The 72,089-nt window shown below is 36.8% G+C and overlaps 1 protein-coding gene across 1 annotated transcript; it reads left to right on the forward strand.

The window, feature by feature from the left end:
• Nucleotides 1-4,151: 4,151 nt before the first annotated feature.
• Nucleotides 4,152-53,941, forward strand: SMC2 (structural maintenance of chromosomes 2). The gene is made up of 24 exons (XM_052645060.1): nt 4,152-4,319; nt 4,945-5,094; nt 7,034-7,156; nt 7,760-7,798; nt 11,476-11,586; nt 11,781-11,825; nt 13,080-13,313; nt 16,060-16,209; nt 19,307-19,540; nt 21,224-21,383; nt 21,774-21,891; nt 22,641-22,779; nt 23,359-23,478; nt 26,237-26,441; nt 28,304-28,439; nt 30,814-30,938; nt 36,545-36,738; nt 37,811-37,954; nt 41,024-41,218; nt 43,326-43,526; nt 46,044-46,160; nt 49,168-49,328; nt 52,769-52,916; nt 53,783-53,941. Exons 1-24 carry the CDS (start codon nt 4,152-4,154, stop codon nt 53,939-53,941), a joined length of 3,576 nt encoding a protein of 1,191 aa, XP_052501020.1.
• Nucleotides 53,942-72,089: the final 18,148 nt, after the last annotated feature.

The raw sequence follows: 72,089 nt of genomic DNA on the forward strand, positions 1-72,089 counted from the left end.
AAAGAGGATTGACTCAGTTACATATAATTTTGTAGGACTCCAAAATTAGAAAAGTGAGGCTTTGGGAAGTGGGTCCCTCCCAATACCCTGGAAGAGATCAAATCTTTTTCCTAGCTCCTGTTTTATTTATGTGTCCTGGCTTCTACATAAGGACAAAGACTCCACCTGCCCACCAGTGTTCAAGCTTTCAAAAGCTTTTTTAAAAAAATTAGTTTTGGTTGTGCTGGGTCTTATTGCTGCATGCCAGCCTTCCCTAGTTGCAGCGAGTGTGGGCTACTCTCTAGTTGTGGTGCATAGGTTTCTCATTGCGGCGGCTTCTCTTGTTGCAGGGCACAAGGTGTACTGTGCACAGGCTTCAGTAGTTGTGGCACATGGGCTCAGTAGTTGTGATGCATGGGATTAGTTGCCCCATGGCATGAGGAATCTTCCAGGACCAGGGACCAAACCTGTGTCCCCTGCACTGACAGGCAGATTCTTAACCACTGGACCATAGGGAAGTATTCAAATGCTTTTGATTCACGGTGATGAAACAAGAACAGTGCCCTATTTATTCTGTATCTACCCTATACTACATGGACTTGAGTTTGAACAAACTCTGGGTTTGGAAAGAAAAGGAAGCCTGGTGTGCTGCAGTCCACGGGACTGCAAAGAGTTTGACACTATTTAGCAACTGAACAACCCTATAGTCTATCTTTACTTCCATTCCTAATCTCTCCACATTAGAGGGGTTTTAGTGGTTTCATGCCTTGGTGTTCTCCACTTCTCTATGGCAATCCCAGGGGCCAGTTTTAACTAAGCCAGTAGAGATTTCCTTAAGTTCATCTGTACTAACTGCAATTCGTTAGTGCTTCAGATATGCTTTAAGACTAAAACTGCTGTAGACCTCTCCTTTTATAGGCAATTTTCACTATAATAAATACTTTTAGTGGAAGTAGTTAGACGTCTATTTTTATAACTACCCAGAAATCCTTATACAGCAAAAGTGTATTTGCATGTATTTTTTCATCCACTTGACTTAAAAAATATCAGCTGGTTATTAATTTATTAAAATAGTACAAAGGGTAACAATGTCTGTCCTAACACATTTTCACCCCAAAGAACTATTTATTTCACAACTTGATAAAATCCACATTAGGGTCTGTTGGCAAAATAAAATTCTTCATTCTCAAAGAGATGAAATGAGGAGGACATAGTTGAAAAGAAATGTATTTAAGACCGAAGAGAATCAATACAAGTGAAGAGCTGTGGAGTATAGGGGATGAAGGAATCACCATAGACAAAGCTAAGTGTTAGTTATTCAGTAGTGTCCCACTCTTTGCAACCCCATGGACTGTAGCCCGCCAGGGTCCTCTGTCCATGTGATTTCCCAGGCAAGAATACTGGAGTGGGTAGCCATTCCCTTCTCTAGGATATCTTCCCAATCCAAGGATCAAACCCTGGTCTCCTGCCTTGCAGGCACATTCTTTACTATCTGAACCACTATGAAATAGCAACAAGACAAAAATAACTGACTGAATGATGTTAGGCCTGTAACGACTGACTTATCTAACTGGGTGAGATAAGAGTAAATAAAGTAATTTTTCTTATACAAACAGGAAAACCCCACAAAACTTTTAATTCTCCCAAGTAGAAAAGATTTTCAAATCAATGGCCCATTCTTGGTAGCTTGACTGGTGTCCAATACTGCAAAGTCGAGGCCGAGAAAGGAATTTTAAATATATAACCCCAAAATAGCATGCTGACCGCATCATCTCTTTTATACATCACCTAGGGAAAGCACCATAGAGCACGATGAAGCTATTTCCTTCCTAACTCATTAGTATCAACATGCTTAACTGTAAGTAAACTGGCCGTTTTTTGTTTTTAAGAAAAATACACACTGACAACAGCATCTGTTATTACTAGCACTGGAGTCTGTACATTAAGAGAAGTAAACATTAGCTCTGGAGCAAGACCGCGTGGAAAAAAACCTCAGCTTTCCCACTTACTACTTGGAATAAATTGCTTAACCTGTGACTCAGTACGCTCATTTGTAAAATGAGAACAATAACGCGGATTTCATAGGGTTGCTAAGATTTTAACAAGCGCCTGAAACACAACCTGGCACCCGAAATCAATAAATATCAGCTGTTATACGGTGTTCCCCCTAAAATTCTCTGAAATGTTAGTTCTGCCACTGCTTATCATTCCACAGCTTTTCAGAGAGACGAGGGAAACTCCTATTCGTCCAGCCTCTACTATCAGCCCCACTCAACTTCTCCCGCGAGCGCTGCATCTGGTGAGTCTTATCGGCCCTTTGCGACAGGAAACCCGAGCCCTCCAGGGTCCTTCGCCGGCGAGGGGCGGAGCCAGAACTCGATCCACAGTCCTCAGAAGTTCGTTCGGCGCCGCCCCCGCCGCAACAAGGTGCAGCTTCCATTTAGAGGACCCTGGCCCAGCCCAGGGGGATTCTGAAGCTGAACGAGGAAACCGACACGAAGCCATCCTGCCTCCGGTACTCGGAGACCACGGGGGCCTGCCCCACTGAAGCCCGCCGGGCCTAAGAGTAGGCGGGGATTTCCGGGCGCGATGGCGGCCAGACCCGGCCTGCGGCAGGGCGGGGCCGGCGAGCGTGAGGCCCCCAGGCTGAGGTGTGGGGCTGCCCGAGGTGTGCCGGATACCGAGCTCAACATTTGCCGCCGACTTCTTTAGTCCTCAGGTCCGACCCGTCGCTTTTCCTGAGCCGTCCTCTTCTCGACCTTCTTTTCTATCTCTTTGTCCCTTTAACTGCTTGATGGAAGAGAAAAATGGAACTTTTAAGTCAGGCATCTCTGAGGCACCAGCCGATGGAATAGGTAGCGGAGGTGGGGTCCTGTGATCGCGCCGAAATTCAAAGGCAAAAATAGTTCCGCTCCGGTGCCGCGCGCGGGGCAGATGTAGGAGCAGCTTTGGTGGCGTTCGCCTTTTAGCGCCCGAAGCTGGGCAAGGCTAGCGCACTGTGCCCTAGTGACTAGGAAGAGCTTGCGCCTCAAGCCCAGGCGACCTGACGCAGCGGCGAGGCAGGTGCGTGCGCGCGGCCGGTTGGGCCTAGCCGGGCATTCCTGGCGGGAGATGGGCGGCGGGGCCTGGGGAGCAGAATAGCAAGGAACTTCAGAGTAAATTTAGTCCTAAAGGGATTCCTAGCAGAATGACTAGTTCCTATCCAGCCTTGGAGTAGGGCGAGCAAGGGTTGACAGAAAGCCCTGGTGGGGCGAGGGAAGAGGCTGAGTAAAAGCAAAAGCCTTCAGCTATTTATCTGGGGGATATATCTACTGATATTTAAGAAATATTTACAGACCACCCGCCCATCCCGCGCCTTCGAGTCAGGCAGTATTCTGGCATACAACGGTGAATGTAGAAGATGCTACGGAAGATTACATTATGATAGGTTGGGTAGAGCAATAAGTAAGTACTGATTAGTGTCAGCTGTAAGTCCGTGAAGGAAAAAGCAGAGAGGGAATGGGACCTAGTTAGGTGACGTTTGAGTAAAGACGTGAGTGATGTAAAGGAGAGTGAGCCGTGTCAGTGTGCGGGATAAGTGCATTCTGGGCAAAGGGGATGCGATGGTAAATGATCAGTAGTCTGTGTTAGCGGGAGTATTATAACGGTGGAAGATTATAAGCCTGGAGAAGTAGGTGGTTGGCTTCTAGGTTCAATTAACTTCTGTGTATGTGCGTGCTAAGTCACTTCAGTCGTGTCTGACTCTTTGCGACCCCATGGACTGTAGCTCACCAGGCTCCTCTGTCCATGGGGATTCTCCTGGAAAGAATACTGGAGTGGGTTGCCCTGCCCTCCACCAGGGGATCTTCCCTACCTAGGGATGGAACCCACATCTCCCGTGGCTCCTGCATTGCAAGAAATTTCCTTTATCGCTGAGCCATCGGGAAGCCCAGTTAACTTCTAAATAGAGGCTAATTCTTGTATATTTTTAAGTTAAAGAAAGATACCTTTACATCAGAGGAAATAGCTCAGGAAGTGGCTGTTTTGTTTCTATTGCGCTGTCATTATGATGTAGTCTATTTATTATGATTCCAGTTTTACATTCCACTTATGCGTTGTTTTTCTGTTTTGTACAGAACTGCTTTGTGGCTTGATTTCTAGCAGAGATTTCCCTGTCCAAGTCAGTAGTGAAAATGCACATTAAGTCAGTCATTCTTGAGGGATTCAAGTCCTATGCTCAGAGGACTGAAGTCAATGGTTTTGACCCTCTGTTCAATGCTATCACTGGTTTAAATGGTAGTGGAAAATCCAACATATTGGACTCCATCTGCTTTTTGCTGGGCATCTCCAACCTGTCTCAGGTAAAGTGTAAACTTTCTGATGTATGTGAATTTAAGTTTGAGAAACCTCAAGGGAATCTTTGCACTTGGAGAGGACCAGTATTACTAATATTCTCTTCATTTGCATTCTTACGTGAATTTTCTTCTACCTCACTGCAGTCCTTTAAAGGTAAGTATTATACTCCATATTTTAGGTGAGAACATAGAAACTTAGAGGAGTTGCTTAAGGTTAATCCTCTAAAGATGTTTGAAGCAGCATTGAAACTCACACATTTTCATTCCAGAGTTTGTATGCTTTCCACCTGCACCCACCCTCTTTATAATGTCTTTTTAGGATCTACTATTGGGATTGAATGAATAATGAAATTTTTAGACACTGTCTTTCCATAAATTTTTCAAATGAGCTCTTGTTAAGAAATGAGTAGAAAACAGTTTAGTTCAGGATTAAAAAGGTCCTATGGAGAGAGAGGCCCATTTCAGGTTGATGCCCATTTTCTTTGCTTTCCTTGCTTATGAATACCGCTGCCTGTTCTTGACTTCTTAAGGGATACTACATGGGTGGTTTTCCAACAGCAAGAAAGCTATTTTTAGTGCTATTTTGTGCAGTACTGAGTTTTGTAACTGATAAACTTTTCCTTTATTTTAGGTTCGGGCTTCTAACTTACAAGATTTAGTTTACAAAAATGGGCAAGCTGGTATTACAAAAGCCTTGGTGTCAATCACCTTTGATAATTCTGACAAAAAGCAGAGTCCTTTAGGATTTGAGGTTCATGATGAAATTACAGTAACAAGGCAGGTGAGTGAGTGACTACTAAACATTTGGTTACCTAAACGCTTGTGTGTCTCATGTGCATTTTGGCAATACGATTACTGGAAAGTTGTTGAGCAGAACTGATGGATCAAATACTGACTAGATTCCTTAAGAATATCTTGTTTTGCTTAAGCAAATTCCACTGTTTACCAAGTGGATTGAAAGGGATGTGAAATCCATCCGTACAAGCACTCAGCCATGCTTATTTAAACCATAAACCGTGCACTTGAGTCTCTCTCTGTGCTGGAACACCTGTAGTTCTTGGGATCTCACTGTTTTCTGAGGTAACCCATTCTATTTTTGGAAATTAGAAAGTTATTCTTATAAATTGAGCCATACTGTAGTGTTGTTTTCAGATTTTACACATAAATCCTAGTTATCTTGAGAGCACCAAGATAACATGTAATTTATTCTTTATTTCAGTATATCAGTGTTCTTCTGTAAGTGTGTTTTCTAAGCTAAATTCTCTAGGTCTTTCAATTGATATTTAGTTGTTTCTAGGTCTTCCACTTGTGTCATCACATGGAATGCAGATTTGCTCCAGTTTTATTTATACACACACATACATATGTATTTTAATGGTTGGCACTTCAAATTGCATGTGCCAGAATTGGTCTGGCTGGGACAAGATTAAGCAGAATTGTCACTTCTTTCATTTTAAGTACTCTACTTCTATTTTTCTCAATATGATGTTGAAGAGTTCATGATATATTATGAACTCATATCTGATTTACTTAAAATCACTCTTAAGTTGTTCCTGTTATTGCTTAAGCCATATACTGCCATTTCTGCATCTAAGCAGGTTCTTGAAACCAGTGGAGGACCTTAACATTTGTCCCTTAAAATCTTTTTATCTTATTATAATCAGACCGTGTTTTCAGTTTGTCAGAGTTTTATCTTTAAAAATTCTGTTAATTCTCATTTACTCTTCATCTTAGCATTATGTAGCTTACAGATTTCCATCTGTATGTTAATGAAAACTCTGGTTGGAAAAAAAAAAAAGGATTAACTAGATTGGGACAAAATCCTGTTCTCTGTCTTTAAACATCTATCAAATAATTACCTCTTCAGGATTTGAAGAAAATCTGCTACTAATCTACCCAAAATTCCTGTCCTCTTGTGGTCCATATGACTGTTTCTTCACCAGAATTTTGTTATAAAGACTTCCTCACATTTCTTTAGGATATATTAGGATTGTTGTTCAAATATTAAGAAATGATCTACCACCCTAATACTGTCAGGAAAAGAAGTGAACTCATATTTATTTAATATTAAGTGCTTGATGTGTGCTGGGCATTCTTAAATGCACGGGGAAATACAGATAGAAAGAATGAGAAACAGATCTTGTCTTTAAGGACCTCAGCAAATGGATGAGGCAGTCATACCTCCAAAATGACAATGTACGTGCTGTAGTAGACTGAACAAGCTGTTATCTAGTATAAGTTGTTCCTATTAAACCCATGCTGCAGTTCCATGATTATTCTTTTTCTTTCAGGTATTCACAAGTCTTATCTTTTATCAATAGTTTTAGAGTCTTGACAAGGATTGTTACTAAAACTGTGTCTCTTGTTTTTGGTATTTGACTCCTTTGGAAATCAAAAAGTGGAGGAAGATGGGTCAGCCTCTGAGTATGGAAAGTTGTAGAAGAGGGTGATCAGGGATAGAAGCTGCATTCTATACATCCTTGGAAACATAAAGGTGGAAGGCACCTTAAAGACCGTGGGAGGTTAGGAGGCCCTAGATTAGAAGCCAGTCTCACATTGTTTTTGACCATGTTATACTTTTTCTTCACTATTTACCCTAGATTCATTTTATTTTTCATTAGTTGGAAAAAACAAATAAAAGATAATGTATTTGGGAATTTATCATCTTAGCTTAAGATATGTGTGTTCATTTATGTCTTTTAAAATTATTTCCTTTGCAGGTAGTTATTGGTGGCAGAAATAAATATTTAATCAATGGAGTAAATGCAAACAATACCAGAGTATACGATCTCTTCTGTTCTGTTGGTCTTAATGTTAACAACCCTCACTTTCTCATCATGCAGGTATTTTGTTTGTGGACTTTATATCTCTTTCATAATAGTTTTGGCATCTTTTTTTAACTTACGGGGGAAATACTTCTGTTTGGATTTTTCATTTTTTAATTTGCTGTTAGGCTCATGTTTGGGCACCTGTTAATAAATGTGGGTTAGTTATTTGTACTTATGTGTTCTGGTATATTGCATACATTTGAATTTTGAAGAATATCTGGAATTAATTTTCTTTGACTTATCTTGAAGGGCTGTTGTTCTAAAAAATCAAGAGATGTTCAGTAATTATGCCAACATTTATTTACACGCTTACCCATTTTAGAGTTGGAGACTTATACGTCATTCCCTGTCTCAGAAAAACAGTCTTGAGTTGACTTTGTATTATTTATGTAATTTATATCACTAGTAAGAAAGTAAGTAGTAAAATTCTAGAATTATAAGCTACCCTTGTTCTCAAATCTTAAAAAAGAAACATCTTTTCGTGTAGGTGGGAGAAATAACTGCCCAAAGATTTGCATATTAGGATATAACAGCTTTAGTACAGATAAACATGTATGCCTTTAGGTTATTCTTTCTGAATTTATTGTTATTACAGTAAGTTTGTCATTTTATTTTCAGGGCCGAATTACAAAAGTGATGAATATGAAACCTCCAGAGGTAAGAGCACTCTTTAGGTGCGGTAAAAATAGTGATTGTAGATAACTGTCTTAATCTTTTAGCTAATCAATTTTTAAACATAATTTTTCCATTATTAAAATTCTTGGGAACGTTTATTTAAGAATGATTAGTGGAGAGAATAATTTTGTTTTTTAATATTTGACACCATGCCCTAGTTTTTTTAAGTGATATAATGTAAACTTTCAGAGCCTTAGGTTCCTCATCCATAAACTGGAGTCTGTAACCTTTACCTCAAGATCTGTTCTGAGGATTAAATCAGAATCTTTAAAAGAAGTAAAAGGAAAGTCCTAGGACCTTGTTAAGCAGTTTTTTTTAAGTTTTTTTTTTAATTGAGATATAATTGATAAAGTAGTTTCAGGTGTACACCAAAAAGGTTTGATACATATACAATATTCAGTATATATGTATATCACAAAATGATCACTGCAGTTTAGTCAACATTGATCACTGTATCAATGTGATACATTGATGTGATCATCTTTCAGAATTTTTTTGAAGATGAGAACTTTTAAATTATACTCTCTACAATTTTCAAATATGCAGTTAAGTATTATCAACTATAGTCACCACGCTGTACATTACATCCCCAGGACCTTTTACTTTATAACTGGCACTTTTAACTTTTGCTCACCACCTATCCCCCACCTCTGTCAGCCACTAATCTGTTTTCTGTATCTATGAGTTCAGTTTTGGGTTTTTTTTTAAAGATCCTACATGTAAGTGAAATTACACTGTATTATCTTTCTGTCAGGCTTATTTCACTTAGCATAATGTCCGTGTGTTCTATCCATGCTGTTGCAAATGGCAGGATTTCCTTTTTGTACTTTCATGCATTGGAGAAGGAAATGGCAACCCACTCCAGTGTTCCTGCCTGGAGAATCCCAGGGACGGAGGAGCCTGGTGGGCTGCTGTCTATGGGGTTGCACAGAATCGGACATGACTGTAGCGACTTAGCAGCAGCAGCAGCAGCATGCCTAAATAACATTCTATTTAATTTATATATATAAATATTGTATTCTTTATCCATTCATCCATCAGTGGACACTTAGGTTGTTTCCATGTTTAACTGTAACAAATGATGTTGCAGTGAACATGGACGTGCAGATATCTTTTCAAATTAGGGTCTTTGGTTCCCTCAGATAAATGTCCCGAAGTGGAATTATTGGATCATATGGTAGTTCTATTTTTAATTTTTTGAGGAACCTCCATGCTGTTTCCCATAATGGATACATCAGTTTACAGTCCCACAGACAGTATACAAGTTTTCCCTTTTCTCCACATACTAACCAGTCTTTGTTATTTTTTGTCTTTTTGATAAAAGCCATTCTGACAGGTGATATCTCATTGTGGTTTTGATTTGTATTTGCCTGGTTTGTGTTTGTGGATGGCTTCCTTTCCTATGCAGAAGCTTTTTAGTTTGATGTAGTCCTTCTTGTTTATTTTTGGTTTTAGTGCCTTTGCTTTTGGTATCAAATCCAAAAAAAAAAAAAAAAAATCATCGCTAAGACAGATGTCGGGAGCTTACCACTTACTTTTTTTCTAGGAGTTCTATGTGCCCATACAGTATTAAAAGAAATTTTGGTTCTAAAGTAGCTTTTCTCAGCTCGTGTTCCATGTCAGAGTTAAACCCTATGGGAAGAGATTTGAGTGAAATTAATTCATTAGATATAATGGATTGCTTAAGACATTAAGACTTAATTTTGTTTTGGAGCCCCCTTGAGAAGAGTTGATATGAAGGAATAAATGTTTTGTATAAGAGCAAAGGCTCTTTTGGCATTTTTATCTATGGAGAAGAACTAAAAAGACAACTGATAATTGATGATACTAGTCTGGTTTAACCATAGGTCACACTTAACTTTCTGCAGATAGCATCTTAAGGGAAACTTCTCATTCAAAATCTGCCCAATATATGGAAATCAAACTAGCTTTCAGAGAAATAATCCTCTTGAGGTAGGGATTGATAGTGATTAGAAGCTTCTGATAAGGGAGTGCTAAAAAATTGTCCTTATAAAATTATAATTAGTGTTTGCCTTTTTCAGTGTACTCACGTGAATTACTTTACTTCTCAATGACACTGAGATACTTTCAGTCTTCAGCAGATGAAGAAAGAGGAACAGGGAAAACTAAATTATTTGCCCAAGTTCTTAAAGTATCTGCCACAGTTGGAATGTAAATGTTCGGCCATGCTTCATCTTTGTAGGAACAAAACAGCTAAAGTCTCACTTGGAACAGTTTTAAGTAGAAATTTATAAATTGAAGTATTAGTTAGCTTTTACTTTCTTCTTATATTTGAAGGAAAAGAGAAAGGAGGAATGAAAGGTTGCTGCTGAAAAAAAAGGCGGCCGGGGTTCTTGGCTTCCGGAGGAGAAGAATTCAACCTGGGGCCAGAGACTAGGCTTGATCGCTCAGAGCTTTGTGTGATAAAGTTTTATTAAAGTGTAAAGGAGATAGAGAAAGCTTCTGACATAGGCATCAAAAGGGGGCAGAAAGAGTACCCCACTTCTAATCTTCAGCTGGATGTTATATACAGTCACTATCAGTCTCTTCTCTTGCCTGGAGAATCCCAGGGACAGGGGAGCCTGGTTGGCTTCCATCCATGGGATCTCACAGAGTTGGACATGACTGAAGCGACTTAGCAGCAGCAGCAGTCTGTTAATGAAAGAAAGGAATGTCTTAAAACTCAGAATGGCACCAGGCCCCTTACCCATAAGATGCATTTTGGGATAACCTTGGCACCAAATGGTTCATCCTGGGCCATAAAATGATTAACTTGAATCTTGTAGAAGGACAGATTACCATACAAATAGTTTCGTTTACATAGATTCAGTTCAGTTCAGTTCAGTCTCTCAGTCGTGTCCGACTCTGCGACCCCGTGGACTGTAGCCCACCAGGCTCCTCCATCCATGGGATTCTCCAGGCAAGAGTACTGGAGTGGTTTGCCATTTCCTTCTCCAGGGGATCTTCCCGACCCAGGGATCGAACCCAGGTCTCCCGCATCATAGGCAGACGCTTAACCTCTGGGAAACAATATCTGAGTATAACATACTGGTTTGTCAAGTAGGTTCTGAGCCAAGAGGCCAAACCTACTTGAAGACAGAGTCTGGGGTAAATGCATAGTACATTAGCATAGCTTAAGACAAACATTTCCATAAGAAAAATGCATTGGTTATCAAGGTTTGAGAATAGTTAACTTCAGGTGAAACCAGGTGTCGTTATGGCAACACAGTATTTTAAGAGAAACCTCCTTTTAAATTTGTATAGAGAAGGAAAATAATATCGCTAGTTTGTTTCCTCTTGCCAATTAAGAGAGATAAAAATGTCTGACACTTGCAGGCTATTTCCCTTTGGAGACCCCTGGCCTTCCTGCCTGTTACCCTCTCAGGAATTACTGGCTTCAGTTTTCAAAGATATGTACTCTGGAACCTCAGTGTAGCATAAAGTTTGATTTTAGAATTGGAGTGAAGGCCAGAAATATTTGTTGAATCTTAGGGTTATAGATAATATGTACATTTTTTTAATGTACTTAACTTTTATGGTCCTTAACTATTTTGTTAAGTTACTTCATGGCGTTAAGGCCTTAAGTAATATCCTAATGTAAATTCCAGTGAGACTCACTGGCTTTGATTCTTAAAACATTAATGCAATTATCTTTCCAGATTTTGTCCATGATAGAAGAAGCAGCTGGAACCAGGATGTATGAATACAAAAAACAAAATGCTCAGAGGACTATAGAAAAAAAGGAGGCTAAGCTGAGAGAAATTAAGACGGTAATTAAATTTATATAAAATATTTTTAGGGAAGAGAGTACTTTTCTTTTAGAGTTTCTCTGCTGTAAAAGAGGGAAATTTTACCATACCTGTCCTCTCCCCAGGCTTTGGTCAGTTTTCCTTAGTCTCTTACCTTTTAAATTTCTTTAGTGGTACTTCACGTACTCAAAAATACTTTTTCCTTTATTTTCCAGATACTTGAAGAAGAAATTACTCCAACCATTCAAAAATTAAAAGAGGTGTGTACTGTATATGTGAGGACAGCCAGCTAGAATGTCTCTCAAAATTGGTGATGCATCCATGATGATACTCATGGGGGTGACATGTGTACCACTCCTCAGAAGTGTTTCTTGGAGATGAGATAAGGAGAGTTGATAGTCCATGCTCAACCTTCTGCTTATAGGGGACAGTGCATGTTGTATCTGTTAAGTCATAATGGTTTTAGAGATTGACTGTCATAATCTCAGAAAACAACATGCCAGATTTTCATTCTTTGTTGAAGACAAGTGTATATCTAAATTTTCCTGGATAGTTAGAATTGAGTGGAATAAATATTTCTTACAGGTATGGTACTCTTAGAACCTCTTGGTAGAGTGAGTAACTTCTAGGGTAAGAGGGGCTATCACTAAAATTACTGCTGTCAAGGCAGTTAGTAGACAATAGGTATTGAAACAGATGGCTGTTTTCTCTATAATCTTTGCACTTCTGACATCATATCACTGTTTCATTTCAGTGAAAGTATTTTAAGTCATATATTTAGAAATTTCTTAAATGTTCATTAAAATTTGATACTTCTCAAGCTCTCTTCTGAATCTATACAGTAGCATAGATGTAATTGGAAAAACTGAAAAATTGTGAATTTCAAGGTTCTGCTTTTGTATGTATGATTTAGTAGAAAAACACTAGTTCACGAGTTTAAACCTAGGTGTCATATTTGATTTTGCCAAATTCTATATCTGATAATATGAAGAGCTTATTTAATCACCCTGAATTTGTTTCTTCATCTGCAGATTAGGAATTTTCATTGTTAACTTTGTCCTAGTAGGTACCAGTGGGAATGAAGTTTAGTAATATGTGAGCAAATATTTATAAATAGTTATATGAATTAATATAGGGTGGGCATCTTGGTAATAGTACTACAAAATACATTTAATAGTGTATCATTCATGGTTTTATAGTTTTATAGACTTATTCCCACTAGTCTATGAATCTTACGTCCATATTTCTTCGTTAATCCCAACTGTGTGGTTATATTTGAGAAGAAGTAGCCACAGAATTCACTAAGATGACATTACTATCTAAAGAGCCACAATTCTAATGTTGTTTGAGGTTTCCTAAAATTAATAGTCTATAATTACCAAAATTTAAGACAAAATCTATTATATTTATTGTGTAATGGGAAATTTTTTATGTGTTGCTGTATTTAAATTCTTTCCAAATTTGTTTAAAAATATTAATGAAGAGTTATACGTTATTGGTGATTTCTCTTTTAGGAAAGATCTTCCTACTTGGAGTACCAAAAGCTATTGAGAGAAATAGAACATCTGAGTCGTTTATATATAGCTTATCAGTTTTTGCTGGCTGAAGATACTAAAGAACGCTCAGCTGAGGCATTAAAAGAAATGCAGGATAAAATTAAGAAGCTTCAAGAAGAAGTGTCTGAGAATGATAAAAAAATAAAAGCACTTAGTCATGAAATAGAAGAGTTGGAAAACAGAAAAGATAAGGTCAGACGTGTAAGAATAATAATACACTGAAAAATATTAAATAATGTAACTATTTTGGGTTTACTGGGCATTGTGTTCTCCCATGAAAAAAATTTATCTTAATGTATGATAATGATATAGTTTCAGTTCAGTTCAGTTGCTCAGTTGTGTCTGACTCTTTGCGACCCCATGGACTGCAGCACACCAGGCTTCCCTATCCATCACCAACACCTGGAGTTTACTCAGATTCATGTCCATTGAGTTGGTGATGCTATCCAACCATCTCATGCTCTGTCGTCCCCTTCTCCTGCCTTCAGTCTTTCCCAGCATCAAGGTCTTTTCAAATGAGTCTGTTCTTCACATCAGATGGCCAAAGTATTGGAGTTTCAGCATCAGTCCTTGCAGTGAATATTCAGGACTGAATTCCTTTAGGGTGGACTACTTGGATCTCCTTGCAGTCCAAGGGACTCTCAAGAGTTCTCCAACACCACAGTTCAAAAGCATCAATTCTTTGGTGCTCAGCTTTCTTTCTAGTCCAACGCACATCCATACATGACTCCTGGAAAAACCATTGCTTTGACTAGATGGACCTTTGTTGGCAAAGTAATGTCTCTGCTTTTTAATATGCTATCTAGGTTGGTCATAACTTTTCTTCCAAGGAGCAAGCATCTTTTAGTTTCATGGCTGCAGTCACCATCTGCAGTGATTTTGGAGCCCAAAAGAATAAAATCTGTCACTGTTTCCATTGTTTCTCCATCTATTTGCCATGAAGTGATGGGACCAGATGCCATGATCTTTGTTTTCTGAATGTTGAGTTTTAAGCCAACTTTTTCACTGTCCTCTTTCACTGTCTTCAAGAGGCTCTTTAGTTCTTCTTCACTTTCTGCCATAAGGATTGTGTCACCTACATGTCCGAGGTTATTGGTATTTCTCCCGGCAATCTTGATTCCAGCTTGTGCTTCATCCAGCCCAGCATTTCTCATGATGTACTCTGCATATAAGTTAAATAAGCAGGGTGGTAATATACACCCTTGACGTACTTCTTTTCCTGTTTGGAACCAGTCTGTTGTTCCAATACCTGTTCTAACTGTTGCTTCTTGACCTGCATAGATTTCTCAAGAGGCAGGTCAGGTTGTCTGGTATTCTAAACTCTTTCAGAATTTTCCACAGTTTGTTGTGATCCACAAAGTCAAAGACTATGGCATAGTCAATAAAGCAGAAATAGATGTTTTTCTGGAACTCTCTTGCTTTTTTAGTGATCCAGCGGATGTTGGCAATTTGATCTTTGTTCGTCTGCCTTTTCTAAATCCAACTTGAACATCAGGAAGTTCACAGTTCATGTACTGTTGAAGCCTGGCTTGGAGAATTTTGAGCATTCCTTTTCTAGCGTGTGCTGCTGCTGCTGCTGCTAAGTCGCTTCAGTCGTGTCCGACTGTGCAACCCTATAGACGGCAGCCCATCAGGCTCCCCCATCCCTGGGATTCTCCAGGCAAGAACACTGGAGTGGGTTGCTATCTCCTTCTCCAATGTATGAAAGTGAAAAGTGAAAGTGAAGTCGCTCAGTCGTGTCCTACTCTTTGCGACCCCATGGACTACAGCCTACTAGGCTCCTCCATCCATGGGATTTTCCAGGCAAGAGTACTAGAGTGGGGTGCCATCACCTCTGACTAGCGTGTGAGATGAGTGCAGTTGTGCGGTAGTTTGAGCATTCTTTGACATTTCCTTTTTGGGGATTGGAATGAAAATTGACCTTTCCAGTCCTGTGGCTATTGCTGAGTTTTCCAAATTTGTTGGCATATTGAGTGCAACACTTTCACAGCATCATCTTTCAGGATTTGAAATAGGTCAACTGGAATTCCATTATTTCCACTAGCTTTGTTAGTAGTGATGCTTCCTAAGGCCCACCTGACTACGTGTCCTGCATACAGATTTCTAAGGAGGTACTCACTCTAGGTGAGTGATCACACCATCATGATTATCTGGGTCTTGAATATCTTTTTTGTGCAGTTCTGTATATTCTTGCCACCTCTTCTGAATATCTTCTGCTTCTGTTAGGTCCATACCATTTCTGTCCTTTATTGTGCCCATCTTTGCATGAAAAGTTCCCTTATCTCTCTAATTTTCTTGAAGAGATCTCTAGTCTTTCCCATTCTTTTATTTTCCTGTATTTCTTTGCATTGATCACTGAGGAAGGCTTTCTTATCTCTTCTTGCTATTTGGAATTCTGTTTTCAAATGAGTGTATCTTTCATTTCACTTTTGCTTTTTGCTTCTCGTCTTTTCACAGCTATTTGTAAGGCCTCCTCAGACAACTTTTGTGCCTTTTTGCATTTCTTTTTCTTAGGGATGGTCTTGATCCCTGCCTCCTGTACAATGTCACGAACCTCCATCCATAGTTCTTCAGGCACTCTGTCCATCGGATCTAATCTTTTGACTCTGTTTCTCACTTCCACTGTATAATCATAAGGGATTTGATTTAAGTCATACCTGAATGGTCTAGTGGTTTTCCCTACTTTCTTCAATTTAGGTCTGAATTTGACAATCAGGAGTTCATGATCTGAGCCACAGTCAGCTCCTGGTCTTGTTTTTGCTGTCTGTATAGAGCTTCTCCATCTTTGGCTGCAAAGAATATAATCAATCTGCTTCGATATTGACTGTCTGGTGATGTCCATGTGTAGAGTCCATAGTTTATTAAAAATAAATATATATAAATTATATGCTAACAGATTTTTTAAGTATATGATTGAATTGGGTGTCTTTGATTATAGGAAGTTGGAGGTATACTTCGATCTTTAGAAGATGCTCTTACGGAAGCTCAGCGAGTTAATACTAAATCTCAAAGTGCCTTTGATTTCAAGAAGAAAAATCTGGCAAGTGAAGAGAACAAACGCAAAGAACTGGAGAAAAATATGGTAGAGGTAAGCAAATGAGAAGTGTAATTTAATTCTAGTAATATACACTCCTCCATTCTGTTAATATTTATTGAGTGCCGGCTGTGGACCCAGGGTAATTGTTTAGACTAGGATGTAGCAACTGACAAAATGACAGTAATGAACAAAATGCCTTGTGGGTCTTCATTCCAATGAGGAAAATGATGATAAAGAAAACAAGTGAAATATGAAGTATGTTATATAGTGGTAACTGATGAGGAGAAAAAAAGCAGTGGATAGGGTTAGTATTGAGCAGAGAGGTGCAGTCTGGAATTTTAAACTGGGTAAACATTAAAGGTCTCATTGGGAGGCTTGTATTTCATTAGATACCTGAAAGTGATCAGAGAAGGATGTAGATAGATTGGGAGGCTCTGGGGGGAGATGTTCCAGACAAAAGAGCAGCAGCTGCCCGAAGTGCCTAAGATATTAGGAAAGCAGAGAGATGTAAAGCTGGTTACCACTGAGTAGTAGAGATGGGGTGTAGGATCACATGTGATTTTGCAAAATACAGGAAGGACTTTGCCCTTTATTCTGAGTGGCATGGGAAGCTGCTGGAGTTGGTTGAGCACAGCGGTGACATTTTAATATTTTGGTAGTACTATTCTTGCTGTTTTGAGGACAAATTAAAGGGAAGAGGTAGAGAAACTAGGTAGTACTTGGTAGTGCAGGTGGTAGTCCTTGGATAGATGCAGTAGAAGGTGGAATATTAGAGAAGTTGTGGGATTTTATGTGTACTCTAAGGGTAGGCCAACAGATACACCCCGCAGATTTTTTTTTTAATTAAAGTATAGTTCATTGATTTAGAATGTTGTTCTCTGCTGTACAGCAGAGTGACTCAGTTATACATGTATTTTCTTTTTTTAATTTTCTTTTCCATTATGGTTTATCACAGGATATTGAATGTAGTTCCCTTTGTCATACAGTAAGACCTTATTGTTTATCCATCCCATACATAACAATTTGCACCTGCTAATCCCAAACTCCCAGTCCTTCCCTCCCCTTCCCACTCTTCCCCTTGAAAACAAGTCTATTCTCTGTGTCTGTGAGTCTTTCTATTTTGTAGATAAGTTCATTTGTATCATATTTTAGGTTCCACATATAAGTGATATCATGATGTTTGACTTCCTCTTTCTGACTGACTTCACTCAGTTTGATAACCTCTAGGTCCTTGGTATCCATTGATCCAGTGGCAATTTTTCATTCTTTTTAATGTCTGAGTAATATTCCAGTGTGTGTATGTAACATCTTTATTGGTTCATCTGTCGATGGACATTTAGGTTGCTTCCATGTCTTTGCTACTATAAATAATGCCCAGCAGATTGGTGTTTGAATATGAAAGAGGACTGAAGGATAACTCCGGAGTTCTGTTGTTGACAGTTTAAAATATGGTTACCATTTGTTGAATGGCGAATAATAGGCTTGAGGAGATAGTTAGACATCTAAGTAAGAGTATTGATTTGATAGTTGAAAATATGAACTTTGAATCCAAGTTAGAAATGCAAATCAAAATACATATTTTAGCATGCACCAGGGCTAATGGTCAGACTTCTTTATATATACTCATTTCTTCAGTGACCCCATCCAGCCTTGTACCCCTCAGTACCATCTACATGTTGATGCCTTTCAAACCTATAATTAACCTTGACTCCTTCTTTGAAGGACTCATTTGTCCAGCTATTTAATTGACATTTTTATATGGATGACTTTAAAAAACTTAACATATCCAAAATAGAACTCTTAAATTTTCTTCACCTACCCAAACCTGCCTGAGCTACTGAATTTTCCTCATGTAAGTAATGCTGCTGTTCACTCCAGAACCTGGAGTCCTGAATTTTCCTGTCTCCCAACCCTGTGGTATCTAATTCGTCAGCAGATTTTGTTGATTTTAAAAGTATATCCAGAATATCCAGATATATGTGTATATCCAGAATACAGCCACCTTTCACACCTCTTTCACTCCTCATGTGGTTCATGCCATCACCTCCCAGGAAGGTACTCAGTAGTATCCTCATTAGCTGCCTTTTTTTTAACTTGCTCACTGTGTTCCAGCCGCAGTTCCTCCAATACCCAAGCATATTCCTCAGAGCTTGGCAAGTGTACCATCCCTCTAGTATTTGCATGGTCACACCTTTTGTTTCATTTAAGTTTCTGCTCAAAATGTCATCACAAAAAGGCCTTTTCTCATTACTCTTAAAATTGTAGTTCCATCATTTTTTGCTTTATTTGTTTACTATGTCTTCCACCTTAGAAATGTAGGCTCCCTGAGGACCCTGTGTCTTTAATGTCTAGAATAATGCCTGGTACATGGTAAATATCTAAGAAATACCCAGTGAAGCATGAATTAAGTGAGCCAAATTTCTGATCACTTTCATGTAAATATGAGATTTTTTTTTTCTTTTGGTGCAGGTATCTCGTATAGGATTAGATATCTGGTTATTAGAATTTAAGTGCAAGTGTTAGTCTTTCAGCTGTTCCAACTCTTTGTGATCCGATGGACTGTAGCCTGCTAGGCTCTTCTGTCCATGGAATTCTACAGGCAAGAAGACTGGAGTGGGTTATCATTCCCTTCTCCAGAGGATCTTCCTGACCCAGGGATCAAACCGGGGTCTCCTGCATTGCAGGCAGATTCTTTACTTACTGTATGAACCACCAGGGAAGCTGTTCCCGTAATAATTTAATACTTAAATTTTATGGCCTTTAATAGTTTATAAAAGCGTTTTCATATACATGCTCTTAATCCTGAAATTTCTTTTATGCTTGGGGTAGAGTGGATATTATTTCAATATTATAGTTCTAGAATGTGATTTTTAGTTGTTTCAAGTGGTTTGTTTAAATTTGCAATAATATTTTAACTCATTCTCTCTCAGATTTGACTATAACATGGAATGAAGGTATTTCTTTTAGGATAAGGGGTACATTTATCGTAAAAATTGAGAAATTTCAAAATGGGAATAAAATATTTAAAATTATGGTTAAATTACCATGTTCACTTCAAATTGGTATGAAATTTGATGACATTAAAAGTATATATGTTTCAGTGGTTTTCTAAAATATGATACTTTCCAATTTCAAACTCTTCCTAAAGGATTCTAAAACTTTAGCAGCAAAGGAAAAAGAGGTTAAAAAAATAACAGATGGACTAAGTGCCCTTCAAGAAGCAAGTAATAAAGATGCTGAAGCTTTGGCCATTGCACAGCAGCACTTTAATGCTGTTTCTGCTGGTCTGTCCAGTAATGAAGATGGAGCAGAAGCAACTCTTGCTGGTCAGATGATGGCCTGTAAAAATGACATAAGTAAAACTCAGACAGAAGCCAAACAGGTAAGTATAGACAGTAAGAACTATGTGATTGCAGTTTTTATTTCTTTATTATTATTTTATTTTTTGTGAAGCTCCTTCACACTATGCTTTGGCAGTTGTTAAACAAAATGTTGAAAATATTCAGATAACTATCAACTATTACATTCTGCTGCTGCTTAGCACCTAAAACAATGAAATTCAAATATACTGATCACTACCTATTGGCAATGTCGGTGTAAGATGCCATAAAGCATAAAATACCTTTATAGATTAGTTGAAATTTTAAGTGCAATAAATGTTCTGTTTTCAGCATTGTATGGAATACTTGAGGTTAGCTTATTTGTTTTCATCTTTTTGGTATTTTATTGACATTATAAAGTTGAAGTTTTAAGCTTTAATAGGAAAATAAAAACATCATCTTCATTTATATGCCTGCAACACTTAAAACTATAGCATTTCAGTGTCAGACTTACAGCATATACATTTTTCCGTCAATTTAACATCTTCTTCCTGTATGCTTTTATTCCTCATCAATACAGTTAGGTGCACCGTTGGACAGCATAAATGTATATAAGTGCAAATATGCATACCTAAATGAAAAAGAAGGAAGTGATTTCTAGCTTTCTATTTTGGTTTTAATTTGATCAGTTCAGTTCAGTCGCTCAGTCGTGTCCTACTCTTTGTGACCCCATGAACTGCAGCACACCAGGCCCGCCTGTCCATTACCAACTCCCGGAGTTCACTCAGACTCATGTCCATCAAGTCAGTGATGCCATCCAGCCATCTCATCCTCTGTCGTCCCCTTCTCCTCCTGCCCTCAATCCCTCCCAGCATCAGAGTCTTTTCTAGTGAGTCACCTCTTCACATGAGGTGGCCAAAGTACTGGAGTTTCAGCTTCAGCATCATTCCCTCCAAAGAACACCCAGGACTGATCTCCTTTAAAATGGACTGGTTGGATCTCCTTGCAGTCCACGGAACTCTTAAGAGTCTTCTCCAACACCACAGTTCAAAAGCATCAATTCTTCAGCGCTCAGCTTTCTTCACAGTCCAACTCTCACATCCATACATGACCACTGGAAAAACCATAGCCTTGATTAGATGGACCTTTGTTGGCAAAGTAACGTCTCTGCTTTTGAATATGCTATCTAGGTTGGACATAACTTTTCTTCTGAAGAGTAAGCGTCTTTTAATTTCATGGCTGTAATCACCATCTGCAGTGATTTTGGAGCCCCCCAAAATAAAGTCTGACACTGTTTCCCCATCTGTTTCCCACGAAGTGATGGAACCAGATGCCATGATTTTCGTTTTCTGAATGTAGAGCTTTAAGCCAACTTTTTCACTCTCCTCTTTCACTTTCATCAAGAGGCTTTTTAGTTCCTCTTCACTTTCTGCCATAAGTGTGGTGTCATCAACTAATGACAATTCTTTGATATTAATCTTTGAGCTCATTGATGTTAGTTTTATAAATATTAAAAATATAGACTTAAATTATAAGATATTTAATATTTGAGCATATATTCATTTATATTCTGAGTAGTATTTTGAGGAGAATACATTGGGAAATGATTGACCTGTTGATATAGTGATCCAAGTAGTCAGTTAAATTTTCAAGGCTGATGTCTCTTAAAACAATCTAAATCTGTGGCCATTTTATCACTAGCACTATCTGCCTCGTATAGCCTGTTTTATGTTTTTCTGTTACAGGCTCAGATGAAGTTGAAACATGCCCAACAAGAATTAAAGACTAAACAAACAGAAATTAAGAAGATGGATAGTGGCTATAGGAAAGATCAAGAAGCATTAGAAGCTGTGAAAAAACTTAAAGAAAAACTTGAAACTGAAATGAAAAGGCTAAATTATGAAGGTTTGCCTTTAAAGACATGTGAAATCATTAGGAAGTAGTGATTATTAATAGAAACTTAAAGGAAATAGCAAGTAGGAAATTTTTTTTACCTCATTAATGTTAATGGGAATAGTATTAAAATTATTTATGCTATAATCAGAAAAATATCAAAGCATAAAACAAACGTTTGAATTGAAAGGATGAAAATGGTTTTATGTGTTGAAAATATGTCTACTTGACACTTAATAGAAATTCAAAAGTTAAGTATGCTTTTCTTTAATATTTATCAGGAATTTGCATTTTGCTTTTAGAAATGCTTTGGAAATAGAGATTACTAATATTTTCCTTAAAAAAGTAGAATATTTGAGTTTTTAAAACATGGTTTCAATTTATTTATGGCTTACTGTTCAGAAAACAAGGAGGAAAGCCTGCTGGAAAGGCGCAGGCAGCTGTCTCGTGATATCAGTAGACTAAAAGAAAAAGAAGAAGCTCTCCTGGCCAGATTTCCCAATCTTCGATTTGCCTATAGGTAAGAGTTAAATCTTGAAATTGAACATGGTAGTAACTAGGGTATATTTTTGTATAAAAGATACCATAAGCTGCTTTTCCTTAATTGTTTTTTCTTTTTTCCTTAAATCTTTATTGAATGTTTCAGATTTGTAGACAGGAAATTCTTGTGAAATTTAAGGTTACTAATGCCACTCATCTCAAAACCAAAACAAGGGCAATTTAATCTTAGTCCAAAAAGTTTCTTTAATTTATTTTTATCATTAATGTTAAATAGCTGTGTTAACATTTTACAGTTTGTTTTATTAATGCTATATGGTTTTTTTCTTGAAATACTTAATATATGTATTACAAAGATTAGAACATTAAAGTTATTTTTGTTACCTTCAAAACATTATGTTTACTGAAAGATCTTTTGATTTTAAAACAATAGTCTATTAAGGATAAATTAGCATATATACATAGTTTAAAAAACCAGGGTACGTTAATTTATAAAAGCTTCATTACTAAAAAGACTATCAGCTGACAATGCAACAGAACTTCAATTTGTAAAAAACAAAGTGACAACGGAAAACATAAATATTTGTGAAACACAATAAAAGGTGTGTCTGTAGCTGGACAATCACAAGACATTTGAAATCTTTTAATTTTGTTAAAACTGCTGATTATTGTGCTTTCCATTTAATGTATTGTCAGAGCTCTTGACTAGTAAAATACAACTTTTTCTATTTTCTTGTCTAAGATTAATTTTTGTCCACTTTTCTGTTTTAGGGATCCAGAGAAGAACTGGAATAGAAATTGTGTGAAAGGACTTGTAGCTTCACTGATCAGTGTAAAAGATACTTCTGCAACCACTGCTTTAGAATTAGTGGCCGGAGACCGACTCTACAATGTTGTAGTAGACACAGAGGTAAACTGATTTTAATTAAAAAAAACATATAATTGCTGTTAAAACTATAATAGCTGCTAGCTTGAAAAATCATGTGCTCTTAGAAGAATTGGGTACTTTATTGATGTTTTAAACTTTTCCTAAGGCTAAATGTTGGGCTTCCCTGATGACTCAGCTGGTAAAGAATCTGCCTGCAATGTGGGAGACCTGGGTTTGATCCTTGGGTTGGGAAGATTCTCTGGAGAAGAGAACGGCTACTCACTCCAGTATCCTGGCCTGGAGAATTCCATGGCCTGTATATAGTCCATGGAGTCGCAAAGAGTTGGACATGACTGAACGACTTTCACTTAAGGCTAAATGTTTATCTTTACAGGGTAAAAAGATAGAGTTAATGATTTTTTACATTTTATTAACATTGTTCCAGAGGAAGTCGTATGCTAACTCCAGAGTCCAGAATGCACATATCCATCTTAGAATTTTGATTGTTCGGCATAGTAGGCACTCAGCATATTTATAAATTCCTAAACTTGTACTGTTTCCATTTAAATGTTTTTTGTTGTCATTAATATTTTTTTCATTTCTAATTGCACGATGTTTTAGGTTACTGGAAAAAAGCTACTAGAAAAGGGGGAATTGAAGCGTCGATACACTATAATTCCACTCAATAAAATTTCATCCAGATGTATTGCTCCAGAAACTCTGAGGATTGCTCAGAATCTGGTAAGTCTTTTTTATATGCTTTGTCTGCATCTTACTGTTTGTTTTTTTTTTTAATTATAGGACATTAACTGTCCTCTGAAGTAAATTGGGATTTCAATCATATATCAAACCACACAGTTTTATTGTGTTACTGTGCTTTAAAAAGTTAAGATACCAAGAGAGTAAAATCAGCTTTTGTGAAATTAGATGGAAAGAGAACAGAAATGTTGGAAGACTAAAATTCCCTTTGATATTTTAGAATGTCTTCTTTAAAAGATTTTTATTGGACTATATAGTTGGTTTAAATGTGTTTGGGGTATACTGCTAAATGATTCAATTATACATACATGTGTATATCCATTATTTTTCAGACTTTTTTTCCCATATAGATTATTACAGAATATTGAGTAGAGTTCCTTGTGCTGTACAGTAGGTCCTTGTTCTCTGTTTTATTTTTGCATGTTGTGTGTGTTAAGTCACTTTAATCATGTCCGACTCTTGGTGACCCTATGGACTGTAGCCTGCTAGGCTTCTCTGTCCCTGGGATTCTCCAGGCAAGAATACTGGAGTGGGTTGCCATGGCCTCCTCCAGGATCTTCCTGACCCTGGGGTGGAAGCTTCCTCTCTTATGCCTTCTGCATTGGCAGGTTGATTCTTTACCACGAGCGCCATCTGGGCAGTAGAGTTCCCTGTGCTATACAGTAGTAGGTCCTTGTTGGTTATCTGTTTTACTTATACTAAGGATTCGCTCAGTCATAGCTGACTCTTTGCAACCCCGTGGACTATAGCCCACCAGGCTCCTCCATCCATAAGATTCTCCAGGCAAGAATACTGGAGTGGGTTGCCATTTCCTTCTCCACTGTTTTATTTATAGTAGTGTGTAAATGTTAACTCCAATCTCCTAATTTATTACTTCCCCTGCATTTCCCCTGTGGAAGCCGTAAATATGATTTTTGAAATCTGTGAGTCTGTTTTATAAATAAGCATTTGCTTGTCTGTAAAGCTTTTGATTTCTCTGTTGAAGCTGAATGAGATCCTTCTGTGCAGAGTGATCTCTTCGTTGTAGGTTTTTCTCTTTCATCACTAGGGCTTGTGGCTCAACTGGTAAAGAATCACCTGCAATGCGGGAGACCTGGGTTCCATCCCTGGGTTGGGAAGATCGCTTGGAGAAGGGAATAGCTACCCACTTCAGTTTTCTGGCCTGGAGAATTCCATGGACTGTATCCATGGAGTTGCAAAGAGTTGGACATGACTGAGCTACTCACTTTCACATTAAATATTAAACTTTTGATTTCTGATTAATGAGAATTATAGAACTTAGAGAGGAATATAGGGATTCTGCAGGGTTTTTTTTCATTCCAGGCGCACTTAAACCAGCTATGGTGATAACCGTTATGGAACATAATCTGTCAGTCTTGCAGAGATGCTTCTCTACTAGAGTTTTTCTAGATTGCCCACCAACCTGTGAACATACAAAGCAGGTAGCCAGGATATGCAGTCAGCTGCTGGGCTAGATCTAAAGTAGTATGGTTTCTAGTGAATAGATGAGTGCAAGGAAATATATTTAAAAGGCTACTGTGGTTGTATAATATTTGGTAAGAACATGAAACCAGTTTTAACTTTCAGTAGTGATATCAGTATTTGGGCAGGTATTCTAAGTTCATAAGTTGAAAAAACAATTATGTGAAACCTGAAACTGCATGTATAATTAAGATAATAAATGGATATTCAGTAAATTTCTGAAATTGAGAAGCCTTCAACGGAAATTGTTTACTGTCAGAAGAAAGATGAATGTAGAGTAAATAGGTGGTAATTTTGGTTAGTACTTCTTTTACTTTGAAAAATCACCTGAGTCTAGAAGGAAGTTATTCTCATCTGGGGTCAAGTTCCAGTGTTAGAAGTAAGTTGGGGTTTTAAGTAACAACAAAAGTGCTTTTACCCAGATCGCTTAGCCACACACACTGAATGGTAACTGCTATGTCAGAGGACATTGCTGAACATATGTTGCAGAGAGCTGCCTTCATTATGATTTCTGCTACTGCTGCACTCTGTAAAGTATATTCAGTTCAGTTCAGTTCAGTTGCTCAGTCATGTCCGACTCTTTGCGACCCCATGAATTGCAGCACGCCAGGCCTCCCTGTCCATCACCAACTCCCAGAGTTCACTCAAACTCACGTCCATTGAGTCAGTGATGCCATATTAGGTTGTTTTAAAAATAGGCTGAGGTAGACATTATAAACAAAGGGTGAGAAAAGACAGTTGGATCAAAATAAAAGATTGAGAGATTTTTTGTTACTTTTTTACTCTCAATTACTGTTTTCATTTCTATAACTGGAAGGTAGTTGCTCTAGCATGTTTTATTTGAGTGGAAAAGTATTCACTTTGGGACAACCAAGTTGATAGTTGATGTAAAACATGTAATTGTGTAACTGTGTTGATCTAGAAGTTGTACTTTAAGAAACTGTGTTCACAGATAATCCACTTTGAATTTAGAAACTTGATAGGGGCTTGTACTTGATTGAAACTCATGACTGGCATTTTAGCTAAATGTTTCACTTAGATTTTTCAGTGCTTAAACTTGAATTGTTTTTTTTCTAAAAGTGAGTTTTCTATAGCATTTTAGAAAATTCAAAAAGAGTTGTAGTGCTGGGTATGTATATTAAGTTACTGTTAGTATTTATACTAACAGTTGTGGGCATTATTAGTATTTTATAAAATAGTATTTGAAAGGAAAGGAGTAATATGTATTATGACATATGACATATATGTTTTCTCACAGGTTGGCCCTAATAATGTTCATGTGGCTCTTTCCCTGGTTGAATACAAACCAGAACTTCAGAAAGCAATGGAATTTGTCTTTGGAATGACATTTGTTTGTGACAATATGGATAATGCAAAAAAAGTAGCTTTTGATAAAAGGATAATGACTAGAACTGTAACTCTAGGAGGTGATGTGTTTGATCCTCATGGGACATTGAGTGGAGGTAGGATTTATATCATTTTTTCCTCCTAACTCCTTTGTTCTAAATAGGATGGGGACTTTTTTTTTTAATAGGAATTATTGGGGTTGGAATAATTCAGTGTTTTATTCCTAAAGGATTGAGTTTTCATTTGTGACAGTTTACTTATTATTATCTGTCATCATCCAGATGGAACTCATAGTCTAATAATCAGTACTATAGCTTTTCTTGCTCACCTATTCTTGTTTTCTCTTTTTTGCCAGATATTCTAGTCACTGGGAAACAAAGTATTTTTATTCAGTGCAATTGTAGCTTTACCACCCAGTTTTCCTTTAGGAAACATGTTAACGTCTAATATGTGTATATGCTACTGCTCCTGTCAAAAGTAAAGCAAAACTTTAAATCTGCCCTGAGATGGTGCCTTAAGAAAGGAATTCTTTAGTAGTGACCATGTATTTCCTGTCCTAATATTTGTGACACTGTTTCCATATCCATGTCAAGTGACCATGTGATAAACTAACAAATACTGAACAGTACTTACTGTGTACTAGGCAGTGTTGTAAGCCTGTATGTCCAGTACAGTAGCTACTAGCCACATGTGACTTTCCATTTAAATAAGGTAATTAAAATTAAATAGAATAATTTACTTAATTGCACTAGGCATATTTCAAGGGCTCAGTAACCACAGTGGTTAGTGGGTAATTAGATAGTGCAGATATGGAACATTTCTATCATTCTATAAAGCCCTATGCTAAGGACTTTAATTAGTTCATTTAATCTTTATAGCAACGTTGAAGTAGACATAACTATCTTTTCCATTATATGTTTGTAGAAACTAAAGCATAGAACAGTTAAGAATTTGCTGATAAGTGGCAGAGCCAGGGGTCAGAGTTGAAAGAGGTAGCCTGATTTCACAGTTTGTGCTTTTAACCAAACCAAGAGACTTGGATGCCTCTTGAGTTATGAAGTATCTTAATTTCTTTCTAGTCCAGGAAAACAGTAGCCAATATAATGAGTTTCATGATCAAGTTCCTCAGAGTACACAATAACTAGTATTTTACAGTTGGAAGATAGAGACCAAGTATTTTAAAATATCTAGATTAGAAGGAACATTTTAGATTTCACTGAATTATATGTTCTTGAAATCCCCCCTTAAGTGATGGCAGATATGTAACCCCATGTCATATAAGCAAAGTGTTCATAATAGCATTGTTGATTGACCTTCCTTTCTTCCATCAAACCTAGAGTTTTCTTGACAGCTTAACACCTCAGCCTGTTACTGCCAGACAGTTATAGTGCATGTAAGGTGAAACCAGTTTACTATGCTGTGTCAAGTTTAGACCACATTACGATATGGTAATAAACAGCTCCCAAATCTCAGTGGCTTACAGGTTTATTCTATAATTATGCTACATCATGTTACTTGTCTCTGCTCCATGTTATTCTCATTATGGGATTTAGGCTGACTGGAAAATAAATCTTTTTTTTTGAACATGCTTTACACATGGGAAAGGGAAAACGCATGGTAAATGATGTGCTCCCTCTTAAAGCTTACTCTCAGAAGAGGCAGATTTCCCACCTCATCGGCTAGAGCAAAGCACATGGCTAAGCCTGATCTTAGTAGAGCAGAAAGTGGTTCTGAGAGGGATTCACCCAGTGAGCAAAGGCAATGATGATTCTGAATAAATAATCCACCACATATAGAGTATTTGTTATCATATATGTATGCCCTAAGATTCAAGTGATAAAATGGATTCTGTAGCTTCATAAACCACTAAAGATTGGCTGTTGAATTATTTCAAGTGTAAATCTCTTACAAAACTGTATTGTTTCCTAAATATATGGCAACTCAGTGTCCAAGGCCTGTTTCACTTTGCCTCTGTCAGGTGCTCGATCCCAGGCAGCTTCCATTTTAATGAAGTTTCAAGAACTCAAAGATGTTCAAGATGAGCTCAGAACCAAGGAGAATGAGCTACAGGCTCTAGAAGAGGAATTAGCCAATCTTAAAAACACTGCTGAAAAGTAAGACTTTGGTTGGATTAAGCTGTTATTAAAATTTTTTAAAAATAAATAATAACCTTAGTATTGAATAAGTTGTGAATTGATAACTTATCAGTTATATATATTTTTTAATATAAGTGATGTCTTTGTTTTACAAAATTATGGAAAGTTAATTAAAAAGAAGAAAGAAAAATCAACCAAATATTCCTGTTTTTCTACTGAGATATATACTCTGTTAACATTCTGTGGGGATTAGTGGGGAAACACACAGATGCTCTGAAGGTTGATGCCAGAGGACACTTGAGTCCTTGATTTGAAATGATGTAATATACTGCAGCATTGATTGGGTGTCTGCACTAAGTTTTGCAGCCTTATGGCTGTCCTGTACAAGTTGAAAATAGCTAGGTTGCCTGTGGAGAAGTTAAACAAGTTTATGTCAAAAGTCACTGCTAAAATTAAAGTGTTTACTTCCAGTGTTCTTTCTTTGTGGGTGTGGATATAGGTATGTGTGTGTACTGTTCAACATTACTTCTGTTTGTGTATGATACATATTTATGTATGATGAAATATATGTATGCCACATTTTTTTTTCATAAATGGGGTCATGCTATTCAATGTAACCCTTTTTGTCTCCTAACATCATTTACTATTGTGTGTCTCATGTGCCAAGTACTCTTCAAAGAACTGGGAATATAGCAGTGAATCAAATAGATAAATTTCTTCCTTTATCTTATTTCCATATGTGAAGTTGGGGCAACAGACAATATAAAAAGTTAAATTGGTAAAAGGTATGTTAGATAATCTAAATTCTAAGAATAAAAAGGTAAAATAGGAAAGAAGTGTTGAAAGTTTATATGGGGTGGGCAGGGAAAGCCTTACTGAGAAGATGACTTTTGAATAAACACCTGAATGATGTTGAGTGAACTCACTATGTGGTTATCCAGAAGAGTCTTTAAAAACTTCAGGAGTATAAATGCCACAAACTTAACAAAGTACAGTATTTGAGAGTTTAATCATAATTTTTTTCTAATCCTTCTGAAGATGGCAAGTGGGAGATGAGATAAACATTTTATTTAGAATTCACAATACTGAATAAAGGTAAGAGAAAATAAAAGATAAAAACTTAAATTTTTTTTGAGGGGTAAACTTTTGGCATTTATCTTCTGAAATTATCAAAGCTTAGAATAGTACTAAGACGTTTTTGGGACACAATATATATGGAAAAGATTGTTTACAGTAAGTCAAAGTGGCCATTCCAAGATGTAAATTGTATCATAAATGCCCACTTTCAAACATACATGTAAAGCCTACCTTTTACCTTCGTTGACATATGACATTAATCATAAAATGAAAGAACTTTCTGTGAGAAAGAGATAAAAAGATGTTTCTGAAATGTGGAAGCTCTGTCAAGGGAATGAATTACAAACTCAATTGTAGTCACATTTGGCTTGGAACTGTTTGTTGAGCAGTACTAGGTTGTTTATTCTACAGAGTTGTTTTGTAGACTAATTGTGGCCCTGAGGTCCAGGAAGAAATGAAGATTTTGAAAAATGAAAGTGGAAGGGTCACCTAAAGCCATTCTTTCATAGACCATATCAGGAAAATAGCTTGCCTTTTTTAAAAACTTTCTTTACATTTTTAAATGAGTTGAAAAATGACTCTGAGTTAAAATTATGGCTTTTTAATTGCTGTCAAGCAATCTCAGACAAGAATACTCAAGGGAGTATTTATAAGTTGCTTGTTTTTTACCCTCAAACCTCGTGATTTTCTAGTTACAAGCAACCTTTGAATTTACTATAATTTAAAATTTCACTGCAGCTGAATTAGCAAAATACCTTCCAAAGCCATAATTTGAAGCTGTCAGAACTGGGGGACAATTAAAGGATCTACAAAAAATAAGTGCTTGGTGAATGTTTAAGTTTAGTACTATGTCATTTTGAACCACCAGTCTCCTTACAAAATGGAGGCAGTGTTATTATTTTTTAAAACATTTGAAACTGGGGACTAAGCTAACCAAACTTTTGAAATTTTATATAATTGTTTTATATTCTATTTTTATGATGGAGGCTGTTATGGAGTTTTTCTTTTAGATAAGGATCAGTGAGAAGGGTTATTTTTAAGGTAACTTATTTATTCAAAGATTATTAGTATTTTCTAAAATTAAGAATATTTCTGTGGATAGTTACTGTTGGTCTTGGTCATTTAGAGTGCCTTCAGTAACCAAGTCAAACTTGAGTTTAATTGATGTTTCAGAAGTGTGGAAGTCATCAAAATGAGTCTTGTAAAGTGGCATCTTACATTATGTTGTATGAGTTTGTTTTAGGTAAGAGCTGTTTAAATGCATGTCTCAAACATCAGAAAAATTGTCATTTATTATAAACTTATCTTCCTTAAGGTATCGCCACCTAAAACAGCAGTGGGAGATGAAAGCTGAGGAGGTAGATTTATTACAAACCAAGCTTCAGCAAAGCTCGTATCATAAGCAACAGGAAGAATTAGATGCTCTTAAAAAAATCATTGGTAAGTTAAAACATTTTGTGCTAATCTGTTTCAACTGATAACCATACTTTAGGTATTTGAAGCTCTCATGTTTATTGTATGTTTTAATTATATGTAATAATTTTCTGTTAATTTGCGCTTTTTTGTTGGGTTGCTCATAGCTTGTTTTTATTGTTCTCATGTACCACATTATAAATACCTTTTGTGTTATATGCTTGTCTTTTGGTTTTGTTTATGTTTATAGTATTTTTGTTATATGTGTATAACTAATTTTAAGAACCTATCTTAACACCTTTAATCAGAATTTAATTGTATGTAGCAGTTTTAAATTTCTCTTATTCCTTAGGACTATTCACAGGCCTATTTTCCCCCACTAATATTTCTATTTTTTTTTTTCTCTTTTATAAAATTAAAAATGTATTCACTTCATTCACCTTCCCCACCCCCTGCCTTTGCTGCTGCTGCTAACTGCTAAGTCGCTTCATTCGTGTCCGACTCTATGCGACCCCATAGATGGCAGCCCACCCACTCTCCCATCCCTCTGTGACCTAAGATATTTAAGATTCCACATATAAGTGAGATCATATGGTATTTATCTTTCTTTGACTTATTTCACTTTATGTAATGCCCTCAAAGTCCATCCATGTTATTGCAAATGGTAGGATTTCCTTCTTTTTTTATGGTTGAATAGTATGCTGTGGTATGTTTATGCCACTGTTTCTTTATCTATTCATCCATTAGTGGACTCAGGTTGTTTCCATGTTGTAAATAATGAAGCAGTGAACACCACCTGTCTTTTGATAGCCAGTATAACAGTTGAGGTGATCGCTCTTTGTGGTTTTGATTTCAATTTCCCTTATGATTAATGTTGAGTATCTTTTCATTTACCTCTCGACCGTTTGTACATCTTCTGTGGAAAATGTGTATTCAGGTCCTCTATTTTTTGATTTGATCAGTTTTCTTTCCCGTTGAATCATATGAGTTCTTAATATGGTTTTGATATTAACCCCTTATCAGATAGATGATTTACAAATGTTTTCTCCTATTCAGTAGGTTGCCTTTTAGCTTTGTTGATGATTTGCTTTGCTGTGCAGGAGCTTTTCGGTTGGATGTAGTCCCCCTTGTTCACTTCTGCTTTTGGTGTCAAATTCAAAAAATCATCAACACCTATGTTATGGAGCTTACCACCTGTTTTCTTCTAGGAGTTTCATGATTTCAGGTTTTACCTTCAAGTCTTTAATCCATTTTGACTTAACTTTTGTATGTGGTGTTAGAAAGTGGTCTGGTTTCATTCTTTTGTAAGTGACTGTCCAGGTTCCTTGCAACATTTACTGAAGAGACTGTCTTTTCCCATAACATATTCTTGACTCCTTTGTCATAAATTAATTGATCATGTGTGCATGGGCTTTGTTTTGGGGTTCTCTTATTCAGTAGTTCCATTGATCCTTGTGTCTGTTTTTATGCCACTACTCTACTGCTCTAATTACTCTAGCTTGGTAATATAGTTTGAAATCAGGGAATATAGTGCCTCCAGTTTTGTTGTTCTTTTTCAGGATTGCTTTGGCTGTTCAGGGTCTTTTGTGGTTCCATACAGATTTTCAGATTGTTCATTCTATTCCTATGAAATAGGACATTGAAAGTTTGATAGGATCTGACTTGAATCTGTAGCTTGCATTGGGTAATATGGACATTTAACAATATTTTACCATTTATTTCTGTCTTCAGTTTCTTTCATCAGTGTTGCATAGTTTTCAGTGTACATATCTTTCACCTCCTTGGTTAAATTTATTCTTAGGTATTTTCTTTTTGATACAGTCGTGAATGGGATTGTTTTCTGTATAGAAACAACAGATTTTTGTTATTGATTTTGTATTCTGCAGCTTTGTTGACTTGCTTATTATTTCTAACATCTTTTTGATGGAGTCTTTACAGTTTTCTATTTATAATAGGGTTTTCTGTTTTGTCATCTACAAATAATGACAGTTTTACTTCTTTCTTTCCTATTTGGATGCCCTTCTTTTCCTTGCCCTGTTGCTGTAGCACTTCCAACACTTTGTTGAATAAAAGTGGTGTGGCATCCTTATCTTTTCTTTGGTCTTAGAGGAAATGCTTTCAGCTTTTTACCATTGAGTATCAGAAACACTGGGCTGGAAGAAGCACAAGCTGGAATCAAGATTGCCAGGAGAAATACCAATAACCTCAGATATGCAGATGACACCACCCTTATGGCAGAAAGTGAAGAAGAACTAAAGAGCCTCTTGATGAAAGTGAAAGAGGAAAGTGAACAAGTTGGCTTAAAGCTCAACATTCAGAAAACAAAGATCATGGCATCCAGTCCCATCATTTCATGGGAAATAGATGGGGAAACAGTGGAAACAGTGTCAGACTTTATTTTGGGGGGCTCCAAAATCACTGCAGATGGTGATTGCAGCCATGAAATTAAAAGACACTTACTCCTTGGAAGAAAAGTTTTGACCAACCTAGATAGCATATTGAAAAGCAGAGACATTACTTTGTTGACTAAGGTCCATCTAGTCAAGGCTATGGTTTTTCCAGTAGTCATGTATGAATGTGAGAGTTGGACTGTGAAGAAAACTGAGTGCCGAAGAATTGATGCTTTTGAACTGTGGTGTTGGAGAAGACTCTTGAGAGTCCCTTCTACTGCAAGGAGATCCAGCCAGTCCATTCTGAAGAAGATCAGCCCTGGGATTTCTTTGGAAGGAATGATGCTAAAGCTGAACTCTAATACTTTGGCCACCTCATGTGAAGAGTTGACTCATTGGAAAAGACTGATACTGGGAGGGACTGGGGGCAGGAGGAGAAGGGGATGACAGAGGATGAGATGGCTGGATGGCATCACCGACTCAATGGACGTGAGTTTGAGTGAACTCCAGGAGTTGGTGATTGACAGGGAGGCCTGGCGTACTGTGATTCATGGGGTCGCAAAGAGTCAGACACAACTGAGCGACTGAACTGAACTGATGATGTTAGTTGGAAAAGGCAATGGCAACCCACTCCAGTACTCTTGCCTGGAAAGTCCCATGGATGGAGGAGCCTTATGGACTGCAGGCCATGGGGTTGCAAAGAGTCGGAAACGACTGAGCAACTTCACTTTCACTTTTCACTTTCATGCGTTGGAGAAGGAAATGGCAACCCACTCCAGTGTTTTTGCCTGGAGAATTCCAGGGATGGTGGAGCTCGATGGGCTGCATCTATGGGGTCGCACAGAGTCGGACACGACTGAAGCGACTTAGCAGCAGCAGGAAGCAACATGATGTTAGCTGTGAGCTTGTCATGTGTATAGCCTTATTTATTCTCTCTATACTCACTTTACTGTGTTTTTATCATAAATGTTGGATTTTCTCAAGTGCCTTTTCTGCTGTTTAGATGACCATGACTTTTATCCTGAGTTTGTTAATATAGTGTATCATATTCACTAATTGGGTGGAAAATGTCAGATTTTATTTTTTTGAGCTCCAAAATCACTGCAGATGGTGACTGCAGCCATGAAATTAAAAGACGCTTACTCCTTGGAAGAAAAGTTTTGACCAACCTAGATAGTATATTCAAAAGCAGAGACGTTACTTTGCCGACTAAGGTCCGTCTAGTCAAGGCTATGGTTTTTCCAGTAGTCATGAATGGATGTGAGAGAGTAACTGTGAAGAAGGCTGAGTGCCGAAGAATTGATGGTTTTGAACCGTGGTGTTGGAGAAGACTCTTGAGAGTCGCTTGGACTGCAAGGAGATCCAACCAGTCCATTCTGAAGGAGACCAGCCCTGGGATTTTTTTTGGAAGGATTGATGCTAAAGCTGAAACTCCAGTACTTTGGCCACCTCATGCGAAGAGTTGACTCATTGGGAAAGACTCTGATGCTGGGAGGGATTGGGGGCAGGAGGAGAAGGGGACGACCGAGGATGGGATGGCTGGATGGCATCACCGACTCGATGGACGTGAGTTTGAGTGAACTCCGTGAGATGGTGATGGACAGGGAGGCCTGGCGTGCTGCGATTCATGGGGTCGCAAAGAGTCGGACACGACTGAGTGACCGAACTGAACTGAACTGCAAACATCAATGTATCCCTGGAGTAAATCCCACCTAGTCATGGTGTATGATTCAGTGTGTTGTTGAATTCGGTTTGCTGATGTTTTGTTGAGGATTTTTGCATTTATGTTCATCAGGGATGACAGCCTGTGATTTTTTTTCCTTGTGGTGTCCTTGTCTGGTTTTGATATCAGGATGATGATGGCTTCACAAAATGCATTTGAAAGAATTTTCTTTTTGTCTGATTTTTGGAAGAATTTGAAAAGGAAAGATTGGTATTAACTCTTTAAATGTTTGATTTAATTCAACTGGACTTTTGTTTGTTGGGAGGTTTTTGATTCCTTATTAAATTTCCATATTACTGTCTTGTCACATTTTCTGTGTCATCATGATTTAATCTTGTTAGATTGTCTTTTTCTAGGGATTTATTTGTTATGGGTTGTCTGATTTGTTGGTGTGAAATTTTTCATAGTTACCTTTTATGATTCCTTATATTTCTGCGGTATCAGTTGTAGTATCTTTTATTTCTGACTTTGAGTCTCTTTTTTTCCCCTTAGGTCTAGCTGGAAGGTTGTTGGTTTTAAAGAGCCAGCTTTTAATTTCATGGATTCTTTTTTCTATTTCTTTTTAGTCTCAATTTCATTTATTTCCACACTGATCTTTATTATTTTCTTCCTTCTACTAACTTTGGGTTTTGTTTTTTCTTCTTTTTGATGCAATTCTAAATGGGATTGTTTAGTATATAGAAACACAACAGATTTTTGGTGTAAAGTTGTTTGAGATTTTTCTTTATTTCTTTAGGTAGGCATTTGTTGCTATGAACTTAACTCCTAGAACTGATTTTGCTACATCTAATGTACATTTGGTTTGTTGTATTTCTGTTTATCTTTGTGTTGGGTATTTTTTAAATTTCTCTTGATTTCTAGAATGATATTCTACAGTGAAAACTAGTATAGGAAATTGTATAATCTGGCTTTCAAGGTTATGTTTGTACCTAGTCCTAACACTTAACAGTGTATGTTGATTGTGACCATAACATGCTCATTCTATCTTACTTTATTTTTTTAATGTGTAAATTCAGAGGTAATGTTTCCTATGCTTCGTCCTAAGTATGGTCTCACAATATTTCTCCACTTTAATAAGAGTTTCCTTGAATAAAAATAAGTAAGCAAGGAACACTAAGTTAAGCTTTTTAATGGGGTTAATTAAAAGTATTCTTATAACTAAAATAAAAGTATCATAGTTATGTGCTCAGTTCTGGTTTTATAAAGCATATGGTATATAAAATGGTCTGTGATCTTTTTATAAGTTAAATTGTAGGTAAAGTTTATGTTACTCAATTTCATGTGATTGGAAATAATTTCATTACAGAATTTAGATAATTCAAGTATGGCTCTAAGGTATGACCTGTGTTTTCAACATACTATTTCTAGAATAAAGTTAGAACAGTTAATTTTTTTTAAACTCTTGCCTCCAACTTTCTATACCTTTTCTTCTCTTAAAAGTTGAATTTGTAAGCCCTTTTCTGTAACTGTTAGTAGTTGGAAGATCTCATTTAGTTGTATTTGCCTGCTTTATAATGCAGAGGAAAGTGAGGAGACCTTAAAAAACACCAAAGAAATTCAGAAAAAAGCTGAAGAAAAATATGAGGTGTTGGAGAATAAAATGAAAAATGCTGAAGCTGAAAGAGAGAAAGAACTGAAGGATGCACAGAAAAAACTAGATTGTGCCAGAACTAAAGCAGATGCTTCTAGCAAAAAAATGAAAGAAAAACAACAGGTAATTTTTTTTTAAAATAGAATTAGTCTTTTAACATCAGCGTAGAACTGAAGGGTGGTAGAGCACCATTGGTTGACATGGCCTTCTTCATCGATATTTGTCACAAATCGAAAAGTGAGGGACAAAGTTGCTTGATAAAGGTTTGATTTTGATAATGTTTCATTCAGGAGTGGACCAAAGCTCGTATCATGTAAGCCAAGCTGTGTCTTATCAGAGAATCACTGTTGACGTTTCTGTTTGGTGATCATCTGTTTGAACAGACACTGTGAAGGAATGATGATGACAAAGCATGTTATATTTGCAGTGCTATTCAGTTGTAGACTATTTTGGATAGTTTCAAGGCTGGAATTTAAACCTATGTTTTTCTGTTTACAAAGAAGGCTACATGCTCAATCACTATTCTATACAATTTCACTATTGAATACAATTTCACTTAAATCTAACTTTGCTTCACAGTTCTTTTTAAACCCACCTTATGATTCTACTATTAAATATTTAGCTTTACACAGAGCATTTTGTAAAGAACTAAAGGCTATAATGGGAAAGAAGAGAAGCTGTTTTTTTTCGTCATTAAATAATTGTTTAAAAAAAGGTTTTTAACCTCTCCTAATTTATCTGCTATATAGAATTCTGTATTATTTTTCCATATAGGAATAAAAGGATGAAATAGTTTATGCAAAGTTCTTTGAATGCATAAAAATTGTATGTACATTTTTTAATATAGAAAAATAAATTCCTTTTCCCTTTTTCTTCTTTGGAAGCAGCTTACATGTTTTCAGTAGTTGAGTAAGCTATGGTCCTTACTTGCTTGAGTATCTTATTAGTTTTGCTGAAGTGAAGTTGCTCAGTCATGTCCGACTCATTGTGACTCAATGGACTGTAGCCTACCGGGCTCCTCTGTCCATGGGATTTTCCAGGCAAGAATACTGAAGTGGGTTGCCATTTCTTTCTCCAGGGGAACCTCCCGACCCAGGGATCTAACCCGGGTCTCCCGCATTGTAGGCAGACGCTGTACTGTCTGAGCCACAGTAGTTAGTAACTGTTGAATGCCCAGATGCTGTGTTTTTTATAGGAAGTTGAAGCTATCACCCTGGAGCTGGAGGAGCTCAGGAGAGAGCATGCATCCTATGAACAACAGCTTGAAGCTGTAAAGGAAGCTATCATATCCTACGAGGGTCAGATTGCAGTAATGGCCTCTGAGGTGGCTAAAAATGAGGTGAGAGTGATTTAACCACATTAGAGAAATACAGATGTCAGTCTGCTTCTGAAATGGTGGCTTAAAGATGTTTGACTTCAGAGGTCTCAGTCTCTTCACCCCTGTCATGATGAGAGGGAAAATGATGATTACCAATCAGAAAGAGTCCTGAAATAATATCACTAATTGTTTTAGTCCAGGTCTATTGGAAAATGAAAACACCCAGTAATTTGACCAGGCAGAGTTTAAATAAAAATTATTAACTGTAACAGGAATTTGGAATGATGTACGATTGGATTGCTAAGGGGTAGAGAAAACTCTAAAGAATGAATGAACTCTAAAGAATGAATAGCAGATACAGGAGCAGTCATTACCTATAAGCTGAAGCAGTGCACCCCCAGAAGGAACAAATCTAGAAAAGAGCCCCGTTCTACCTGCAAGGCTGAGAACTACATGTAGTTGGAAAACACATCATTGTGGCCCTCTGGTGGTGGGGTTTGGTGTAGTAGGGAAACCATGCTGAGCAAAGTGCTGCACAGGACATCTGCTGGGAAAACAGCTTTCTGGGACACCAGGGGGACTGGCCACAGGGAGGTGCCCAGCCTGTGAACAGGCTGCAGACTGCTGCTGGGTATGCCATGTAAGTGACAACCTTGCCTTTGAGAAAAGCACATCAGAACCAAGAAGTAAAGCCCCTTCCTTCTCCAGTGTCCCTAAAGCATCCTTTACTGATGAGGCTTCATGTTGTTACACTCGGCAAGGGAGAGTTGTTCCCATCTCAGAAGCAGGCGGTGAAGGGTGGATTTGGGGTATGATGGTTTCATGTTGTGAAGATATTTCTATTTCCTGCAAATATTAGAAATGCTCCCTCATGAATATTGGATACCCTCTTGACCCTTTCTTTGATTTTGACCTTGAATTCTGTTTTGTTTCATTATTTCTACTCATACTTTTTAAAACTCAGATATAATTGGCATAACATTTATATTGGTTTCAGGTGTACAATATAATGGTTCAACATTTTAATATATTGTGAAATGATCACCCCAATAAGTCTGGTAACCATAGCAGGTTTTTTTCTTGTGATGAGAACTTTTTAAGATGTGCTGTCTTAGCAACTTTGAAATACATAGTAGTAGTTATTATTAACTACTGTCACCATGCCCTGCAAAGTATAACCACCTTTGGTTTTTTGATACACCTTTTTTTTTTTTTTTAAGTTTTCTGTTCCGTTGCAGTTATATACTTTTTGTAGGTCATGTTAACTAAAATGTAACAGCTTCTAACAGGGGCATTCCATCCATTTACCTAGGATATAGTAAAGTGTGTTTTTTTTGCCTTTTGTCCTCTACTTTTACATTTCCTGTTACATTTTTTCCTTGAGATGATTGTTTTAATTGCTGTAGTGTGCATTGTTTTAGAAAGTACTTTTCTCTTCATTCTATTTGTGGTTAAACTCAAGGGTTTGTTTTTTTTTAACACATTATCAAATCAATAGCAGAACAATTTTTTAACTATCTTTTTGAATCAGGGTTCAAAATGCTTTTCAGCTTTGTGTTTTGTCTTGCTGATTACCTTTTCTACAGTTTCTTTTCTGCCTTCTGACTTGCCTTTTTGTCTCATTCCTCCATATCTTTTACCATCTTTCATGGACATCACGTAGTGGAATTTTTTTTTTAATTAGATGTCATATTTTTAAAGAGAAATGTGGAAGTAAAATAAGTCACTTCTTCCTTGATCTAAATAATGATAAAATCAAAAGCATATACATATTTCGATAAAGAGAATATCTATTTCTCTATGGAAAACTATAAAATGTATCTTTAAGTTTGTAAATGTTGTTCTTTTAGTCTCTATATTCTAAATTGTTTCTGTTTGCCCCTTAGGGAGCTAAGAAGATAAATTGCCTTCAAATTAATTATGTTCAAACAAAACTAAAAACTTTGGCTCAATCTGAAGTGATAGATATCCTTGTTTTTCTCTTAACCATTGTAGATTGAAACAGTTATACCTATGACACCATCTTCAGTCTTTAGGTGTGAGAGAATCTTCTTCATAAACATGTTTTTGTCATGTGCTTTTGTTTTGGATTTTTTAGATGAATGCTGAGATTTAACTTCCTCCTGCAAAAGACCTTTTATGATACAAACATTATAAAGAAATTACTTATGTCATGTTCAATAACTTAACCATAATGTCAGGTATTGTTTATTGCTCAAAATTATCTTGTTTTCTAATGAGCATGCCTTAAAAAATTCCTAAATTTTTACTGACGCTTATCCTCACTTCAAGATATCTATTCTTCCTCAGTCTTTTAGCAGGTTGTTCTACTCTTTGTTTTTCCCTACCTAAATCTGAGTTGAGCTAGGTTCTTTTTTTTCAGATGTTTGTGTGAGTTTGTGACCATATCTTTACCAGAAAGACCTTTAAGATCTAGCAAAGAACTTTCATGGGGAGGAGGTGAGAGTTGGTAGACTAAATCCCAGCTGTAATTTTCACTTCAGAGACAAACCGATGATACTAAAAGAGTGAGAAGTTTTTCTTTGTGCCACAGATAATGTTTCTTCAAAAAAGTTTCTCTTCCTCTTCCATATCTCTGTTTTAACCCCTGTGCTAGAACCAAACACCCTGACCTTTTGTTGCCACTGTCAGAGGCCTTATGGCTTACTTCTATAGAAGGGAAAGGAACCAATGCCAGCTTACCTTACTTCCACCCCCATTCTTTGCCTTCATAATAAATGGCATTTGGGGGTCTGTCGTATTATTTTGTAACCACCACCAGAATCCCACTCTTTTGAGAGACCGTACAGGGCAAATCCCAGTAACCCCTCCTCCACCTAGGTGATCCCAGTTATACTGTCACAGAAACTTTGTTGCTTCCAGCATGAACTGCATCGCATCCCTTTTTCCGTAGTGGTAATACAAGTTTTATTTGTAAATGTGTTAGTCATTTTCATGGGGATATACAATGTAGAAGGTTAGATGACACATTGCCATCTTGTCTAGAAGTCTGTTGGATGATCTTTCAGTAAACCAAAAAATGTCTCCATCTTACCTTGCTGTATGTTATCTTGTAATTATTCATTTCAGGAGTTAGTAAACAAAGCTCAGGAAGAGGTGACCAAGCAAAAAGAAGTGATAACAGCCCAAGACAACATAATTAAAGCTAAATATGCAGAAGTAGCAAAACACAAGGAGCAAAACAATGAATCTCAGCTTAAAATTAAGGAACTGGACCATAACATCAGCAAACATAAACGGGAAGCTGAAGATGCTGCTGCAAAGGCATGTTTGTATTGTTCACTTTTATTTTTAATCACATTTTTGCCTCTGGGTTTTTGAAATGTTCTGGTAAAGTGCTCAGTGAAGAACTTAACTGTAAATGGCAGAACTACTGTGTAACAATTTTGAGGCATGCAACTATGACTGCTTCTCAGCAGTCACCAAATGGCAAAAATGTTTTATTTTTAAATTTAATCTCAGGGGCTTTATTCCCATCTCCAAGATGTTTTTAACCAAATATTGAATGGCCTCCCATGGAAATGACTGTTTTTTTAATCCCCAGTTGTTCATAGAACTAATTACTAATGTATTAATAGTTGTAATATATATTCTTTACCTAATTGCAAATTGAATTTAGGGAACTCACAGAGAAGTATACACAAGGAACTTCTGAAGTAAGGACTTAGTTGGTTTAGGATATCCTTATGAGGATTGGTATAGTCAGTGTTCGAAGTCTCATTTGAAATCTGGCATTTTGCCAGGCAGTGTCTTTGAAGTTATCCCACAGTTTTTTGGTCACTCTTAATTAAAATTTCTTTCATGTATCACAGTAACCTAAGTACTTTAAAGAAAATACATAGTTTTGCAGGAATTCATTGCTTAGTTAGGAGGCTTCATTTATGTGGTTTTAATAATTCACTCATCATGTTTTCTTACTGGTGTGTAACAGTTTGGTGCCTTTTAAATCTTTTTTAGCATCATAAAAGTACAAGAGATTTAATTTCAAAAAGATGAGAACATACAAAACAGTCTTCCACTCTTTTCTGCAAGAGCCATGAGTGCCTGTTCAGGTTCATTACTTTGTTTAAAAAGCATTTTTTTAATGACCACATGATAATATCCTAATATTTTATTAGTATTGATTTCCCATTTGCCTAGTAGCCTAGTATTAGTGGATTCACTGAACTATTACCAATGCTAATATTACTGTTAATAGGTTTTTTTAAAAATATAATTGACAATACTAGTATTGGTGGTTGCTTGGGGATTCTATTTACAGTTAAGTGAAGAGGGTACAAAGAGTGACTTGCAAGCAGAACTGCTAAAAAGTCAAGTATTCTTTAAAATACATAGTTTATCAAATATTTATTGTATACTTGTACCAGGCACTGACTTCCCTGGTGGTGCAGATGGTAAAGTATCTGCCTACAATGCAGGAGACCTGGATTCGATCCCTGGGTCGGGAAGATCCCCTGGAGAAGGAAATGGCAACCCACTCCAGTACTCTTGCCTGGAAAATCCAATGGACAGAGGAGCCTGGTAGGCTACAGTCCATGGGGTCGCAAAGAGTCGGACATGACTGAGCGACTTCACTTTCACTTTACCAGGCACTAAAGATACAAGAATAAGCAACATGCCACAGAATGTGTTCATGGCGCTCACAGATGGGCAGGAAAAAAAGATAGACTAGAAATGACCATATTATTTTGGAGTCTGGTGGTGTGACTGTACTCATGGGATTAATAAGGATGATTGACAAGGATTAGCTTTCAGCAGTCAGTACCAATCTTAAACAGTTATAGTAGAAGAAAGTCTTCTTAAGCACTATAATTAAAAATCCTTAATGGTTATATTACATGAGTATTTTACTGTGCCTTGTCAATGAGGGTAGCAAGGGGATGGAGTCAATATTTAAGATAATGTTTTACTTAGATTATAATTTCAATTATTATTAGGTACCAGTCACGATTAGGCTTTCATGATTTTACAGTATCTATGACTTAAATATTCATATAAGACTAAACTTTCACAAGTTGTTTTTTTGAAGTAATACATTGAATTTGGTAAAATCTGGAGCCTCATCTCATTATAATGGCAATGTTTACAGACACACACACCCCCACATACACTTAACTGTTTCTCTGAGTTCACATTTATTTTGATGCTTAAGTAATATCTTTTTCTATTTTTTTTAGCCTATCCTCTAGATAAAAATATTCATACTTCTTATAGGTTCACAGTCAACAATGAGTCTCATTTTTTTTTCAAATGAGTCATTGTGGGATTTTTCTAAAAAAATGTTTGTAAAAATTAGTAAATATTTAAGAAACTAATTTTTAAATACAGGTTTATGAGCAATGATATCATTCTATTATCATCTTTTGGCTAGGTATCCAAAATGTTGAAAGACTATGACTGGATTACTGTAGAAAAACACCTCTTTGGGCAACCCAATAGCACCTATGATTTCAAAGCTAACAACCCAAAAGAAGCTGGTGAGAGACTTCAGAAGTTGCAAGAAATGAAGGAGAAACTGGGAAGAAATGTCAACATGAGAGCCATGAATGTGCTGACTGAAGCTGAAGAGCGTGTAAGTCACTTTGCTCTGCCTGTGGCCACTGCAAAACATGAGTAGCCTTGGTGGATTTTATGACCCCTGGCATGTGTGCGCTCAGTCTGCGGCCCATGGACTGTAGCCTGCCAGGCTCCTCTGTCCTCGGGATTCTCCAGGAAAGAATACTGGAGTGGGTTGCCATTTGTGTCTCCAGCAGATATGACCCTTGAGACAATTATTAGAGTCAGTCTAATAATTTAGGCTTAAATTTTAGATTTAAAATCTTTGCTTTATGCTTTTGAAAATTTGTTTTGTGTTTTCCTTTTCTTCCTTTTCGGTTATTTCTTTTCTTATTTCATTCTTTTTGTTTCATCAGTTACCTGTTCTGTTGTGCTTAAATGACTTTTCCACTGGCTTTTGCTTTTGTTGTGAACATGTTCAACCCCTCTCTTATTTTTGGTTTAAATAAAAACACTTTCGATCTTGTTAACTCCTCACATTTTTACCATTTCTTTCACTTGTCTTTTTGAAAGGCTTTGAAGAAGACTCTACAGATTTTCCCCACTATCCAAAAAGTAGGGCATTCCTTTGAAACCCTTCCTATGCCGAAATGGTATAAAGCAAAGAAGCAATTACCGTAGGGCCCGTCTTGCTAACAGATGCACAGAGCAAACTGAAATAAAGCACAGATGCTCACAGACACAGTTCAAAGCTCTGGGAGGAGGCTTGATGCTGAGATGCTCAGTGTTGTTCCCATGAGGAGCTTGATGGTGCCACTCTCATTGCTTAGGGTGTGTGCTGCTTCTGTAAGAAATGGCTCACTGCAGCACACATGCTGAACGTTATTTGTGCTTTTTACCGTTTCTTGTAAAAGCAGTGATACAAAGTGAACTTTGAAAAAGTGAGAGAATACCTGTCTGTTCTAACCAGTGTCTTCCTTTGATTCCAGTGTATTGCAAGAACCATTACATAAGTAAATGACTAAAACTGTTATATACATTAACACTGTTTTACTAATCTGTAAATCCAGCAGCATCTTCTCTGTTTTAATGCTCTCAGTTACTTGATGGTGTTATTCATCTCCCTTACCTTTTACAGTCTGCATGTCACTAGAAAAACCCAAAGGGGAAAGCAATTCCTATTCTTTATGGCCCCATAGGAAATAGCAATCTGAGTAATTTTATATTTTGCCCTGTATCTTCTTTAATTCTGTAAAACTGAATTTGTATAACAGCTAATGAGAGTGCTATAAAATTGAGTACCTATGAGCTCAATCACTTTTAACAAATTTTTTGGTAATGGGTTTCTTAAAGCTGTTACTGACATTAGTATCTACAAAGAATCTATATTATGTCAGATACTAAACAGATTAATAATGCACATACTGTGACCTTTCTGTTAAATATTCCTGCTGGTTTTCATTTCTCCATTAAGTCTTTGCAATATATGGCATCTTCATGGAAGGGAAATATTTTGTCTGAATTTGAGCTGCTTAACATTGTGAAATTTGTTTCCTTATACTTGTTTGCTTTTATTATATAATAATAACTTGAGCTAGTTTTTTGGGTTTTGTTTGTTTGTTTGTTTTTTAATTTTACAACTCCCATCTCCATATCAGAGAGGAAGGGCCTATATTGTTGATCAGTGGTTCACCTTTTGTTTTTTTGTTATTGTATTTTGGGTCACCTCATGTAAGAAAATATATGGAATTATGCAAGGAATAGGATAAAAATGTGGCCAAGCTCCTAAAACCTTTTCTTCACAAAGGAAAGGGGCAGCAAGGAAACTAGCAAGACTGGCTGTAGTTTTGCAGGGAGAATATGAAGCCACCTTGAAATGTGAGGCTGTGAGGAGAAATAAGTTAAAAGGGTTTTTTAGAAAGTTCTGCTGCTCCTCATGATTTGATTATCCCTCTGTAGTCTCCCTCAAATTTTTTTTCCAGTAAATTTCTTCATTAACCAGAGAAGGCCACTCTGAAAATGAGATGTGGGAGTGGAAACCTGAGGCGCCAGTTAATGTCTGAAGTAGAGGAAGAACAGTGCAGGGGCCATAAGGCTGCAGTGAGCTTATGCTCAGGAAACTGAAAATGAGACCATATGGCTGGAGCCTGGGGAGGAGTGTGTCACCAAAAGTTCAGAGATAAATAGGAGCCAAATTATGTGGGACTTTATACGTCACGGTGAATAGTTAAAAAAGTTAAACCTTTATGTCACTGCTAAGACTAACCTTGCATGCAAGGCTACTTTTGAGTTTACATGACAAATACTCCTTTTTTTGCCTTGGCTACTGGGTAGATAAGGGAATATAAGTGGAGTCAAAATGTTTCAAGAGTTTGTGCTATCAATTCTCAGCTATAGTAATTGAATTTTACATATAGATGTGTTTACTTCCCTCAGTTTGGCTTATATTGTAACTCAATGTAGTGTTATCTTTTTGGTAAGAAGGAGTTGTATGTATTGCATATAAAAATAGTAAAATCTCTTTATTCTTGACCGAAGCCTAAAATAGAAATTTTTTGGTTTTCTCGATTAAGTCTGCTTTTTATCTTACTAGTATAATGACTTGATGAAGAAGAAGAGAATTGTAGAAAACGACAAATCCAAAATCCTGGCAACTATAGAAGACCTTGACCAGAAGAAAAACCAAGCCATAAATATTGCTTGGCAAAAGGTATTTGAACCCCAAAATATTATCATTTATTCTGTATGAGGCAAAGATGGAAGATGACATCATGTTAATAGCGTTGTACTCTAAGATAAATTTGAAGCAACAGCTTTGTGTTTGAATGGGGCACATGCTCATACCTTAAAACCTTGTAGAAGTTTTAAAGCATTTTGTCCTTTTGGACTTAACTGCTGCTGCTGCCATTATGGTCTCATCGTCTGCTTGTCTGGTTCTTAAGCTACATTAAGTTAACTCTGTAGATTTCTCTCCATCACTTGCTAATTCTGGGTTACCTTTAAAGGGGACAGTATTTGCCCTCTTTCTCATGAGATCATAGGTTCTAATATTGGACAGTATTCTAAGGTTTCTTCCAAATATCTGCCATATCCTTACTCATCCTTTGCCTAAAACTGGAAGCATTATTTGTTTCCCATTGCAGAAGTGCTGATTGTTGGACTACCTCTCCAAAGGACCCCTTCAGTTGTAACCTCTTCAGTTTCTCTTGCCATAACCCACAGAGGTCAAATATTAGTGCTAAGAATATTTCTATAGCAAAATTGTATTCCACTTACAAATTATTGTTTCAGAATTCATAAGTATTATATATTATTAGGTTTTTTAGCAAATCATTTTATAATATTAGATTTATAACTATAAAATATTTTATGTAAGTATAACTTATTAACAGACCATTTGCTCTTATTTTACATGAATTATCTTAAAATAATTCCATAGTTTTGATAATTATTATCTCTATCTTATAAATGAAGAAACTAAAGCTTAGAAAGTTGAAATTAGCCTAAGATCGTAATAGTCAAAAGATAGGAAAACTAGAAAATTCTCTTTTCCTAAATTAGAAGTTAAGTTAAAATTACCTTTTATTACTCTTTAGGAATTAAAACTGGTTAATTGGAAAGTCAGTATTTCCAGGATTCATATTCAACAAAATCCCAATTAACCATTTTGGTTTTGTTTTATGACAACTTCAGCAGATTTCAAGGTTCCTTACTGTTATTTCTAGTTCTCTGGCTGCATAGATTTGTCTCCTTTAGCATAATCCTTAGCTTCTTCTGTAAAGTTTTCCTACCATAACAAAAGACTGCTAATCAAAAGCTTTCATAGACACTGTGTTGTTTGGCATGTTAGCAAGCCTGGGCCTCTAGGATTTAACTGGGCACCTCACCACTTTTTCTCTTTTTAATTTTACAGGAACTTTATTTTTTGTAATGGCAGAATAGTTATCTTTTTCATTTGGATTATTTTTCCTGCTCTACAACTTATTTTCAGTGTTCCATCTCCCTGTAGTATTTCTGTCATTTAAAAAATGCTTGCAGAAAGTTGGCCACAGTACAACATTTGGATTTAACACTAGATCTGAGATTCTGTCTCTTGGTTTCCCCATGATTCCTGGATTTAATTTGAGTACAAATTTATATTTTAAACTGATTTTTCATCAGTCTCCAAAGTTCTCCCAAACCAAGTAAATCTACTCAGTGCTTATTATATATGTCAGACACTATTCTTATATTAATTTTCCTATTTAATTCTCAACAGTAACCTAATGAGATAGGTATTATTATCAGCATTCCATACTTCCTTATGGCTTTAAGTGTACTTCCTTCACAACACCAGAGTATTTTAGAAACTGGTTGTATTTTTGTTTCCTTCTCATTGGATTTTCAATATTCGACTTATTTCCTGTCTATGATAGGGCTGTATTCTTCTCTACCTATTAACTGATAAGATTCTTTTTTCCCTTTTGAATAATCCACATGGGATCCCATGGTCATCTTTTGGATTTATTAGCATTCCACTTTCTTAATTTTGAGCTGTCTTTCTCCTGTCTGTCTGGTCAAAAAATTTCAAGTGTTTATAGACACTATGTTATCTTCCATCTTTCCCCCATAAAAAGAGTAGACCTCTCCCCATTGTAATGAACCTTGTGTAGCTCTGGAAGTCTATCCTAGATAAAACTAGAATCTACTTTCTCTGTGTAGGCTATTAGCATGTGTGCAGTTGTTCTTAAAATATGTGTTCCTTAGCAAATTTATATTTAGGAGACTGTTTAAGTCTAGGAGATTTCCTTATTACTACAGATACTCATAAAATACTTGCATTTGAATTTTATACTTGATTGGAGAACTTGGCTGTCATATATCTTTGTTGGCGGGGGGCGGTGTGCATGCGTGTATACACTCGATTTTGTCTGGCGAACCTCTAAGATGATTAGTCATGTCTGAAGACAGATGGCTGAATTCTCAAATGTGTATGCACAGAAATTACTCAGTTACAGCCTAGAATATTGGTCCTAAATCTCTGTGTAATCTCCTGCTGCAGCTTTATGGGGATAGGCCAAATAGCTTCTTCGGCTCTTTACTTTTGGGGCTCAGTCCTGCTCCTGTCCCTTGACAATCTGTGAAAAGTAGAGAAAAGAACCATTAAACACCTTTACCAGATGTGTTTTGATTTCACGCCTCTTTTTCTCCTAGACTTCACTCTGATCTTAAGCTTTTTAAAGTAGCTGATAATGATAGGCCTGTCTTACCATATCAGTCAACAGAAAACAAATTATACCAAAAAAAGTTTTTGTTTTTCTCCTCTAGCTGAAAATTCAACCTCCTATATTATCCAATTGTGTGTCTCTGAGGATTCCTGCAACCATGGCCACCTGTTGTATCAAACTTCATCTTAGTGTTAGAGGTACAGCCTGTAGTTTCCCCTCAAAGTTTGAGCAAAGCTCAGTAAATGATTTCTGTGGAGACACATAAATATATCACAGCCTTATATACTCTTGTCGCAACCACTGGACTCTAATGTTGCGATGTTGTATTGCTAGCAGCTATAGATAATGCATGAATGAATGGGCATGACCAGATTTGTCATATGGACCATAATTTGCCAACCTCAAAACAAGAGTAACAGATAACAAAATTCACCTGCTGGTTTGCAAATATACATGTCATTTGATTTTTCTTGGAGAACGTTCTATGATATAAATCTTTTTTTCATCCAGGTAAACAAGGACTTTGGATCTATTTTTTCTACTCTTTTGCCTGGTGCTAATGCTATGCTTGCACCACCAGAAGGGCAGACTGTGTTGGATGGTCTGGAGTTTAAGGTTGCCTTAGGAAATACTTGGAAAGAAAACCTAACTGAACTTAGTGGTGGTCAGAGGTGAGTGAGTGTTCCGTTTGAAATAATTCCTCTTATTATAATCCATCAACTCTTTGCCTCCCAATTTTATTTCAGATTTGCTTTTCTGTATTTGCATGTGGAATTTAAGGAGCCTAATCTGTGAGACTATGAATTCTGATTAGAACACTTGACTAAAATGATAGGTAACAAAGTAGAAATAAGGATTAGCATCTAGGAAACTAGACCAAATACATGAGAAACAATTATTTTCAGATACTGGAAAGTGAATGACCCAGGAGTACGATCCTGAGAGAAAAGAAACAAAATGCTTAGTCCAGTTTTTACCCTAGCTTTCTCCCTAGGAGTAACTCTTGACTACAGATGCAGGGAGGGAAACCCACACAAAGCCCAGTAGTCTTACTAAATGAAGGAAACATTCGAATTTGGGGAAGTCCCAGGGAAATACATCATGGCATTACATTTGCACCGTCCCTAAAGTGAAGGCTATTCTAGACACACCTTAGCAAAGGTTAATTGCAGGCCTAACACTATTTAAAGACAGACCACAAAGCTGAGACTGTAAACAACATAATCACAGTGTTCAGCATCTAATAAACACTACTAGGCAGAAATCAAGAAAATGTGATTTATAACTTAGAGGAGAAACAGACCCAGAAGTGACAGATGATAAAACTAGCAGACAGGAAGTTAAGAGAGTTACATTAAGCATGTCCAAAGATTACAAGGCAAGAGAAATGGAAACTGTTAAAGAAGATGCCAGTGAAACTTCTAGAGATTTTTAAAAAACAAACCTGAAAGGAAAAGTTCTCTGCCTGAGATTGATAAGAAATTCAACATTAAAAGGAACTTAAGTGAATTTGAAAACATAGCAATAAACTACTAAAGTTAAACTTAGAAAGAGCTTCAGTGACCTGTGGGGCAATATTGAGTACTCTGACATACATATTATTGGAATTTCAAAGAGAGGAAGAGGTAAAACAAGATACTTGAAGAAATAACAGCCCAGATTTTCCAGATTTGATGAGTTCTATAAATCCACATACTTGATTTCTGTGAACCCCAGGTAGGATAAGAGGTGGCCAGATGTTAAAGAATCTGCCTGTAATGCAGGAGAGCTGGGATCACTGGGTCAGGAAAATCCCTTGGAAAAGGAATGGCTACCCACTCCAGTATTCTTGCTTGGAGAATTCCATGGACAGAGGAGCCTGGTGGGTTGCAGTCTGTGGGGGTGGCAAAGAATCAGATACCACGAAGGAATTAACACTTCGCTTTCACATGTAGGATAAATGTATGCACTCTCTTCCTACACATAACAATAACACAGCAAAGCATGTCATACATAGTTGCTGAAAACCAGGATTAGGAGAAAAAAAAACCCTGAAAGCAGCCAGAGGTAAAAAGGCACATTAAATGCCAAGGAACAAAGATAAGAATGACTTTAGACTTCTTGTCAAAAACTATGCAAGCCAGAAGTCTGGAACAACATCTATAAAGTGCTAAAAGAAAAACGTGATAACCTAGAATTCTGTATGTAGAAATAGTCTTCATATTGAAGGCAATATTTGTTTTCAGAAAAACAAAAGGTGGAAGAGCTGTATAAGTTAAAGGAAGTTCTCTGGTGAAAGGAAAATACAAATGGAAACTTAGGTCTACATGACAATGAAGTGTACTGGAAATATGTTCTAGACTTCAGGAAAGTTTCTGCAGCCTTACACAGTGATTCAGACAGCATACTGAGAGAAACTTTAAAAGATCATTAGGCCTCACTCTTTACCTGCAGAGAGCCAAGTGATTAAAAACCTCTGAGAGAAAATTGTGAATATTCATATAATTGAAGATGTGTATTAATTTTGTATTTTCCCCCTGCGGGATGTACAGTCCGTACTCCTTGATTGTTCTCATGTGCTCTTTGCTGTCATGGAACTCTTCTCCTTTGGATATAGAAAATACTAAGATCTGTTCATTTCTCTTACGAGATCTTTTGTTGTTTTTATGAATAGAATAGCAGTCCACCCTTTATTTTTCACTGTTGATAAAATTCCTAAATGTTCTAAGAGTCAAAAAAGACAGCTTCTGCTTCCTGGTCAATCAAAATTGAATTCCACGGTATAGATCACAACATCTTTAATTGCTTTTGCCAAAGTCCTCGAAAAACTTTTTGAGGAAAATAGAGAATATTTGCTTATTTTCTTACTGGAACCTAAAAATTATTTCCATAATTAAGACAATATAAACTTATTTTCAGATATACCACAGTCTAGCATAGTAGTTTAACTCTTGGTGAGCCTTTTTTTTTCCTCCTGAATGAATAAGTTGAAAGCTCAATGCCTTAAATATTCGGCACAGAGAAAGCCATTGAAAAGTAGTTTTAGGTCACTTTAATGACCTCAGCTACTCTGTTCAGCTTGTTTGCTTTTTATTGTACTGTTTCATTCCTTTCCTTTGCTAGAAAATTTGGTTTCACTTTCCTAGACCCCCTCTTCTACACACATTTTCCCCCCACTTACATGTTTCTTTTTTTTTTTTTAATTTTTATTTTTACTTTATTTTACTTTACAATACTCTATTGGTTTTGCCATACATTGACATGAATCCACCACGGGTGTACATGTGTTCCCAAACATGAACCTCCCTCCCACCTCTCTCCCCATAACATCTCTCTGGATCATCCCCGTGCACCAGCCCCAAGCATGCTGTATCCTGCATCGGACATAGACTGGCGATTCGATTCTTACATGATAGTATACATGTTTCAATGGCATTCTCCCAAATCATCCCATCCTCTCCCTCTCCCTCTGAGTCCAAAAGTCTGCTATACACATCTGTGTCTTTTTTGTTTCTTAATAAATACCCTATTGGAATACAGTAAGCATTAGACTGTTTAGTGCCACATGCTAGAAGATATTTGAAGTTACAGAGTTAAGTGTGTTACAGCTGTTACTGTAACTTTAATTCTATTTTTAAATAATTATAAATGTTTTATATTACAGTAAATAAAGATTTTTAATGAAATGCTTAGGAAAAAAATACTATGAGAAGTATTGTATTTCTTCATGCCAGATTAGAACAAAATCCATTACAATTAAAAGGGATATAAAAGAACTGAAAAAGAGTTTTGAGGAAGGAAAGGAAAAACTATTAACACTAATATGATGTCTCTTAAGATTAGATGCTAAATTTAACATCCTAATTATCTGACAAGAAAGAAGAACATATAACTGTTCTATTCAAAATAACACTCATTGAAGAGAGGGAAGAATGGAAAGCTAAACTAAAAGAAACACTTTAATACAACAAAAGTTTTCAAGTTTGAAACTTAAGATTCTTTTTTGTATTAACTATCTTCCGGCTAAATCAGCACTATTCATAATAACAGGATAGCAGATTTGCTTCAGCGCTTTGGTAAAAAGTGGTAAACTCGAGTTTTGATGGTATTTCTGTCGGCCTTCTTTCCTCAGGTCTTTAGTGGCTCTGTCATTAATCCTGTCCATGCTCCTTTTCAAACCTGCCCCAATCTACATCCTGGATGAGGTCGATGCAGCCCTGGATCTTTCTCATACTCAGAATATTGGCCATATGCTGCGTACTCATTTCACACATTCTCAGGTAAGAACCAAAGAGAGCCTCAGAATAGTTCTAGGATTTGTTTTTCTAAAACTACTCTTTAGTAGTGGTCAATATATATAAGGAATTTAGGATTGAGGAATACCATGGTGTTGTATATCTCTTTAAATATATAATTCTATTCAAATGGTTCCAGAAGGAAAGAGGCTTTCATCTCTTATTAAAGAAAGTGCCTGGAATTATAATTGCAGGTTATAGCCTGAAGAGGAGTCTATTTTTTTTGTCACTTGGAATTATTTAGGTTAATTATTTTCTCTAGCTAGCTGCCAGAAGATGCACAATCAAAACAAGACTTGTTTCAAAGATGTACCTGGAAAATATATCAGAAAGTCATGTGTCGTTTGATGGATATACTCTTCATTCCTCCTAAAATGCAGAGAAAAACCCTTGAAGCTAAAAACAGTTTTTTATTGAACTGTTGCTGCAGTAACTAGGGCTACCAAATAGATAAAGCATTGAACAGCTCTGGGGGGCTTCTCTTACAGTTATCATAGATTGTGTATTTATTATGGCAGGTTTTTAGCAGATAACAGTGGCATTTAGAGCTAGCAATAAGACAGTTGATACTAACTGGAGAAGATAGCAACAAGCAGTCAACCAGCAGGAAATAGTAACTTGGGTAATGAAGCAGTCACAGTAGAATTAAGAGACTCCTAAAACTGCATATGGAAAGAATTCATTTAGGTGCCTAATGATAACTATTTATTATGTACATTTGCTTAGAGCCCAGCATTTAAAGAGATAGCCAAATCAAATTTTTTCCAAATGATTCTTAACCACAGTATAAAAAGAGTGAACTTCACGGATGCTACAAATATTTTCTTTTATGTTTTCCTTTTTCCCTTAAGTTCATTGTGGTGTCCCTAAAAGAAGGTATGTTCAACAATGCAAACGTCCTTTTCAAAACCAAGTTTGTGGATGGTGTTTCTACAGTAGCCAGATTTACTCAGTGTCAAAATGGAAAAGTTCCAAAGGAAAACGAATCCAAGTCAAAAAGACCCAAGTGATCACACATGAAGTTAAAAGTAAAGATTCACTCCTTCACCTTGACCTGTTTTTTAAATATACACTTTATAAGAACTTGGGATTCATGTTGTTTATATAAAAATTTAATATTGTTACCTAACCCATTTTCTCTTCCTTATATAATCAGTTATAACTGAGCATAAATTCCTCTTTTCTGAATCAGTGTTAACTATGGTCCAATTACTGTAATTGTGATTTTAAGTATGTCACCAAGTGTTTTTTCTTACACAAGTCTTTTCTATATTAGGGAGCCTGAGATACATAGTTGGTGGTAAATTTTGTATGTAAGAGCAAAATTACCAAGAAGCAGATGAAATTATATTACAGAATAAATATAGCTGATAATTAGCTTTTAATAGCTAATTCCTAAATTAATATTAGTGTTTTCTGTTGCTAATAATGTCACTCAGGTAAGGAAGAATCATATAGCAAGTAGCTGGACCAACAGAGGGAACACAAAGAAAGCTGTTAGCCATGCACTGAGCTATTTTGTTTAGTTCCTTGAGGACAGTGCCAGGTCTCTGATTTAGACTCAAATAGAAAGCAGATTTTTAAGATTCCTGTTATTTTAATGATGTTTGAATATCATATTATGCTTAGTAATTGGTCTGTGCAGTCTTTTTTTTTCGGTCTTTATGAGTATTTTAATAAGAGCTTGGGAGAAAGGTATCCTCTGCATGCTGCTCTCTGCTGCAGGTTTATCTGAAGTCTCCTAATATGGTCAGAGATGTTGTTAGCCTTTTCATAATCCAATCAGTAACCGTCTGTTGGTGAGTAAGAATATAGGAGCCAGCAGACTAAACCAAATTAATCTTTTTCTTTTAGTCAGATACATATGTAAATAAATAGATTCATCTGTTCTACCAAAAGGACTCAAAATTTCATGACTATTTTTAGTGTCCTCTGTTTCACAATTCAAAACCATGAATTTCCTTTTAAGATTTCAAAAGATGGCGCTAACAAACAGCATAAGAATACTATTGGTAAGAATCTTAGTATCTCCTAGTTTATCCCTAGAACCATGTCTTCCAAACTCCAAATCTTGAAAGTTCTGACGTGATTTAACTTGACCTCAGGTATGTTATTTTGGCCCCACATTTCTTCTTACTACTTGAGTTTTTGTTCCTTTTTGGTATCCTTTTCCTAGTATTTGCTCATACTTCCTGGTCTTGGGTTTAATATTTCTCATCCTTCATCCTCATACATAGCTGAGGATGTCAGGTAACACCCAGGTAACTGTGGGGCACATTGGAAAGATTGAATATGGAATTAGTTCTGTCCTTTGTTGGAGGAGACAAAGCTATAAATGCTGAGTTACAGGAAGGCCCAGTATTGTATATGGTAGATGTAAGTATGGTGGTGGTGGTTTAGTCATGTCCAACTGTTGTGACCCCATGAACTGTAGCCCATCAATTTCATGAGATTTCTTTCCAAATGTATTGCAAATTGTTTGCCAAAAAGAATTAATTCACACTGTTGTCAATATAGTATACCTGTTGACTCCATCTTGGTCAGCAGTGGCTGTTAATTATAATGATTCTAATTTACTAGAAATGGTATTTAATTTCTATATTAATTATAATTTTGTAAGTAATTTGTAGGATTGACTGTTTTACCATATGTGCTAATTTTCTTTCCTCTGCCAACAAATTTTCTATTTGTTTGCTTTTCCAATTTTTGCCTATGTATATAATCTTGCTTTTTGATGGAAATCCTCTAATGTATTAAACTTTTGTGAGTAATGTTGTCATTATTCTTTAATTAGAGGGAACACATTAAGGGGAATGGGAACATTTGTTTCACAGTAGTATGAGTAACTAGTATTTGAGCTTTTTCTATACATCAGACACTGTGTTCATTCATGTTTTCACACTTAATTCTCATAATAGTCCAGTGAGGTAAATACTGTTATCATTAGCACTATATAACTGAGAAAACTCAGTTGAGCCGTGAGGTTAAGAAACTTGCCCACTGTGTAAATACAGTTAGTGACTAGCAGAGCCAAAATACAGATCTTACTGTTGGTCTCCAGAACCTGTTTATACTCTACCTCTCTGATAGCCTGAACATCTGCATTTGTTAGGCATAGTAAATTTACAAGATGTCTGGGTGACTAATACATACCATGTGAAACTTAGGGAAAATCTCAAACATTCAAAGAAAGGATTCCTTGCTTTTTTGTTATTGGGGTTTCAGGTATGCTAACAGCAAATTCCGAAACAAAGATGAGAGAATCCCTCTTCTTCACTATATGGTGGAGTAATTTAACAGGCTAACACTCACACAGTCATGTCATTTGCAAATTAAGGAAGTTGCTTCTTTTTTAATCTGTTACCTTTTTTATTCTCCTGCCTTATTTCACTGGCTTGAACTTTCAGCTCCACGTTGTATGTAAGAGTGATGCGAGCTGGCATATTTGCCTTTTTCTCAGAATTAGGAGGAAAGCTTCTCAGTCTTTCACCACTGAATATAATGTTAGTTACAGGCTTTTGGTAGATATTCTTTATCACCTACCTTAATATTTATTCTAGATAAATAAGAATAAAGCAAACCCAAATTAAACAGAAAGATGGAAATAATAGAGGGTAAAAACTCAATTTATAAGAGAAAAATAAGACAAAAATCGATGAAATCAACATTTGTTTCTCAAAAGAGCAACAGAATCAGTAGATCTCTAATTAGACCAATCAAATAAACCAGAGAAACTACCAATCACTAATACCAGGAATGAAAGAAGAGTTGCCACTATGGATCTTAATTAAGGATACAAATTATGACTATTTTTATGTCAGTAAGTTTGACAACTTAGGACAAAATGGGAAAATTAGGAAAATAAAAATCACTGGAACTGCCACAAGAAGAGACAAAATCTGAATCGCCTCAAATACTGTGAATACAGTTGAAGTTATTATCTTCCCACAAAGAAAACTCCAATCCCATATAGTTTCTCTTGTTATTTCTTCCAGCCATCATTACACAAAATTTTTCAGAAAATGGAGGGGGAAGAAATAGTTCCAACTTATTTCATGAGGTCAGCCTTGTTCTGATATTAGAACTAGACCAAGACATTACAGAACAAGAAAATTACAGGACAATGGTCCTCATGAACAAAAATCCTGAAAATATTAGCAAACAATCTAACATCTATAAAATAAGTCATTTTCAGATTTTTTCAACAGATGGAGCTGACATATATGGAAAACAAGCACTCACCCTTTACAACATACATGAAAAATAACTAAAAATGAGTCATGGACCTAAAATTAATAGTCACAACACTTCTAGAAGACACTTTTAGTGGTCACAGATTAGGCAAAGATTTCCTAGAACAAAAAACAAGGCATTAAAAAAAAGAAACATTACATTGAAAATCTCTTCAAAAGACAGGAAAACAAAAACCACAGATTGCGAGAAATAATTTGCAGTGTGCTGTGCTTAGTCGCTCAGTGGTGTTCAACTCTGCAACCCCATGGACTGTATAGCCCGCTGGCTCCTCTGTCCATGGGGATTCTCCAGGCAAGGTCACTGGAGTGGGTTGCCATGCCTTCCTCCAAGGGATCTTTTCAACCCAGGGATCAAACCTGTGTTCCCTGCATTTCAGGCAGATTCTTTACCAGCTGAGCTACCAGGGAAGCCCTTGCAATGTACAGTTAACAGAATCACATGCAAAATGAAGAAAACTTGTTATTCACATGTTCAGTATTTGCATGAATGGTGCAAAATGGTAGGTGAAACTGCTGTCACTTTAGTTTAAATCAAGGCCACGTGGTATAAGTAGTACCAACTGCATTCACTACCATGCATTTGAACTTTTTAAAATGGCATTTTGAGTGTATTTAATAAAGCTGTAAGAGTTATTTTATATCTCAGCTTCCTGAGTACATGTCTAATAATCTCAGTGATTAAATGTGAATTATGTATAAAGCACGTTGCATATCAAAACATGATGGTTATTCTGCAGAAATTCAATTATTTCAGTTGGGTGAAGAAACTTTTTTCATAGAATTCCACTTTTACTTGAAAAGATAACTTAAACTGTTGGTATTTGTTAGACATTTCTCAGAATGAACAAAGTGAGCCTGTCACAAGAACCTAACATACATGTTGCAAATAATTGTAGCTTTGAAATGAAAATTAGAATATTGGCAACCTTGTATTCCTCATTGTGAGCCTGATATCAGTTCAATTTCTAAAGACTTTTCTGATAACACTGGTGGCAAAGTTAACATGGGTTTTTTAAAAAATATTGTAGTATGAAATGTATTAGCATTTTGAAGATCTTTGTAACTCAATGAATGGTATTTTTCAGTGACCAATATGTCCACGTTAAAAAATCATGGATGGGTAAAATAGCCATTCTAATTACAGGAAAGACTTGATGATTTTAATATTACAAGGTAGAACTTTTGGTTTCAGATTCCACATTGCAACTGGCTTAAGAAGCTGTCACTTTTTGTTGTTTGTATCAAGAAAGAATATCCACATTATCTAATATTCCTCCTGTTCCCAACTCTGTGTTAATTCTCAACTCTAGACAGGAAATTTGAATAATTTGTTCAAAGTCATACAGCTAGAAAGGGGTGGAGGTAGAATTTAGACTCACACTGTGTGGCTGAAGAGCCATATCCCATTATGATGTAACAAACTATGAGTTGGGTATACTTAATGCTTTGTACCTGGAGCTGAGAAAACATACTATTTTGCATTGCCAAGATTCTTAAACTTGTCATGCATGGGTCAGAACAAGGAGTGATATATTTAAATCCATTGTAGAGAACAGATTGCCGATTAGGTCTAAGGATCTAGTGAAATACTATGGTTACTAATCCCTAAACCTATGACAGAATGGTAGGCAGAAGCTGTCCCTTTTCTTGTTAATCAATTAAGGATCAGAATTTTCTTCAGTGGCCTGAGAGAAAACACAATTCTTTACAACTTTTCTTATGCAGATTACAGGATGAGCTCAGTTTGTTGATGGTCATTAAGCATCTAAAGTTCTTTTAAACTTCAAGGTTCACTCTTGTTCCATTCTGCATATTGGTTCTAGTGCACATTGGTACCCTATGTAAACATTTTGGCATTCTAAGCTCTCTAATCACCCATTTAGAGGAGTTACAGCCTATCTTAAGCTAACTACTTTTATGAAGGATCTCTACTCCACCCAATCTGCAACAGTTGCCACTCCTGAACACAGCCCTCTTCATGTTTTGCTCATGCTCGTCTATGTGGAATAGTCACTACACCATCCTACCAACAGTGTACCCATTCCTCAAGATTCTGCTCAAAAGTCACCACCTCTGGGTTCTTCTCTATTCCCATTCCCCTCAAATGGCATCCAAAAAAAAAAAAAAAAATCCAAAAGTGTAGTAATTGAACACAAGTCTTAGTTCTAGTAGATTATAAACAGCTGAGTGCATCTCTTTAGAGCTCATAACCTATTAATGCATTGATCACAAAGATTATTTGCTAAATAGTATCAGTTAAGTTCAGTCACTCAGTCATGTCCAACTCTTTGAGACCCCATGAATCGCAGCACACCAGGCCTCCTGTCCATCACCAACTCCCAGAGTTCACTCAAACTCAACATCCATCGAGTCGGTGATGCCATCCAGCCATCTCATCCTCTGTTGTCAACTTCTCCTCCTGCCCTCAATCCCTCCCAGCATCAGAGTCTTTTCCAATGAGTCAACTCTTCGCATGAGGTGGCCAAAGTACTGGAGTTTCAGCTTTAGCATTATTCCTTCCAGAGAACACCCAGGGCTGATCTTTAGAATGGGCTGGTTGGATCTCCTTGCAGTCCAAGGGACTCTCAAGAGTCTTCTCCAACACCACAGTTCAAAAGCATCAATTCTTCGACACTCAGCTTTCTTCACGGTCCAACTCTCACATCCATACATGACCACTGGAAAAACCATAGCCTTGACTAGACGGACCTTTGTTGACAAAGTAATGTCTCTACTTTTGAATATGCTATCTAGGTTGGTCATACCTTTCCTTCCAAATAAATGAGTGACTGTGAAGAAGGCTGAGCGCCGAAAAATTGATGCTTTTGAACTGTGGTGTTGGAGAAGACTCTTGAGAGTCCCTTCGACTGCAAGGAGATCCAACCAGTCCATTCTAAAGGAGATCAACCCTGGTGTTCTTTGGAAGGAATGATGCTAAAGCTGAAACCAGTACTTTGGCTGCCTCATGCAAAGAGTTGACTCATTGGAAAAGACTCTGATGCTGGGAGGGATTGGGGGCAGGAAGAAAAGGGGACGACAGAGGATGAGATGGCTGGATGGCATCACTGACTCGATGGACGTGAGTTTGAGTGAACTGCGGGAGTTGGTGATGGACAGGGAGGCCTGGCGTGCTGCAGTTCATGGGGTCGCAAAGAGTCGGATACGACTGAGCGACTGAACTGAACTGAACTGAAGGAATCATAAAAGTTAAAGATGGACCAGACCATGGTATTAATCATTACCACGCTGTATGGATTATCAAACTAACTAGAATGAGATAGATTAACTCATATTCACTCTGAAAAGTTACTGTTACATTTTGTCATGTAACCATGCAGTCTTTTTGTCATGTTACATGTAACCATGCAGGATTTTGTCATGTAGCAATGAAGTCTCACAGCAAAATTTTATAATTGAAAATTTCATGCTAGAGATTTTTCCTCCAAAGAAAGGAAAGAAAATTGATAGTGTCAGCCCTTTTATTATCTGTTACTTGCTATTCTGTTTCTATAGGTGTGAAAAGTATAAAAATTGTTTAAACCATTGTATTCCAAAGTTGAAAGGTTTTTATTTCATACCAACTTTAATCAAAAAGATAATTTCAAATCGGTTAGTAACAGGTATAGAAGTTTGCTTTATTGGTAATTACTTGGTATTAAAAATTCAAGGCAGATGGTAATTGGAGAAAAAAGTCTAAAAGAGACTTTTATCCTTAGATTGCTTCCAGCTCAGCCTAAGGAGGCAGGTGTTAAGTACATCCTGATTACCTGTGCTTTTGGGGACTAGAAACAGCATGAGTAATTTACTTTTATAAATAATTCCAGTGCATTAGCCATATCTTCCACTCCCTCTCTCAAGTAATTTCCACTAGGGCTAAATGGACCAAAAATGCACTGTGCTGCCAATCGATGGGCCATGCTCTTTCCTGGTGGGTTGCTATTGAAAAGGTTAGAAGGTGAAATGTAGATTCAGAATAAAGAGAGAAAAGGAAGGAGGAAAACAAGCATATTGACTGCACATGGTTTCATCTCTTACCTATTTTAACAAGAAAGTTGCTGTGATCATTCTCAGATGATAAAAACAGGCACAAAGAGAGGCTGCTGCTGCTGCTAAGTCGCTTCAGTCATGTCCGACTCTGTGCGACCCCATAGACGGCAGCCCATGAGGCTCCCCCGTCCCTGGGATTCTCCAGGCAAGTACACTGGAGGTGGGTTGCCATTTCCAGAAGTTAACTTACCTCAATTATGGTGCCACAAAATCAGAATTTGAGAATGTCTTTACTTGCAAGGTTCATGATCTTTCAACTGCACAACTGTTTCCAAAATATTATTTTAAAATATAAAATTATTTGAAAGAAAACCCTTTCCACACAAGACTTAAATATGAACATAACTTTGAGATGAACCCCATTTGCCCTCCATTTTCATAAAACAGTAAAATAACAAAAAATACAAAATAAGCACAAACACCACAAAACAAAGTTTAGCTCAATAACGTCTAATAAAAAGTTGGCTTAAAGCTCAACATTCAGAAAACAAAGATCATTGCATCCGCTCCCATCACTTCATGGGAAATAGATGGGGAAACAGTAGAAACAGTGTCAGACTTTATTTTGGGGGGCTCCAAAATCACTGCAGATGGTGATTGCAGCCATGAAATTAAAAGACGCTTACTCCTTGGAAGGAAAGTTACGACCAACCTAGATAGCATATTGAAAAGCAGAGACATTACTTTGCCAACAAAGGTCCGTCTAGTCAAGGCTATGGTTTTTCCAGTGGTCATGTATGGATGTGAGAGTTGGACTGTGAAGAAAGCCGAGTGCCGAAGAATTGATGCTTTTGAACTGTGGTGTTGGAGAAGACTCTTGAGAGTCCCTTGGACTGCAAGGAGATCCAAGCAGTCCATTCTAAAGGAGATCAGGAATGCAAGGGATTTCTGTGTGTTGATTTTATATCCTGCAAAACCAATACAATATTGTAAAGTAATTAACCTCCAATTAAATTAAAAAATTGCAATAGAAAAAAAAGATCAGCCCTGGGTGTTCTTTGGAAGGAATAATGCTAAAGCTGAAACTCCAGTACTTTGGCCACCTCATGCGAAGAGTTGACTCATTGGAAAAGACTCTGATGCTGGGAGGGATTGGGGGCAGGAGAAGTTGACAGAGGATGAGAGGCTGGGTGGCATCTCCGACTGGATGGACGTGAGTTTGAGTGAACTCCAGGAGTTGGTGATGGACAGGGAGGCCCGGCATGCTACTATTCATGGGGTTGCAAAGAGTCAGACACGACTGAGCGACTGAACTGAACTGATGCAGATAAAGGTGAAATAGTTACTGCTTAGGGTGAGACTTTGATATTATCTGACGAGCAGCATGTTAACACAAATCTTGTAATGAATCATTTTCTCACCATTTTCCTCTCTCTTCACCACTATAAAACCTTACAGAGCATGCTGTAGTGTCATTTTCTCATCACCTACTAGGTGTCCATATTAAGAATACTTTAATTTCATATCCTATTAAAATACCTCCAGTTCATGCTAAAGAGAATTATAGAAGTATTGGGTTGGCCAAAAAGTTCATTCGGGTTTTTCCCTAACGTGTTACAGGAAAACCCGTTAAGGAAAAATTCAAATGAAATTTCTGGGCCACCCAATATAAGTGAGATCACCATGCAGTGCTTAAGATGCAAGTTGCTGAGATGAGCCTCAAATATGTTCTTATTTTTAAACTTACCAAAATAAAAGCACAAACACTTAACCAAGAAAGCATTACAGACCTGAGAATGTATCCCTAGAGATCTTGCAGTTGCAGTTTGAAAAAGACTGCAATCTAGTATATCAAAGATATACCTGCATAATTTGTACAGACGATCATTATTCTCTGACAAAGGCAAGGATCTTCTCACAGTAGCATTTTTTACTATCCACACCTGTGTTCCACCGTACTTTATGTAGGATAAAGCTTTTCCACTTGAATGGTAAGTTTCAGAACACCCTTCCTGCCCATTATTTTGGGACTAAGGAAAGTGAGCCAGAATACCTTTGCTATTTGGGGTCTAATTTTTAATTTCTCAAAGTCCTATAAAAATGTCAAATATAACCTATCTATTATGCCTTTTTCATAATGTGAAATTGATAATACCAGACTGTTAGGATAGAAAAGTTAGAACATGGTACATGCTTGACCTTTCTTAAAATATACAAGGTACAGAAAAAAAAAAAGTGTTAAACTGTATTCCCATTAGCATGTGGAGACAAGATACGGAAACAAGTGTCTGTTGATGGATGAATGGATAAAGAAACTATCACACACATACACTGGAATATTATCCAGCCATAGAAAGAAGGAAATCTTGCCATTTGCAACAATACGGATGGACTTTGAGGACCTTACACGAAGTGAAATAAGTCAGACAGAGAGAGACAAATCCCATATGATCTCACTTATACGTAGAATCTAAAACAAAACAGAAAACCTATGTTCAAAGAGAACAAATTGGTGGTTTGCAGAGGTAGGGGATGGGTAAAATGGCTGAAGAGCGTTGACAAGTGCAAACTTTCAGTTACAAAATAAATCATGGGGATGTAATATACAGCATGGTGATTATAGTTAATACCATATTATATTGATATATTTGAAATTTGATAAGAGATCTTAAAAGTTACATAAGAGAAAATTGTGTAACTGTATGATGATGTTATAATAGGCTTACTGTGGTGGTCATTTTATGATGTGTACAAATATTATGTTGTACAACTGAACCTGATGTTATATGTTGTATAAGATGAAACTTTTGCCTCATTTTTAAAAAACAAGCTGGAAAGGTGGTCTAGGACTGGAATGAGGAAATTCTGACTTTCAGCTGTCCTCAATAAATTGATTTGAATGGATTGAAGGGAAAACTGATGCTAGAAAATCTAATCAGATATCAAGAGAATAAACCTGAAACTTCCTCCTAAAATATATAAGGAAAACAGACAAAAATTATTCACATGTGTTGCAGCCCCATTTAGGAATTAGGAAATTTAGCACAATTCTAACAAGAGCAATGACCAGAGATATAATTAAAATGTTCCTGCATTTTTGGCAAAATTGTTGGAAAAGGAACCACACCTAATGCCATCTGGGCTTTCTGATTTGCTTTTTATTACAAAGTCACCATCTATAGCTAAATAGTTTATAGTTTGATAAACTCAAACTCAAATTCATGGTGTGAAAATTGTCAATTCACTACCTTTTTAACTCCAGGCACATTAATGAAAACTCACTGTAACATTTGGTCCCCTCTGCTGTCTAAACCACAGACATGATGACAAGCTTAACTCAGTAACCTGGAACAGAAATAAGGTTTGGCTTACATTAGGTGCTTCGGCCTTAAAGTCTGGGTAACAGGGCATCAAAATCGACAAGTCACTTTTCTTCTTTTCTCCCTGCCTCAGGCACTCTCCTCTTTTTTCCCTCCTGACCCTACCTGCTCAAGTCTTGCTGACTAATTCTTCCATTTTTGCCTGGCCTTCTTTTAATGTTTAATGGCATGCTTTTGCAGTTAGGGCTTTGCCAGAATTTCTACAGGACAGTTTTTCCCTCAAAGCCGTGTTCCTACTTCCCTCCCGGGTTCAGTCTCAGTGTCTAGAACTGCAGCCCACACTAAGCCTTTCATCAAGCTTTGCATCATCTGCATCTGCTTGTCTGGGAAGGAAATCTGGACCTTTAGAATATTTTTAAGTACAAATAAGCTAGCAAGCAATTAACTCATACATGCTTGCTTTCTCTAAAAGAACATCAAAAGTTTTTGAGAATAATGCCAACTAATCTAGTAATTGCAGAATCCCTTACATCATTGATGCTCTCCAACATGTCACAGGGAAAATTATCAAATAATCCAGATAAAAAGGCTTGTTGCACATTATGTTTATAAATGTAGCAACGGCCACAATGGAAGAATTTCTCAGCACTGACTCTTTCAGGGTGGTAACAAATTAATGGGTTGGTGCAGGTTGTGACAGATTCCACTAAAATTGCCATTAGCAGTCTTCATGTTTTTAACATTTTCTTTCCTGAGAACACACGCTCAGAGATTTTCAGTTCTAGTTTTTAGCTTCTCACCCAAATTATCACTCTTAATACAAATTCCTGTTTGCACCTGAAAACACTCAATTTCACCTGGTATTTTCTTATAGCAAGTATGTATTATTTAATGTTACAAGGTTTCAAAATGAGCTTATTAAAACCCACACCTTCTTTTTGGTTACTATGACTCAGAAAACAATGAATCGGCAGCAATTATTTGGAGAGAATGTGGCATCAGTTCATAGATCACTTTTGTTAGAAAATATGGCAGGAGAACTTATCTGTTGAATATAATGTTTATCCACTGGATCACAGAAAAAACAAGGGAGTTAAAAAAAAATCTACGTCTGCTTTATTGACTACTCTAAAGCCTATGACTGTGTGGATCACAACAAAGTGGAAAATTCCTCAAGAGATGGGAATACCAGACCAACTTCCCTGTCTCCTGAGAAACCTGTATGCAGGTCAAGAAGTAACAGAACCAGACATGGAACTGGTTCCAAATTGGGAAAGGAGTATGGGAAGGCTATATATTGTCACTCTGGTTATTTAAATTATATGTCGAGTGCTGTGCTTAGTCACTCAGTCGTGTCTGGCTCATCACGACTCTATGGACTGTAGCCCACCAGGCTCCTCTGTCCATGGGGATTCTCCAGGCAAGAATATTGGAGTGGGTTGCCATGTCGTCCTCCAGGGATCTTCCAACCTAGGATTGAACCCAGGTCTCTCGCATTGCAGGCAGACTCTTTACTGTCTGAGCCACCAGGGGAGCCATGGTGGGCTCTTCATGTAGAGTCCATCATGCAAAATGCTGAACTGGATGAAACAGAAGCTGGAATCAAGATAGCCAGAAGAAATATCAATAACCTCAGATATGCAGATGACACCACCCTTAAGGCAGAAAGTAAAGAGGAACTAAAGAGTCTCTTGATGAAGGTGAAAGAGGACAGTGAAAAAACTGGCTTAAAATTCAACATTCAGAAAACTAAGATCATAGCATCCAGTCCCATCACTTCATGGGTAATAGGTGGGTGAAAAGTGGAAACCATGACAGGTGTTATATTCCTTGGCTCTAAAATCACTGCAGACAGTGACAACAGCCAGGAAATTAAAAGACATTTTCTCCTTGGAAGAAAAGCTATGACACACCTAGACAGCATATTAAAAAGCAGAGACATCACTTTGCTGACAGAAGTCCATCTAGTTAAAGCTATGGTTTCTCCAGTTGTCATGTACAGATGTGAGAGATGGACCATAAAGAAGGTTGAGCCCTGAAGAATTGATGTTTTGAACTGTGGTGCTGAAGAAGACTCTTGAGAATTCCTTGGACAGCAAGGAGATCAAACCAGTCAATCCTAATGGAAACCAACCCTGAATATTCACTGGAAGGACTGATGCTGAAGCTCCAATATTTTGGCCACCTGATGTGAAAAACTGACTCACTGGAAAAGACCCTGATGCTGGGAAATATTGAGGGCAAGAGGAGAAGAGAGCAGGAGAGGATGAGATGTTTCGATGCATCACTGACTCAATGAACATGAGTTTGAGCAAACTCTGGAAGATAATGAAGAACAGGGAAGCCTGTCATGCTTCATTCCATGGGGTCAAAAAGAATCAGACTTAGTGACTGAAAAACAACTTCTGCTCTCTGCCATTTTCTAAGAAAGCAAAAATGCCCCAAACCACCTATATCTTTTCCATTGTACATGCATATGAAACAGAATTAGAAAGTACTAACAGTAATGCTGGACTTCTAGAACTATATTTGGATATTCCCTCATCCTCAAACTTTAAATTACATCATTAAACTTATTGTAATTATTTTTATTTATTCTATATTATAATAAAAGTGGATGTGCAGGGGAGAAGGAACTCCATTTATATTTTACGTGTAAACATTAAACAGAAAATTAGCCCTCTGCCTCTCCACCCACATTCCTATTTCTAGAATAATGCCTTTAGACCACTTCTGTTTCAGTCTTTCTTTCCTAAAGAATATTAGCAATTCCCTTTCCTTTGTGTCAGTATCATGAAGTTTCAAGGTTTTATTAGAGCAGGTTTCTTTTTCATTTAGGTGATATGGAAGTGACCTTTCCATTTAATTGGTTTGAGAAGAAATTCTGTCATACATTCTACTTTGTATTTGCATCCTCAATAAAATATTGTAATCTCCCTATCTGTGTTGTATAGTGGACTTCTCACAAGTAGACAAGGCAAATCAACTTTATTCTAAGACAAGACTAAGAACTGAATGATATAATATTAATCCGTTCACACTTATTCTTCTCTCATTGGTGATATACTTTTATGTCATTCTTATTGTAAACATAGAACATTAGTGTGTCTCAATTATTCTTACAAAAGAATTCAAGGTAGTGTTTTGTGTCAAGTTTTCTGCTGCTTTGCATACTAAATGGCATAGCATCTGTATACTTTCAACTCTGTTTAGACAATACTGAATTAACTTTTCCATGGTCCACTAACCTGCCTCCCTTCCCTCTGGGTAGAAAGAAAGAAAATTATGTCATGAGGGAGGAGCACACTCTCTAGGTCCCAGCTTCTTGGAAAAGCTTTCTTGGTCAAAACACAAGCTTGCATTTTTCCTTATTTGTGATTGCGTCTAGGAGAATACTACATATATGTACTTTTTTTCTTACTGTGTAAAATTCTGAAAGATACATAAAAGGTTTGGAAGGTATTGTGCAAAACATGAAATCACAGAGGATAGTGGTATTTAGGAGTTTTTTTATATTCAATTAACTCATCCATATTATTGATAGGTACATAGATTATAGTATATTTCATGTTTTAGAAAGAATGAGGATAACATTGTTAAGAAGACTAGAAACAACCATAGTTTGTATATGACCTGGATGCTGGAACACAAAGGAAATTATGTAAAGAAAATTGATTCAGCTGAGAAGAAGACTAGTGAATAATATGTCATTTCCCTGCTTGAACTATCCATGACTCAATTTCACAATCAGCCATGAAATGATCTGAGATGATCATACACATTTGTATGAATTTATTAACCATCCATCTGCAAATGAGACTCTAAGAGCAGTGAAAGTGTATATTCAGTTCAGTTCAGTTGCTCAGTCGTGTCTGACTCTTTGCGACCCCATGAATCACAGCACGCCAGGCCTCCCTGTCCATCACCAACTCCCGGAGTTCACTCAGACTCACGTCCATCGAGTCGGTGATGCCATCCAGCCATCTCATCCTCTGTCGTCCCCTTCTCCTCCTGCCCCCAATCCCTCCCAGCATCAGAGTCTTTTCCAATGAGTCAACTCTTCGCATGAGGTGGCCAAAGTACTGGAGTTTCAGCTTTAGCATCATTCCTTCCAAAGAAATCCCAGGGCTGATCTCCTTCAGAATGGACTGGTTGGATCTCCTTGCAGTCCAAGGGACTCTCAAGAGTCTTCTCCAACCCCACAGTTCAAAAGCATCAATTTTTCGGCACTCAGCCCAGTCCAATACATACATACATATATGTATGTATGTCTAAGCCCCACTCCAGTATTCTTGCCTGGAGAATCCCATGGACTGAGGAGCTTCATGGGCTACCTTCCAAGGGGTCACAAAGAGTCAGACACAACTGAGTGACTAGGCAAAAAATATGTCTATGCACTAAGCTGTCAGACACATCTAGTAGTTAATAAATTAACTCCCCCCGCCAAAAAAAATCACTTAACAGTATATTGTGTATAGCATGACTCTGCAACATAAACTATAAATAAAGTACTTACAGTGTAGAGAAAATATACTTTAAAATATACTAGAATAAAATTGTAATGAGAAGCAGACAAATAAAAAGAAACTATGATATTAAAAAATCTAAGGATACTAAAAAACAAAATTAAAATTTACATTAAAAGTTGTTAAGGTCACTCTGAAAAGCCAGATCAATATTATGGAAAACAAGTGTACTGTTTTAGTTACTGGGGGGGAAAAAGGGGGCATACAGAGAAAAGTAACTTAACAGAGTTTAGCCAAAGGGACCTAATACTCTTCCTAAAGAAATCATAAACAAGTTTTCTAGAAAATATAGATGTAAGGGAAGAATATTTTCCTGAAGTACAAAAAGGCTTGAGCTTAAACGGTCTGAGTGTTTAATGCTTAATGAAGAGAAAAACATCTAGATAACACTATGTCTATAAGTAATGCACAAATATAAAATTTAAATGTAAGTAATATATAAACACATGTACTTTATTTATAAAGAATTTCATTGGTGAAGGAAAAATCTCTGACTAGCCTTGATATCTCGTCACAATATTATATATGAAAAGATATTTGAATAGAATCTACATGGGGAAAAGTTGTAATAGATGAACTCTATGTTCAGTCAAACTGATAATCATTTGAGAAAGCAATTAAAATTTCATATAGTATTATATATATTGGATACAATATTTTGTATTCCAGTGGTGCCTAACTTAAATGGTTTTCCTTCTTTCTGATTTTTTTAAATTGTTTGACAAACTACCTGAAAAGAATTCAAATTAGGTTAGGCTTACAAAGCACAGCTGTGTTCCATAAAATAAAGAAGGTATACAGCACAATAATGTTTACTACATTTCCACTAGAAGTGTACATTCTCATTATTAAGTGGTCACAAATCTGTATTTCATGCAAAATAAAATTTCTTTATAATCATAGTTTATTATAATTATGGTACTCTAACTTTATTGTGGCTCTAAATTTTATTAGAACTATTAAAATGAAATTAGAAACCATTTAGCTCCCAATTTACTGACATACTGGTAAAGAAACAGTCAGCTCCACAGGCCAGATTAACTCTATGTGTGCGTTTAAACATTAAGTGCATACTCTTTAGACTGGTGCAATCTGAATTTTGGATCAAATTTCTATGCCAAGAATTTGGAGACGAATTGATCTAGCCTGACATAAACCACTCTGGTCTATTGCTAAGGTAATATTCAGAAATGCAGAAATAATGTGGACAGAGGTATAATTCAGATATCGACAGTCAGCAGTTTCTCAGGTTCAAAAGGTTTGTAAATAACCATCAGGTACAGTCACCCATTCAAACACAAGCAAATATATTCAGATTTCACCTTGCATTCACAGGTCATAGAAGAGTTTGTGTGAGTTCTATTGGCCTTTGCAACTTCATATAGAGGTGGAAAAGTTTTGACTATATCTGGTATAACAAAAATTTTCTCTTTACGAAAATATGTAGTTCACTATTGAACACACATATAAGACAATAAAAATCACAGTGGTATTACCCAGTTGTAACCAATCCACACTGTCATGTATACACCTTTGGTATTTCTTTCTGTAAGTAAGGAATATATCCTTTCTTTTTTAGAAAGGTACATATTTTTACATTGTCTTCTTTAAAAACATATGAACAATTTGCAGAAGTTTTCATGTACTTTTACTATAAAATAAATTACGTATATTACTTAATGGGCTTCCCTGGTGGCTCAGACTGTAAAGAATCCACCTGCAATGTGGGAGACCTAGGTTCAATCCCTGGATTGGGAAGATCCCCTGGAGAAGCGCATGGCAACCCGCTCCAGTGTTCTTGCCTGGAGAATCCTCATGGACAGAGGAGCCTGGCATGCTGCAGTCCATGGGGTCGCAAAGAGTTGGACACAACTGAGGGACTAAGCACAGCACAGCATATATTAATACATTCATCATAATTACAGTACCTATGTTTTTATATGACCTCGCAATACTTACATCTATATTACATGTATATGTATACATACATGCTATAACTATGATGGAATGCATTTATATTCAGATAGCAAATAGTTATGGAAATTGTTCATAATATTTTGTAAAATGGAAGAAAATGTACAAAACTCATGTGCCTTTTAAAAGAGAAGTTGTATATATACATACTTGTTGTCGTTCAGTCACTCAGTCGTGTCCAACTCTTTGCAACCCCATGGACTGCAGCATGCCAGGCTGCCATGTCCACCACTATATCCTCGAGTTTGCTCAAACTCATGTCTGTTGGGTCGATTATGCCATCCAACCATCTCAACCTCTGTTGCCCGCTTCTCCTGCCCTCAATCTTTCTCAGCATCAGGTTCTTTTCCAATGAGTTGGCTCTTCATACAGGTTGTGTGTAAATATTTGTGTGTGTACAAAACAGGAAAACTGCTATTTTTAACCAGTCTAATGATTGTGGGTCTTTGATTGTTTCCAAGTTTTGTTGTAAGTACCCTTGTGATGAATATCATTATAGCTAAATCTTTGCACACATCCTTATATATTTCTGGTTTTTCAATACCTGTTACACGTGCTAAATCACTTCAGTCATGTCCAACTCTTTGCGACCCCATGGACTGTAGCCTGCCAGGCTGCTCTGCCCATGGGATTCTCCAGACAAGAATACTGGAGAGGGTTGTCATTCCCTTCTCCAGAACCTGTTACATGACACATATCTAATAAGTGTTTATTAAATGAACAATTTTCAAAGCATTTATAAATCGAATTACAAACATTCTAATTCTTCCTTTGTGGAGATTCCTTTAAAAACCGGAAACAGAACTGCCTTATGACCCAGCAATCCCACTACTGGGCATACACACCAAGCAAACCAGAATAGAAAGAGACACGTGTACCCCAGTGTTCATCGCAACACTGTTTATAATAGCCAGGACATGGAAGCAACCTAGATGTCCATCAGCAGGTGAATGGATAAGAAAGCTGTGGTACATATACACAATGGAGTATTACTCAGCCATTAAAAAGAATACATTTGAATCAGTTCTAATGAGGTAGATGAAACTGGAGCCTATTATACAGAATGAAGTAAGCCAGAAAGAAAAACACCAATACAGT

Source organism: Budorcas taxicolor, chromosome 8 (assembly GCF_023091745.1).
Source record: "Budorcas taxicolor isolate Tak-1 chromosome 8, Takin1.1, whole genome shotgun sequence".
Classification (NCBI taxonomy): Eukaryota; Metazoa; Chordata; class Mammalia; order Artiodactyla; family Bovidae; genus Budorcas; species Budorcas taxicolor.

What these genes read in the sequence shown, in the direction of transcription:
- SMC2 (XM_052645060.1), top strand. Translation starts at nt 4,152, where the DNA reads ATGCACATTAAGTCAGTCATTCTTGAGGGATTCAAGTCCTATGCTCAG. An exon ending in TCATGGGACATTGAGTGGAG is followed by an intron (nt 26,442 to 28,303) that starts GTAGGATTTATA and finishes TGCCTCTGTCAG; the next exon opens with GTGCTCGATCCCAGGCAGCT. An exon ending in CTGAGGTGGCTAAAAATGAG is followed by an intron (nt 37,955 to 41,023) that starts GTGAGAGTGATT and finishes TATTCATTTCAG; the next exon opens with GAGTTAGTAAACAAAGCTCA.